At 39.8% G+C, this 70864-nt stretch overlaps 5 protein-coding genes and 1 long non-coding RNA gene across 7 annotated transcripts; 3 read left to right on the top strand and 3 right to left on the bottom strand.

Moving 5' to 3' along the window:
• Positions 1–14813: 14813 nt before the first annotated feature.
• Positions 14814–21105, top strand: LOC103723111 (homeobox-leucine zipper protein ROC1-like; the record flags this gene model as incomplete). Its single annotated transcript, XM_039125942.3, has 11 exons — positions 14814–14899; positions 17043–17272; positions 17415–17532; positions 17748–17939; positions 18061–18507; positions 18614–18709; positions 18940–19137; positions 19252–19426; positions 19516–19796; positions 20582–20677; positions 20848–21105. Coding segments are annotated over exons 1-11 (2112 nt in total), but the record flags the coding sequence as incomplete, so codon positions are not given.
• Positions 21106–21126: 21 nt separating this feature from the next.
• LOC148715219 (uncharacterized) lies at positions 21127–22008 on the top strand. The gene is made up of 2 exons (XR_015988251.1): positions 21127–21227; positions 21693–22008. It is a non-coding gene; the product is annotated as an uncharacterized LOC148715219 (long non-coding RNA).
• Positions 22009–26421: 4413 nt separating this feature from the next.
• LOC148715218 (uncharacterized) lies at positions 26422–28425 on the bottom strand. Of its 2 annotated transcripts, none has more exons than XM_089930744.1 (7): positions 28197–28425; positions 27873–28108; positions 27553–27756; positions 27358–27450; positions 27167–27268; positions 26678–27070; positions 26422–26592 (listed from the first exon to the last, which is right to left on the bottom strand). In XM_089930744.1, exons 1-7 carry the CDS (start codon positions 28363–28365, stop codon positions 26542–26544), a joined length of 1248 nt encoding a protein of 415 aa, XP_089786870.1. In that variant the 5' UTR covers positions 28366–28425; the 3' UTR covers positions 26422–26541. The 2 variants fall into 2 exon arrangements, with proteins under 2 accessions (XP_089786870.1, XP_088580010.2); XM_088723884.2 differs by having other exon boundaries at positions 27873–28117; positions 28197–28422.
• An 18039-nt stretch (positions 28426–46464) lies between these two features.
• On the top strand, positions 46465–50438 carry LOC103723108 (glucose-6-phosphate/phosphate translocator 2, chloroplastic-like). The gene is made up of 5 exons (XM_008813921.6): positions 46465–47340; positions 47438–47663; positions 48417–48639; positions 49394–49607; positions 50052–50438. Exons 1-5 carry the CDS (start codon positions 46762–46764, stop codon positions 50061–50063), a joined length of 1254 nt encoding a protein of 417 aa, XP_008812143.4. The 5' UTR covers positions 46465–46761; the 3' UTR covers positions 50064–50438.
• A 1143-nt stretch (positions 50439–51581) lies between these two features.
• LOC103723107 (large ribosomal subunit protein eL42) lies at positions 51582–54780 on the bottom strand. The gene is made up of 4 exons (XM_039125944.3): positions 54642–54780; positions 52413–52592; positions 52033–52107; positions 51582–51932 (listed from the first exon to the last, which is right to left on the bottom strand). Exons 1-4 carry the CDS (start codon positions 54642–54644, stop codon positions 51873–51875), a joined length of 318 nt encoding a protein of 105 aa, XP_038981872.1. The 5' UTR covers positions 54645–54780; the 3' UTR covers positions 51582–51872.
• Positions 54781–58250: 3470 nt separating this feature from the next.
• LOC103723106 (tryptophan synthase beta chain 1-like) lies at positions 58251–63440 on the bottom strand. Its single transcript, XM_008813919.6, has 5 exons — positions 62866–63440; positions 61258–61614; positions 60184–60626; positions 59972–60066; positions 58251–58651 (listed from the first exon to the last, which is right to left on the bottom strand). The coding sequence occupies exons 1-5, from the start codon at positions 63190–63192 to the stop codon at positions 58476–58478; spliced, it is 1398 nt and encodes a 465-aa protein (XP_008812141.4). The 5' UTR covers positions 63193–63440; the 3' UTR covers positions 58251–58475.
• Positions 63441–70864: the final 7424 nt, after the last annotated feature.

The raw sequence follows: 70864 nt of genomic DNA, 5'->3' as shown, positions 1-70864 counted from the left end.
TGGCAGCATACCATGCTATTGTTGATTGTTTTGAGAAAACGATCAAGTTTCAGATCCCTGGTCAGCCAGTGTTTGGTTTGGTGGGTAGCAAGTCACCTCATCAAATGAAGTTAATCTCAGCTCTACAGGCTAAGAAGCTTCTCGCAAAAGGTTGTGAAGGATTCTTAGCTGCTGTGTTAGACACCCGGAAAAAGGAGCCCAAGTTAGAGGATATCCCTGTGGTGATAGAATTTCCAGATGTGTTTTCAGATGAATTGCCAGAATTATCCCTTGATAGGAAGATTGAATTCTCCATCGACTTGATTCCTGGCACTGGTCCAATTTCAAAAGCTCCATATCGAATGGCTCCAGCTGAATTGAAAGAGCTGAAGGAACAACTACAGAAGTTACTGGATAAGGATTTTATCAGGCCTAGTGTTTCTCCTTGGGGCGCTCCTGTATTATTTGTGAAAAAGAAAGATGGTAGCCTCCGACTCTGTATAGACTACCAAGAATTAAACAGGATGACAGTACGGAATAAATACCCACTACCAAGACTTGATAACTTGTTTGATCAGCTGCAAGGGGCTCAGGTTTTCTCGAAGATTGATCTTCGTTCTAGCTATCATCAATTAAAAATAAAGGCAGAGGATGTGCCCAAGACAGCTTTCAGGACCAGATACGGGCATTATGAATTTTTGGTCATGCCTTTTGGTTTAACAAATGCATCGGCTGTCTTCATAGATCTTATGAATCGAATATTCAAATCTTATCTGGATCAGTTTGTGGTAGTGTTCATTGATGACATTTTGGTGTATTCAAGGAGCTCACAGAAACATGAAGAACATCTAAGAGTAGTATTGCAAACTCTTAGAGAAAATAAGCTTTATGCTAAGCTATCAAAGTGTGAGTTCTGGTTGGATAGTATTTCTTTTCTTGGGCATGTAATCTCCAAGGAAGGTGTCTCTGTTGATCCAATGAAAGTGGAGGCAGTAGTTAGGTGGTGTAGACCTACCAATGTAACACCGTGAGGTTTTCACAGACCACAAGAGTTTGAAATATATCTTCACACAGAAGGAGTTGAATTTGAGGCAAAGAAGGTGGCTATAGCTACTGAAGGATTATGACCTAACTATCAGTTACCATCCAGGGAAAGCAAATGTAGTGGCTGATGCTTTGAGCAAAAAATCCTCAAGTGGGCTGGCAGCATTGATCACTACGCAAAAGCAGATTTTATTAGATTTGGAGAGATCAGGGATTGAGATACGACTACATGATCCAAAGGTACAATTGGCTACCCTCACAGTGCAACCTACTCTGATTGAAAAGATCAAGATGTCTCAGAGAGAGGATTCAGAGTTACAGAAGATCAGAGAAACAGTAGAGTCAGGTATGCAGTCAGAATTCTGTGTGCATGAAGATGGCTCTCTAAGATTCGGGAACAGGGTATGTGTGCCGAAAGTATCAGAAATGAAGAAGAAAATTCTTGATGAGGTACATAACTCAGCTTATACAATGCACCCAGGAGGTACTAAAATGTACCGGGACTTGAAGAAAAATTTTTGGTGGAGCGGCATGAAGCGAGATATAGCTCAGTATGTTGCACAGTGCTTAGTGTGTCAGCAAGTGAAAGCTGAGCATCAGAGGCCTGCTGGACCATTACAGTCGCTTCTCATTCCTCAGTGGAAGGGGGAACACATCACCATGGACTTTGTGACTGTCTTGCCTAAGACCCCTCGGGGTAATGATGCAGTTTGGGTGATTGTTGATCGACTGACCAAGTCAGCATATTTTTTGCCTTTTAAAGTTGGATTTTCTCTAGAAAAATTGGCAAGTTTGTACATAGAGCAAATTGTGAGGCTGCACGGAATTCCAGTTTCACTTGTATCTGATAGAGATACTAGATTTGTGTCACAGTTTTGGAAGAGCCTTCATAAAGCCCTTGGTACAAGACTGGACTTCAATACAGCTTTTCATCCAAAAAATGATGGACAGTCGGAGTGCACTATCCAGATCTTGGAGGATATGTTAAGAGCTTGTGTCATAGATTTGGGTGGTGCATGGGATAGTCATTTGTCGCTGGTTGAGTTTGCTTACAATAATAGTTATCAGGCCAGCATTCAGATGGCTCCTTTTGAGGCATTGTATGGCAGGAAATGCCGATCTCCAATTTGTTGGGATGATGTGGGAGAAAGAAAAGTATTGGGTCCAGAGATAGTACAACAAACTGTGGATAAGATACAGATGATCAGAGAACGGCTCCTTATAGCTTAGAGTAGACAAAAGAGTTATGCTAACAATAGGAGAAGAGAACTGGAGTTTTCTTGAAAGTATCTCCTACTAAAGGTGTGATGAGTTTCGGGGTTCATGTCAAATTGAGCCCTAGATATGTTGGTCCGTTCGAGATCCTGGACAGAGTTGGAGAAGTGGCATATCGTTTGGCTCTACCACTAGTTTTATCAGGTGTACATAATGTATTCCATGTTTCAATGCTAAGAAAATATATTTCGGACCCGAACCATGTGGTAGATTTTGAGCCTATAAGTCTGCATGAGGACCTCACTTATGAAGAGTACCCGATACGGATTGTGGATAGAAAGGATCAAGTGATGCGACGTCGGACCATTCCTTATGTAAAGGTGCAATGGAGCAATCACTTAGAAAGAGAGGCCACTTGGGAGCTCGAGGAAAAAATAAAAGCCAAACACCCTCAACTCTTTAGTATTCCATGTACGTTAATTTCACGGACGAAATTTTTTTTAGGAGGAGAGAATGTGAGAACCAAAAAAAAAGAAAAGGGAATGGACGGGCAGGCCTGAAAAGATCGGGCCCATCCATCTATTATGATCGTGCCCTAGGTCCGATCGTGGAAGAGAGGGGTTAAGGGGGTGGGGGGCAGCGTGAGGTGGTTCGCCGGAGAAGAGGGCGAATGTGGGGGGAAGGCGGCAGATTTTGCGAGCCGGCCGGTCAAGGAGGATACCGTATAGCCTCCTTCCTTCAACGAAGACCCCTCACAAATCGAGTGAAGAGGCCTTGGATCTGTGCGTGAAAACTCAAGATTTCCTCCTCCGATTCCTTGCCGGAAAGGTCGCCGGAACACCCCGCCGGACCGAGGTAAGCATGGCTCGACCTTTGCATTTCATTTGCTTGGTTTTTGGGTCGTGTTGGTGGGATTTTGGCCGGAGAATTGTCGGGGAAGAGTCCGAAACAGGGGCACCTCTTCCGGATTTTGCCGCCGCCGGCCGCCGGTTGGCCGAGATCCATGGCATATGGGGCATTGATTTGGACTGAGAAGGGATTGTGAGGGATTTCTAGGGTTTTAGTTAGGGATGGGGAGAGGTGGACCGAGGTCTCATTCCTCGTGATCCCATCCCCTTCTTTTTCCTCTCGTTGGATTGGTCATCAGCCGGTGACAAAAGGGGAGGTCTGAGCCACTGTGTGGCTGCCGTCAGATGAAGGCCGAACCATCGTTATGATGGTCTTTGGTTGATGTTGGAGGAGGGGAAGGGTGATCATGTCGGTTCTTGGGGAAGAAGAAGAAGAAATCTCTTCTTCCCTTCCTCGGGGTTCTGTCGGTTCTTGGGAGAAGAAAAGGAAGAGACCACTTCTTCTCTCCCCCTTGGCCAGCCACCATCGCCGGCGGTGGCGGCCGACGATGGTTCGGCCAGTGGTGTTGTCGGGTTGGGGAAGGAGAGGGCACAGCCACCATGGCTGTTGCCCTTGGATCAAAAAGATTTGAGGAAGGAAGATGTATTCCCAACCATGAAGAGAGAGGAATCATCCCTTTATGTTGGTCTCTTCACCGGGATCGACCATCGTCGCCGGCATGGCAGCGGCCACGGCTGGTGACGACATAGGCCGGTGGTACAAGGTGGAAGTCGGGCCACCCCGACTGTCCCAAGATCTGGAGGAATTGAGATATTTGGAGACTTGGTGATGGACCCCATAGCAGAAGTGAATTATAGTTTAGAATATTTTAATATTAAATGATTTAGTTTGTGATTTGTAATTGATGTTGTAGGGGAGGAGTCAGTGGTGCGAGGAGGTTTTGATCAGGAGACTCAGCACCCCATCTCGTAAGTTGTGATTCGGATCCGTATTTGTATCACTCTACAATTTCTGTAAGAATCCTTACATCTGAGCACCTCTATTTATGCATGGATTGGATTTATCATTGGATATATTTTTATCAGTATGTTGTTATTAATTTTATGAGGTTGTATGACACACATGAGGTGTGCATTTGGTTTATTATGAAAGTATTGGAATAATTAAATTGAAAAGAATTATCATATTTTTGAGAATTTATGAAAATATGTGATGTGATTGAAATGTAATTAAACATGTAAAACTAGACATGTAAAATGGGTTGGACTAACCTTGTCATGAGATAGCCTCTACGAGCTTATGCGTAGGATAGCTGCCACGAGCTGATGCATGCGATAGCCTCTACGAGCTTATGCGTAGGTAGCCTCCACGGGCTTACGCGTGGAATAGCTGCCACGAGCTTATGCGTACGATTTGTGCAGTCTTGGACTGGGTTATGATCTTGGTTAGTCCAAAACCAGAAGTGAAAAATCTTAAAACTTGGAAATCAGAGTAATACGAAAGTGGATCACATAATGTGTAAAAAGGATTTATGTATATGTACTGGTTATATATACTTGTTGATTGTTGAGCTTTTTGAATGATGAAATAATATTTATTTATTGCTTTGATTATTTTATTATTATTACTGTGTGTGGCTGTTGAGATTCTTACTAGGCTGAAAAAGCTCATACTATACTTACTTTTTTTTTCAAAGGCACTGGATTCGTAGAATCTGTCGGATGGGACAAGAAATGAGATCGATCTGGAGTCAGACTGCTAGATAGTTAGAAGTAGCTTGTCTTTTATTTATAAACATTTGAAATTATGTAATAAATCAGTACATTTTAGTTGGATTTGATTGAATTACCTTAATCTTCGATTTTGGCATTCTTGGAAATATTGTACCTTTTTAGGCTTTACATGATCTCTAGGTTTTACTTTAGGAATTATGTGGCCGTGTCATGTGATCGACCCGAGTGATAGGTTTCGGGCGTGACAGATTTACTGTGAGGACCCATGCGGGCATGTGTTTAGTCCCACATCGATTATTCGCTGGGTAGACCTTGGGTACTTATACAGGATCAAGGAATCCAAATAATACCTTCCGGCTAGCCATTTTGGGTGAGGTCCTGGGTTGTTACAAATGGTATCAGAGCGGATCTGGCCCATAACTTATGTGGACTAGGGGACACTGCAGCACAAATTCATTGAAGTTGACCACGAACCGATCGTGGTGTTTGTGATTAGATTTGAATGGATTTGAACCCTTAGCCTGACGAGGATGTCAGGGCTTGAACGGGGGGAGTATGTGAGGATCCATGCGGGCGTGTGTTTAGTCCCACATCGGTTATTCGCTGGATAGATATTGGGTACTTATATAGGATCTAGGAACCCAAATAATACCTTCCGGCTAGCCATTTTGGGTGAGGTCCTGGGTTGTTACAGGATCTTGGAGTCGATTCGAGCAGACCTCGAGTCGACTCCTGTAGGGCTGGAGTCGACTCCTGAAAGCAACTTAAAAATAGCTCTCTGTTTCTTCACTGTGGCACATAGCGAGTCGACCCTCTCATCCCTGGGGTCAACTCAAGCTTCACATGAGTCGACTCCTAGATGCTAGGGGTCGACTTCATTCAGTTGGCACAAACTTTTTCAAGCAAACTTGAGCCAAATTCAATTGTAGTCGTTTCGAATTTCGAGGCACATTTTCTCAACAAATCTGATGGAGCAATGGACTTGCAAGCTGATGGGGATTGGCAAGCTTGCAAAAGAGATGGTAGGGATGCTTTTTGTAGGTTGAAATAAGTGGTTGCAGTTGGCAAAGTAGCTGATTATCGATAGTCTGATTTAGCTGCTAAATGAGACTTCAGTTTGCTTGGATGACAAGGGCTCCAATTGTTCGGACAGATAATTGTAGAGGACTGAAAGAATGACATGGAAGTTTGCGAAGCATATGATAGTGTTTTTCTTCTTAAGAAATAGTTTTTTAGTTGTTCTTTTTCTTCCAATAAATTTAAAGTTTTGGTGACTAATTGATACTTTTTAAAACTCTTAAGTCTAGGTGTAAATTGTTCAAACTTAGAAATATGTTTCTATGATTTTCTCTTACATTTTTTATAAATGCAGTCTACGGGTGCCGTGATGGCTCAGTAGGCTTAGAAACCAAGTACGCCCAAACTTGAGCGATGTTTCGAACCATCAAACTCTTAGCCCAGGCCCAAACCACAGGCTGCTATACGGAGTCATGTCTCAAAAGCGAGCCCGGTCTATCGGACCACTATTCTCTTTCAGCCCACTGACAGTCGCTAGTGCCAGATGTACTTAGGTAGCTTTTCCTCTCCTCTCTGAGCAAAATATTACTTCTCTGAAAGTTTGGATAATAACTTACTATGTATCTAAACACATCAAGTCCTTCAGGAATAATAAACATGTAATCAGGTATACAGCACTTGGCAATTATTTATCTTTAAAATTTCAAATGCAAGCAACTATGGAACTCCGATAAAAGAAATATATTCTACTACTAAAAGGAATCTTTTCCAATGCCTCTATTTATGAGGCTTCATTTCATGCATCCCTAATTTTCAATTTTGAGAAACATCAAACTTTTCAATTTTCAAAATACCTTTTATTCAGTAATTTTTGAACTCGTAATTTCATTGTGCAGGCTTTAGCATGTTTTGAATAGTCTGTCCCCAGAGCACATGCAATGGAAAGAAAAGAGGTAAGAGAGAGAAAGACCGAAATTCTCCAAGCTCTACAATCTTCATAACAATCTTAGCACTATGCATACGTGCATGACGACACGTGTTGAGCTTTAGCAATACATCAAAGTATTCACTCGTTTTGAATTTCAAATCTACGTAGCTCTTTTAGCAAATATGATGACAATATAGTGCCTCAATTCTTTAGCGAGATGGAGGCTTTTTCTGTGATTATTTACACGGTTTGATTGAAAAAGAAATCTTGCAAAACTAATTTTTTTAATAATAATCACTAATTATTATTATAAAAACATACTATTATATTTCTTTATTATACTTTTGTGCTGATGCAATGTTGATGAAGAAAGGGCATGGTGCTGACCTTTTTTTGTTTTTGCTAAAGGCCATAGTGCTGACCTTCACTGCAAAGGAACAGCTAAAAAACGTTTTGCGGACCACTTCTGCGATAAGTTCCACACCAAATGCTTGCGTTTAATTATAGCGGTATGTCATCAGCTTGGCAGAGGAAAGAGAATTCTACGAGCTTAGCTGACATCATGGTGATAAAAAAAGATACCACACGTTAATTATTCCACTTAGCATTATTCGGGACAAAATAATATATTATCTGGAATGAGCAGGATAACAGAGATATCGAGGTGTGATAGGGAAAAAACAAAGGTCCAAAGAGCTTTTCCACCTGACCAGGGCTCTCCGAGGCCAATTGGAGCTCGAACTTGGAGGGTAACCCAACAACTTTTGTACGAGGGCGAGAACCCCGAGGAATCGCGGGGTTGATATTTTAGGATGCAGTCCTCACGACCTCGATTTTTGTTACAGATAGGTCCCTGGATCTCGAAAACAAGGGGTTTGATATCTTCTGTTCAGGAGATATCCCAACGGTTACATGAACGATGGGCCCCACAAAAAGCCCCCACGCCGTTTTTTGTCCCCCTCAGCCCGCTCCATCCACGGTTATCTGACAGCGAGAAATTTAAAGTATCGCGTTGTGAGATGATGATGTAAATTCTCGCGCTCCATTACTTCTCTCCAGATAAATTGATAAAAAGATTATACTCCTCTAACATCCCACACCCCATATTTTGATAAATTTCAAATCCTGGACTTTTATGTTACTTTTCTTTTTCTGAGCAACATGGTGCCAAACAAAAAAATAAACTACTAAGTTTGTTTTCTTGATTTGAGTTATGCATTAACAATTAGATTTTGAATCAGAGTTACTGACTTTTATGGATATTGATGTAAATTGAGATTGATGCCCATAATATGGAGATCGAGACAGCATATATATGATATGCACTAAGTTAAACATTAATTAGATGCTGACCTTGATGCACACTTAACCTAATGAAAATGAGTTACTTCCAAAGGTTAAATAAGGAGCATCTTGTCCAACTATGTTTATTATAATAAATAGTAGGAGTTGGATGGATATATAAGATGTCAATTGTGATGCTCTAAGACTCTGTCCTCTGTGTATCTTCTAATAGAGAAGTTTAGAAAATATTAGTCAGTATCGATGTAGGTCTATGATATGAATGATTTTTTTGCAAGCAACTTGTCTTTAGTCAAAAATTTGATCTAATAAAGATTCGCCCAATTAGTAAATAGTTTCAATTTGGCATATGTTCTAAGCTCGAAACAAATTTTAGACTGAAATGGAGACTCAACTGGCTTGTTCATACTAGCTCTAGTTACTTATATATTTTTGATATTTTATTTTTTATTATTTAACTATCAAAATCTACTCTAATATATAACACCAAATCTTTCAATACCTTTGAGAATTCTTCCTTAGCCGCAACTTTCCTTTTTTTTCTATCTCTTCTCTTTTTATTCTTTTTAGCGTTCAACGCGAGTCAACACACTACATTTTCTCCTGTCCTTCTCTATTCTCTGCACGACTCCACATTTTCTCGTATCTCATCGGTCACGTACTTTGCACATGCATATAACATTCTAGTATAAATCTAATGGCTAAACAACTCATTAAAACATTTAAAGCACAAGGCTGGGGTCTAATGGCTAAGATGAACTCAATGTATAGAGAAAGTCTTAATTAAACACTTCAAACTCTCTTAAATCCCTTGAAGAAGTAATTTATGAATAATTAAGCTTAGTTCAAAATAAATTGATCGAAGGCTTAAGCCAGGACATAGTTTTTTGAAGTATAATAATGTTGAGTCAGGTGTCCTCAAAATTGAGTTGATTACATATTCAAAAACCTTAGCTGTTACTGCTTGTCTATTGCTCATTTAGGTGACTTTGACCAAGAGTTCATACTTAGATACATGATTGCACGAATATTCGAAATAATTTGTTTTGCGAGAGCAATGCCCATGAGCCTATAAGATATTTTAGGAACATATCAGATTCTCCCTATTTCTTAGGTTCCGTTTGGGGGAGCTTTTGGAGGGCCAAAAAGTACTTTCTGGCCCTCCAAAAGTACTTTTGGATGAAAAAGGGTGTTTGATAAAAATTTTGAAAGCTATTTTAGCTTTTCAAGAAAGCTAAAAACAGCTTTCTGAGAGAAGCTCCATTTCGAAGCTTTTTGAAAAAGCTATTTTGAGCTTTGTCGGAAAGGTATTTTTTTAACCAAAATATCCATAATAAAATATAACAATTACATACTTTGCTCCTTTATAAATTTAAAAATTCGGTAGCCCTAACAAAGAACCCTAGCCATAGATCAGATTCCCTTCCATGCAAGAAAAGGTATTCTTGTTTCCTATTATTGTATTATACTATAAATATAATATTATATTATATTATATCATAATATATTAATATGTTATGTTAAATAATTTAATATTATGTTATATTATAAAAAATTAATGGATGCTAATAATTATAATATTTTGTACCTTTATTATTATATTATACTATAAATATAATATTATAGTATATTATATCATAATACATTGATATGTTATATTAAATAATTTAATATTATATTAAATTATTATGCTATAGTATGCTGTGTTATATTACTATATTATAATAATATCATATTATATTACAGATAATATTATACTATATCATATATTTATGTATGAATATATGTTATATTTTATTATGCTCTGTTATATAATACTATGCAATGTCCTTTATAATAATTTTGTCATACGAAAGTACTTTCTCCGTTTGTTTACCAAACACATGTTAAAGTGCCACAGTACTTTAGAAATGTAGTTATCAAACAACAAACAACTTTTTATAAAAGTTCTACTTCAGAAAGCTCTACTGCCAACAGCTCCCTCAAATAGGGCCTTAGCTTGACGTGCTGAATGTGGCACTTGGAAGAGTTCATGATGAATGAACCCAGTAAACGACTAATCACCATGCCACCTACTTGTGTGCGTCCCATCCCAGCTTCATCACCCCAGATGTTTGGGCCTTCAAGAGGGCATTTTGTAAGTGGTTGTCTACAGAAGATGGTTTCTCATGAGGCATATAAGCAAGCCATGAAGCCACTACATCCAATTCTTTGATGTCTAGCCTAAGATTACAAACTTCCAATTCCATTAAACCAGAACAAATGCTTAGTATAGGGTCAATTCACTCTCTCTTATTCATTTGGTTTTATTAACTTCTATTTGCGGGGAAATGGGATTCTTTGGCTATATTACTCTCATACTAATTTAGTACTATGTAGTTCAATGTATTAACTGAACCAAAAAACAGATTGTTTATTTGGCAAGTGAAAATTACTAGATATGCCTTTCATTTCTTAGGAACTTTGGACTCAAGGGTTAATTTAGACATTGTTTAAGTTCAAGTTCTCTTAATTTCAGTCATACAATATATTGTTCCAGTATGTCGCGCAGTATGAGACGTCTCATTAAGAATAGACCTAACCTGTACTATGAAAGATTAGCCGTAAAGGGCTCTACCAAACCAAAATAGAGTTAGTGCTACGTCGACCGGCAACAATTAGACATTAGCTTATATATTAAGTATTTAGTAAGTCCTCAGTTTCAAATATTATTCGACAAGACATTTCTCCCATCAGAACTGAAGGTTACCCTAATTGTAATGATTGAGTCTCTTTTTTCCTTTAACCCTTCTTTAAATTAATGTTTCCAAATTTGACTCCCTCGGTCCAGAGCAAATTCTTGACTATTGAATGTTCCTCTTATGTTCCTTTTAGGATTGAATCCAACTGTAGTAGTAGTATTGATGTCATCGTCTCATGTTCTATACATACTTGCAGGCAGGTTCTTATATGACTCAATTACATTGGAGTTAATATTCAAAGTTAGTTCAGTTTGGTCTAATCATTTAGAACTAATGTTGTATCGGTGAACCATTATTATCAGAGCTAGTTCTCCATTTTTCATGCTCTTCCTAGCTCTTTTGGAAAGAAATACTGTTAATTATTAGTGCTAATAGTAGATATTTAAAAGTTTGTGCATATCAAATTTGTGAACTGCATTGAGGTTTATCTTGATTGTTGTGCAGCTCATGCACATTGATCTTCAAGTCATGACTAATACAAACATCTACTAAGTTGCTAAATAAACAAACGAAATAAATAAATAAAAAATAATTAATGATCAATCACGTTCAACTACAAAATGTGTTATATAAAGGAGCCAAGCAACTCCATACACCAACTTACATAGTTTTTCTTAATAAAATAAGTAAATAATTAGAACATGTAGTCAAGTGTCAATTGAAGCTTTCCTTTTCTTTTTGAATAATGGTGGTACAACCACATATCTAAACCCATAATGTTTCAAACTCAGAATCTTTTTGCGTGCTATATTTGAGGAGGGGTGCCAACTAGCAGAACCTATCACTACAGGAAAAGTGAGATTTTACGATGCTTTTTTCCGACGCTAGGAAGAAGCATCGAAAAATTTTGGTTCAGCGCCAAACTATACCGACGTTTCTAAAAAGCGTCGGTAAATCTTCAGAATTGACGACGCTTAAAAGCGTCGCAGAAAGTTTGGACCTAAGATGACGCTTATAAGCGTCGTCGGAGGCTAAATCCCTTCACAACCGCTCACCCCTCTCTCGATCGATGCCCTAGCTGCCCCTGCGCCGACATTAATCTCTTAAAATCTCTCCTCTCCTCTCCTCCTCTCATCGTCATATCTCTTCCCTCTATGAAGCCCCAGATTGACTCCTTCTCAGTCCCAGCCGCCATGCCTGACTCCTCCCTCCTCAAGCTCTCCCTCTTTATCAGTGGCGACCCTGCCGACGCTCCGACCGACCGCTCCCCCTGGAGCTTTACCGACAGCGCTGTTGGCCTCGGCAACTTGGCGGAGGAGGGCCTTCAAGCCTGAGAAGGAGACGCGAGCAGCGGTGGTGGCTGTAGTGGAAGAGAGGCGGCAAGAAGGCTTTTGCTGCAATCTGAAGTGGTCTTTAAGGTTCAGAGAGAATTGAGCTGTGAAATGCTAATACTGTCCCCTCCCTGTTTTATTGTCTGATGGACTCTGGTGTTGCAGCCTCCCGAGTAATCCATAGTGAGTTGAGGTTCTTGTGGTTTCTTGATAACAATCGCATGTTTTCTTAGACGAGTCTTGGATCTCCACTTTCTTGACTTCGAAGCCGAGGTTAGGATAGCCGCTGAGGATCGAGCTCCGGCTCATCTTCATCCTTGCCGGCGGCTCGTCTTCGTCCTCGCCGGCGGCTCGTCTACTGAAGAAAATAATTTTTAAAAAAAATTAAGGCTTTTAACGATGCTTTTAAGCGTCGCTAAAAACCGACCTATTACAATGCTTTTCCAAAGCATCGGAAAAAACTTTTTCCATCAGGTATCATCGACGCTTCGGCGACGCTTTTGATAGCATCGGGCGGATCTTTACCGGACGCTTATAAGCATCGGTAGAGACCTTAAAAAGCGTCGCTATTGCCCTTTTTTCTTGTAGTGTATTAGCCAAAGTTGCCAATGTAAAATGACAGAAACCATAATCAATATCACTTGAAGTTTTGATTTTCTTTTCTTTTTAACCCTTCGACATTTTCTTAAGCCCTTCAAGATTAATTAATAGTGGCACCGCCACCTATCTAAACCTACTCTGATTTGAACTTAAAATCTTTTCTAGAGAAATATTTGTGGAGCAGTGCCAATTATTAGACTGAAAACCTATTAACAAAAACAGAAGTTATAAATCTGAAACAATCTTGATTTCAAAAATGACAGAAATCATAAGTAGTGTCATGGACATTGGAAGCTTTTCCTTTTTATTCTTTTCAAGCCTCTGAGAATAATGGTGGTATTGCCATCTATTTAAACCCGTTCTTATTTCAACTCAAAATCTTTTCTGAGCGCAATACTTGAGGGGATCTAACTGTTGGGCGGAGAACCTATTAGCCAAAATTGACAATGTAAAACAATTTTTTTTTGAAAAATGACAAAAATTATAATCCATGTCATTTGGAGCCTATTTTGATTCAATCGTGGATTTTTTTTTTCGAACACAACATTTGAGGAGGGTGCCAACCATAAGAGTCAAAATTTATTAATCAAAGTCACCAATCTGAAACCATCTCGATTTTTTAAAAAATGATAGAAATCATAAGCAATGTGACTTTAAGATTGTCTTTTTATTCTTTTTTTTTCTAACCGCTCGGAAATAATACTAGTACTACCACATGTCTGAACCTATTCTGCTTCGAATGCGGATCTATTCCAAGCACAATATTTGAGGAGGGGCACCAACCACCAAACCTAAAACACATCAGCCAAACTCACCAATTCGAAACGATCTCTTTTCAGAAAAACGACAAAAGTCATAATCTTGCATTGAAACTTTCCCTCCTTTTCCCTACTGATGATCGAATCATTTATATCCAAAGATACGCTGCATTTCAACCTTAGATTATACGTTATAAACTCTTTTAATCCTTGCAACAACCTGATGTCAATCCTAAACCCTAAACCCTAAAGTCTATCATGTTGGCTCGTAAATGCGACAGATGCATCACACGCTATTCAGTCTTGTCGTAATATATGTTTACGACTTAACATAATTGGTCCCACATGCATTGTCCCTCATTAACTAATTTTTGTTGTGCTATGTTAAAAACTAACCAAAAATATTTTTTCTAAAAATCAGTTTATGAAATGATTTATTTTATTTTTAATGAAATTTTTGTCAATTAATTTTGTTAATATATTTATTTAGTTTGATATATTAAATAATTTTATCTTGCAAGAACTCATTAGAACTAATAGCAATAGTAGCAACAACAACACTGAACTCACTATAGTGCTAAAAGAACAAAAAATTACCATAAAAACTTAATAATAAATAAAATGAGAGCTTTTTCCATACAATTTTGTAATCATTGGAGTTCGGTATCCGTTGTTCATTTCACAATAGATCCTTTTGGTTAACAAAAATAGAATCTCTCTTTCTTTCCAAAGCCATTTTATTCTTTTTCTTTCATGCAATAACCTTCATTTTTGTTTATTTGATTTTAATTTATTATATGTTTTGGTACAAGCAGTAGATTTTAAATTAAGTCCCTTAGTTGGTCTATGCAAAACTTTGAGGCCCTTGAATTTATTTTTCTTTTCCAAAAATAGAGGGAGAGATGGCAGATAGAAAGAGATATTGCCCGAGATTTCCACGAGATATGCTCCATAAAATATTAGTTCTCTCTGTTTTTGTTTTATTACTCAGTGTCATAGTCCCCTTTCTCTCTCTAAGCCTAGAGATAAAGATTTGGAACGTAAAGCTAACCCACCATTGCACCCAGTAGCCTTTCTCAGAATACAATAAAATATTTAAACCAAAATTAAGAGAAATTAAAATTTGTCGTTTTGTTTTTTTCTCTCATTTTTATCTTTCCAAAATTAGTTGTTTTGATTTTTATGTAATAATGCATGAGATTGTATATCTAAAGAAGAGGTGGCAGTGTGTGAAGTGTGCAAGGTGATAATGCATGAACTTGGCCTCGTGCGGCGGTCCTCGGGCCTCCGCTTGGCAAGGCATTTTCTATTTTAGGTGGGGATTAGAGTCTATATAAGCCAACGGGGTGAGGGGCGTTTGGGGTGTGCCAAGTGATCTGAGGTTGAGTTCTTGGTAGGGTTCTGAGGAAGGTTTGAGAGGTTCGCAATTAACTTTGTTGCCATGGAGTTTCAGGGAAGGAGGGTTAGTTCTTCCATCGTTTTCTTCTCTTTCATGTTGCATGCAGAGGCACACAGAGAGACATGCACGAGCACACCCACACAGAGAGAGAGAGAGAGAGAGAGAGCAAGTTCTTCTGCTGCTTTCTTCTTGTTGCATAGGCACATAGAGAGAGAGAGAGAGAGAGAGAGAGAGTTCTGCTCTCTCTCTCTCTCTCTCTCTCTCTCTCTCTCTCTCGCTTTTTTTTTTTTTGCTTTTTCTTAAAAAGAGTCTTTCTTCTTCGGTTCACACAGTGTGTTAATTTTTGTTTGTCTGCATCTGTTCCCTTGGTCACTTCTGATGACAGAGAGGGAGTGATGCTATAGTCTTTCTTCTTAACAGCTTTCTCATTGTAAACTTTTACTTTTAGTATGAGGATGATTTTCTTCTTAGCCATTTCTAATGATCGAGAGCGAGAGATGCCACAGTCTTTCTTCTTACAACTCTCTCATTGTAGTTTTTTACTTTTAGCGTAAGGATGATTTTCATCTTCAGTCCACATAGAGTGGGTCTTTGTTGTGTGTGAATTTTGGTCTGTCTTCATTTGTTCTCCCTTGGCCACTTCTGATGAGAGAGAGAGAGAGAGATGCTATAGTCTTTCTTCTTACAGCTCTCTCATAGCAGTTTTATACTTTTAGCGTAGGGATGATTTTCTTCTTCGGTTCACATAGAGTGGGTCTTTGTTGTGTGTGAATTTTGGTCTATCTTCATCTGTTCTTCTTTGGTCAGATGTCATAGTCTTTCTTCTTCCAGCAATCTCAGAATATATTTGTACTTTTAGCATACGGACGATTTTCTTCCTCAATCCACAAAGAGTGGATCTTTGTTGTTTGTGAATTTTGGTCTGTCTTCATCTGTTCTCCCCTGGTCACTTCTGATGACGAAGAGGGAGAGAGGCCATAGTCTTTCTTCTTCCAGCTCTCTCATGGTAGATTTTTAACTTTTAGTGTACAGATGATTTTCTTCTTCAGCCCACATAGAGTGGATCTTTATTGTGTGTGAATTTTCATCTATCTTCATGTGTTCACCCTTGGACACTTCTGATGACAGAGGGAGAGATGCCATAGTCTTTCTTCTGACAACTCTCTCATGGTAGATTTTTTACTTTCAGTATAATGATGATTTTTTTCTTCAGTCTATGTAGAGTGTATTTTTATTGTGTTTGAATTTTGATCTATCTTCATCTGTTCTTCCTTGGTCACTTCTGATGATAGAGGGAGAGATGTCATATTCTTTCTTCTTATAGTTCTCTTATGGTGGATTTTTACTTTATATAATGATGATTTTCTTCTTCAGTCTATATAGAGTGGATATTTGTTGTGTTTGAATTTTGATCTATCTTCATTTGTTCTCCCTTGGTCACTTCTGATGATAGAGAGAGAGATGCCATATTCTTTCTTCTTCCAGCTCTCTCATGGCTGATTTTTTTTTTTTAGTATAATGATGATTTTCTTCCTCGATCTATATAGAGTGGATTTTGTTGTGTTTGAATTTGATCTATCTTCATCTGTTCTCCCTTGGTCACTTCTGATGATAGAGGGAGATATGCCATATTCTTTCTTCTTACAGCACTCTTAATGTAGATTTTTACTTTTAGTATGATGATGATTTTCTTCTTCACTCTATATAGAGTGGATTTTGATCTATCTTCATATATTCTCCCTTGGCCACTTCTGATGATAGAGGGAGAGATGCTATATTCTTTCTTCTTACAGCTCTCTTATGGTAGATTTTTTACTTTAGTATAAGGATGGTTTCTTCTTCAATCCATATAGGGCGGATCTTTGTTCTGTCCATTTTCATCTGTTCTCCCTCGGTCACTTCTGATGATAGGGAGGGAGAGATCATGACATAGTCTTTATTCTTATAACTCTCTAATGATTGTTTTTTTTTTTGTGCAGGGATGATTCCTTGTTTCGGCTTTTTTTGTTTTTTGTTTTTTTTTAAGTTTTCTCCTTCACTTTAACTGATATTTTTTATATTACAAATTTGCATATTCTGTGACTTTTTTAGTAGATCTTTATTATCAGAGATGAAACTTGTATTTGTTTATTTTTTCTCTCATAGATCTTCAAAGTTACTATTATTTCCTCAGTCTCCTAATCATGCTTTTCCTTTTGTGTTACAGATGAACATGTTTGAGGGTCAAGCTCCGGCGCCTCAGCAAAATACCGATCCAGAGTCATTCCAGGCCGCTATGGAGATCGAGGTTCCGAGGCTGGTTGACGAGGAAGATCTTTCCGCCAACCCGCGAAGTGAAGTTCCTGTAGACGCCTCATCCGGCGAAGATCAACGACCGAGGGCTCCCAAAAGGAAGTACCAAAGGCACACACCTGACCAAATCAAAGAGTTGGAAGCGTGAGATCCCCGAAAGACCTTCTGGATCAAATCTATTTCCTTTTTTTTTCCATTATATTTTTGTTTCTCTCGGATCTCAGTCTCTCACCTTTTATCATTTTCAGAAAGGCATTATTTTTTCTTCTTTTTTTTTTTTGTACAGTGTTTTCAGGGTATGCCCCCACCCTGACGACAAGCAACGGAAAGAGCTTAGCCAGAAACTGGGTCTCCGACCACAACAAGTGAAGTTCTGGTTTCAGAACAGACGCACCCAGTCCAAGGTCAACAGCTTTTCCTAAAACTATCCCCTTCTGTCTCTTCTCTGCGTGTCAGCGGCTGACCACGATTCCTGGCTGACATCACATTTCGCATGCGTCCACCCCACTTTGTTTACTATTTTTTCTCGACCACGCTGCCGTTACTGCTTACGACCAGTGCTTATGAGTCCCTTCTCTTAAAAACATCTAACGCTTTCACCTCTTAATCCAACTTGCAGAACCACCGAGAGCGCGATGAGAATAACAAGCTTCGGAAGGAGAATGATGAGCTGCGCCGCGAGAACTTTAGGATGAAAGAGGCGCTGAATAAACCATGCTGCAAGAACTGTGGCGGTCCATGTGCTATTGGCGAGATGTCCACCATCGACGAACACCGCCTGACGTTGGAGAATGCTTGCCTTCAGGCAGAGGTACTCTCGAGAGTTTCGGTGTTTGTTTTTGTAGTTTATGTTAACAGGTAAAAAAGGCTTGTTATATATATATATATATGTATATATATGATGTTCTGCTATGCTTCTTGGATTTTTATAGATTGATACGGTGGTGGAGTTGATTTACAATAATGGGGATGAAACTGAGACGTTGTCGCCGGAACCCTCGGATCAACTGGTGGTCTCTGGGGTCGTTACTGGCATTGCCCAGGTTCCTGTGGATACGATGGGAGCAGAGAGTTCGAGAGGCGCGGAATTGCGCAGTTCGTCTCCTACCGTGCAACCTCGGGCTCAGGTGCAGAGGCCCTTCTTTGAAAGCCTTGCAGGGCTGGCCATGGAGGAGCTCTTTATGATGGCCCGCACTTGTGAGCCTCTGTGGATCCGTGGCCTCGATGGCTACTCTGAGATTCTTAACGAGGATGAGTACGCCGGGGCTTTCCCGAGGGGGCTCGGGCCGAAGCTGCCCGCGCTTAAGACGGAGGTGACCAGAGGAACTGCACTGATACCTACGACGCCGCTGTACCTTGTGGACATTATCGTGAATGTGGTGGATGATATATAACTTTATTACGGTTTCGAAGCCAGTAATTTTTTTTTATTACATGCTACTGCATGAAACGGTTATGATTTTTATTCTTCTCTATTCTTGGCAGAGCAAGTGGTCAACTTTCTTCTCTGGCATTGTTTCGAGTGCTGATTGTTTGGAGATACCTGAAACTAGCATCTGCACCAAGGGAATGCTGCAATTAGTATGGCCTGTTCCATTCTCTCTCTGTCTCTCTTCATTTTCTTCTTCTTCTTCTTTTGGCTTTTAGCATTCTACGTACCCATAATTTATTAAAATGTCGCCAGATTAATTATTATGGTTTTGATTAGTGCTATATAATCAATGAAATTTTCTTTTTCCAAAATGGAAATATTATTCTAGTCTATACTTGATTCTTTCATGAGACCGAAACCTAATTTTATGCATTCTCAGATCACTGCGGAGCTTCAAGTTCCATCACCTCTCGTACCACCCAGAGAGTGTGTGTTTCTGAGGTACTGCAAAAAGCATGCAGAGGGAGTTTGGGTGATCGTCGATGTCTCAATGAACAACCGTGATAACTCTGAAATCAGATACCGGAGAAGGCCATCCGGCTGCTTAATCCAAGAAATGCCAAATGGCTCCTCAAAGGTAACTCTGCAAAGAAAAGCAAAAACATTGATTACTCTATATTTTATATTTATATATATATAGCTACGTTCCCTTAGTTATTTTCTTATGCTGCACGAATTGTTACTGCCTCAGATTACCTGGGTCGAACATGTCGAAGTGGATGATTCGGGCGTTCACGACATGTACAAGGCAGTAGTCAATTCAGGTCTAGCCTTTGGAGCAAAACGGTGGCTGTCAACTCTGGAACGACAGTGGGAGCGCCTAGAAAGTATCTCGGCCATCAACAATCCGCGTTTTGGAATTAATGGTAACAATCCTCCTCCCTTTGTCGGTAAAATCCAATGGCGCCATGAATCCATCTCTCTCCTAACCTATTCATTTCGTATTCTGTGATAGCTAACCCTGAGGGAAGGCATAGTATTCTGAGGCTGGTAGAGAGGATGGTGGTAGGCTTCTGCGGTGGGGTAAGTGGATCAAGGGCTCAGGACTGGAGCCACATATCTGGAGTCGGTGCGGAGGATGTGAAGATTACAGCTAAAAGGAACCCCCTTGCTACTTGCGAGCCCCCAGGGATCCTTGTAAATGCCTGCATGTCCCTATGGCTCCCCTTGCCGCCGGGGAGAGTCTTCCATTTCTTGCGCACCTCACGCAATGAGGTCTTCAGGGCTCCTTCAATAGTGCGTCCTCTATTCCCCTACTCTCTCCCTTAAACGCTTTCAGCTATGAACTCCTTTTGCTTTTATGGAAAGAACCTTTAATGGTTCATCATATTCATTGAATCATTTTAGTCATAGCCGCTTAAAATATTATTCTTTTGCCAGACCCTTAACCTGTATTTCCTATGTTTATCTCATTCATTGATTACTAATTACTCCATTGATTGTATTGCAACGACATTGCAACGGTCCCATCAAGAGTTATAAACGTACGTGTAAAAATAATAACTCCCCAGTTATGTGTGAGAATGCCAGATGAATTATTCAAGCAATAATGTTTCATCTCATCAGCAATTATACGGGATTAACTTATTGTCCAATGATAATTCTAAGATTCTTTTTTTTGAGCAAACACTTCTTAGATTCTCGCAGTGATTGTTAGAATTTGGCATTTTCATTAGTTTATTGCATTTTACTGCTTTAAATTAGTTTCTAAATTCAAGCTTTAATGCAATAGCCAGTGTCTATTTTCATTTTTTCCATAAGAAGCATGTAATAAAATTCAGCGACATATTTAGGCACTCATAATAAGTCTCTATATATGGACTGGTGCTTTGTTCTCCAAATTCTACCTCTATTTATAGTCCATTTATTAGTTATATAAATGACATTTAATGCTAATAAATCCATTATAAGGCAATTTTCTAGACCATCTCCTCTTTAAGAATTTCCTTCGATACTCAAAAGTGAAATTGAAGCGCTAACTTAGAATATGATACTTCCCTTGCTTGCTCTTGGGATGACAGTGGGATGTACTCACCAATGGTGGGGCAATTGAAGAAGGATGCCACATAGCTAATGGCCGGGAAGAAGGAAATTGTATCTCCATACTCAATGTTCGCGTAAGCTTAACTACACCATCTCCATATGTCTCTTTCTATCATTACTGTTTTCTCCTCTTATTCAATATACATCTCTCTCTCTCTCTCTCTCTCTCTCTCTCTCTCTCTCTCTCTCTCTCTCAAATGTAAAAGACTCAACTTACTCATTTCTTGGATCATGGGGACTGTAGGGACCGGAGAACCCAAGCCATGTGATGATACTCCAAGAGAACTGCTCCCATGCAACTGGCTCGTATGTGATCTATGCTCCAATCGATATCGTCGCTCTGAATGCTATCCTAACTGGTCAGGAGGCGGACTATGTCGCGCTTCTTCCTTGTGGCTTCACCATATTCCCCGACTTGCCTCATGGCATGCAAGATGGCATAGATGGTGAGGGTGGCTCTGGAGGATCCCTCTTGACTGTTTCTTTTCAGATCCTGGCCGACTCCAACCCACATTCAAATATCTCTGCCGACACCATAGCGACGCTGACTGCACTTGTGACCAATACCTGTGATCAAGTTATAAGTTCTCTGTTCGGTAATAATGTCCCGTGAAGCTGAAGGAGGTACTCTCACATAAGTTAGTTGATCTTTTCAGAAACTCAAAAGTCTTCTTTGGGTGTTACAAAAATCATTTATGGTCTCCCTTTTCTGTAAAAACAATTGGTTTTTTATGCTTAAGGAATTTTAACGTACCTTTTGTCATGAATCATTTCAACAAGAAGGTCTACTTGCTCGGGTTTTGGGATTTTGAGATCGCAGTGAAATTTCTGATATAAAGTTTTTCCTCTTATTTTTCTTCTAGCTTTTCTTTATTTCTCATTTTACCTATACATCTATTTCTCCTTTCTGTTCCTAAACATATTCGTTAGTGATTTCGTACATCATACCGCTATATGTCCACTCTCCTGTCTAAATTGTTTAAGCTGTTTCGCCACTATTCTTTTACATCTTTTTTAACATGCATCACAAGATAACTAGTTTAACAAATGTCTGACTTCTACCTTTCCTGATATATTTCTGGTGGACAGGAGGGCAGGAGAGTTGAAATGGAAGTCAAGAACGCACCTTGGACTCTCCAAGCCATGCTGCTAGTGTGCTGGTTCGGGCATTGACTTCTTAAATAAAGTACCTAATAGAGTTTCTGGTATCCCATGGAAGTCTACCTTCATATGGGATATTTTTCTGTTTTCCTTCTTTCTGCACCTTATCTGCATCCTTTTGTGGTTCTTGTAATAACTGTGGTGGATAGAGATATCTAATCCACCGCGTGACTTTTCTCCCTTTTACTAAAAACATCGAGGGTGCTCCCTTTTAATAAAGTCAAACAGATTATATTCTGGTTAATTAGCCTGCATGGTTTTGTTCAAGTTGTTATGTTGTGGATGGAATGTCTACTTATCTTAATTGTAGCTATGGAATTGTGATGAAAAATGCCAGTGTGTGAGGGAGGATTTTTTATGAGTAATTCTAAGATTCTTTATGTTTGAACTAGTCCCATTAGAGAATGCTATGAATACCACTTTATTACAGTGATATGCCTAGAAACAAATAGGCACAAATCATGCTAAGTTCACCTTTTAATGTGTACAACTATCACATAAATATAACAAAAAAAACGTGGGAGAGAGGTCCACATTAGTTGATGAAGGAGAGGATTCATAGTGGAGGAGAAACATCATAGAATATCATTGACACCCTTCGAATCTTAGTGGGTTGCATATGCGACTATATATGGCTTGACTTATACAGGGTCGGAATAAAGAAAACCAGGGTTACATGACCCTCTGGATGTTGGGGTAAGTTTTTATATGTGAGGATGTGTGCGACCTTGTATTCAGTCCCACACCAGCTACATCTTAGATAAATCTTAAATATTCATGCAGGGCTAAGGAATCAAATTAACATCTTCTAGCTAATCTTTTTTATAAAATTTTAGAATATTGTTGCAAATGGTATCGGAGTGGACCTGTCCCATAGCCTATATGGATTAGAGGATGCTGCGGCATGGGCTCATTTGGATTGACTATGAATTGATCATAGTATTTGTAATTGAATCTTTAGTACTTTTTATTGGATTTGAATTTTTTGTTTAGCAAAGATACGAGAGCTTAAACGGGCTTGTGTTTTAGCCTTACAACAACTATGCACTAAATAGATCTTGGATACGTATATGATCACAAAGTTCTTGTCGACTTATAACTTTACTATTAACTCCCATGGAATTATAAAGTCCTTAACTTCAAAAATTTTCAAAACTTTGTCAACTCCATGAAACATTGAATCAGTTGCCACCATCTCTATCATGGTATACGAACCATTGGATATTTTGTCGAATCAATAATCATACCTTGTATATAGCCAATCCCAACCATTAGAAAATCCAAAGCTTTAAATTCTTCTTGCTTACCTGTGAACAACTAGTACAATAGAAATCATGAAAATCAAATAATGTAAGATAGTCATCTATATCTTTCACCATCCAACCATGATCAAAAGGTTCACATCTTTCTATATCTTTGTTAGTGAGGCCATTAATCGATGCAATTAATCTGGACCATACATACTCCCAAAATAGTAAATCTTCTTGATCATCAGCAAACCTTTATTGCAATACATAACATTAACTGGAATATCATGATTTACCTGTGAAGCTAAACCATGCATCTCTTGCACATGAACTTGCTCTTTTACATTGCTCGTCAACTGACTGATCACAAATCCAATATCTTTTTGCATCAATAATACTAAAATAACCATTTTTTTATGAGTTTTTGTATTTTCTTATTATTTGATGCCCATTCATCATCAATATCATATAATTCAATAATTTTCTCTAAATCTTCAGGTACTAGTAACGGAACCTCCAGATTACTAACTGTGACATTTTTTCTTTCAATTAAATCTTCATTCATTTTTCTTTGTGCAGACTATTGGTGTAGGCACTTTGATCTTCAATATTATAGATTCTGCATGATCTATATGAATAAAATTTTCTGTTCTAACCTCATTGTTAGATTTTCCATGTAAACAACATGCTCAATATGTGCATCATATATGGAATCAAATTTCATCATTGAAATCAATAAAGATAGAAGACATATTAGATATTTTCATCATCATGTGTTTTTATCATCACTTTTTGGGGTCCTTTGGTTGCAACTATGACCATGACTTGATTTGGTTTCTTTTGGTCCTTCTTTGGCATCATATATTTCCTCCAAAAGATCCCGAGCTTCTTTAACTGATCTTCACAAAATCATTTCATCTACTGCTTGATAGATAGATATAGGCCAAAGCTGTGTATTATTCTTGTGGTCTCCTTTTAGTGCATTCTTTGGTGCATGAGGGAGCTTCTCAAACTCTTATCAGTGACTTAATTTCTTGTGGCCATCCTCATCAGTGGCTTCCTCCAAACTTTTAAAAGTAAAGACGTTTCGCTTCTTGATTCTCTGAAAAATGCAAATTTTTCCAGCAAATCTTGGCAAGGCTAGGACGAGCAAATCCATACTCATGTCCATCTTCAAAAATTGGCACACACCTCACTGATCTCAGACTCTCTCCAAATTAGTTTGCTACAGATATCATTTTGTTACGACAAGCCTAGGATCAAATCAGCATAAAAACATATCAAGTATACCTATTAGTGTGTACAAGACCATCAAATAAATATATAATAATAAAAAATAGACATGAGAGAGATCCATGTTAATGGACGAAGGAGAGGATTCACGAAGTGGAAGAAGAAGCATTATAAATATTATTGACACACTCTAAATCTTGTTGGTTTGCATATATAACTATTTATTGCTTCTACTATGACTTATCTAAGGTAGAAACAAAGAAAATAGACAATCTCAAATAACAGAACTTTGATTTCTACCGTGACTCTTTAACCACACTATGATAAGACAAAAACTTTGGCATGTTACAAGAACCATGCAGTACAAAAGCTTTTAAATTCATCTAGCACTATCCTTCTTTAAGACATGAACTTGAACACGAGCATTGCCTTCGACTTGTTTTAGAGCTAGTTGGACTCGGCAAGAATGCCGACTTCTCGCCGACTTCTAACTTTATGACTATTCTCAACTGCGCACATGTTGGGACTAGTTCAAATACCATGAGTTCCATATTTCTAAATTTGGAGGTGATATTAACACCTTACAGAGGTTATAGCTAGCCTTTGCCATATTTGAGCTAGTCCTGGCTCGATACGCCGAGCTAGGACCACCTGAAGAAGGGAAAATAAGCTTAATATAATTGACAAATTATAATTTGCCCCCCTTAACCTTTGGCTCCACCCTTGGAGTTCAAAATTTTTTAATTGGATCATACAAGTCATAAAATTGACCCAAGATGATACTTCCATCCATCCCTCTTAACTCGAGTTCAATAAAAAACTAACACGATGGTTATGTGAGTCTTACAATTTGCTTAAATATCTAATATACCTTTCTCCATGTCTAAATTTTTTTAAAAAAATTCTGTCCATCCCCTTCACCCCCATTGATAACACTCACCGCATCTACGGATCTATTTATCGCCTCATCATCATTGCTCACCATTGGTATCCAGCATGGCCATCATTTTGGTCTTTGCCACTACTGGAACCTCCATAGTTGTCGTCTCTGCCCCCAGGAAACCTTGCTTTGCTGAGATGGTCTTGGTTTCCTCTATTGCCACTAGTGAGAAGATCTACCTCTAAGATCATGTTAAGTCTCACATTGTCATTGCCGCTTCTCTTTGCACTGTTCCTTCTTCTCTCTTTTCTTCTCCTCCTCCTCTTCCTCCTCCTTAGCTCATCATCACTAACCTATGATCCTCCCCTAGCTAATGGTTGCCATGACCAAACATGCTTTTAAATTTTTCTTAGCCCATATCCATTGTTGGGGGCCTAAGTTAGGCGAAGGTGCCTAGCTCCTTTGGGCATCGATCTTCCTCTCCTGTAATTTTCACATTTTTTTATCTTATTTTTATGTCAGAAATTCTATTCCTAATCAATTGTGGAAGTCTCATCCATATATATAACATAGCCTAGGGTTTTGTATGGGCAAACTTGAATTTGATTAATAAAATCATTGTGCAGTAGTTTCTTCTACCTTTATCCCTCTTGTTCTTGCACTTCACTTTCTCATCAACTTGCGGTCTCGTTTTGATCAGTATCCTTTACGTCAAGTTCTAAGCATATTCCTTCAATCTCGTCATTTTTCACAATAAAAACAAATCCACTATCTATTTTAGGTCAAGCAATACATGGTGTAACTCCCGCATTTTTTCACATTATTTTTTGCATTATTTGTTAATCATTTAACTCTAAAATGGAAACTTCACTACAAAATAATTGATATCTCCCGGCGCTATATTTCGTCTATACCGACGCTTTTAAGCGTCGGCGAATTTCTCACCCACGCTCCCCAAAGCGTGGCTCCGACGTCGGGCAGGTGGGCGTGGGGCCGGTTTAGGCCGACGCGTGAAGAAGCGTCGGCGGTCTATTCCGACGCTTTTAAGCGTCGGCGAAGGCGGCCTATGCCGACGTTTTTAAGCGTCGTTAACTATGGCATTAGCCGACGCCTCTAAGCGTCGGCAAACTTCAAAGGCGTGCCAGTTTTCCTAGTGTTGTGCCGGTCGCTTTTGCCGACGCTTAAAAGCGTCGGCAAATGAATTTTTTTAAAAAAAAAATTATAAAAGTAATTTTTAATACCCTGTACACATTAAATTCTAACAAAACAAATACACTAAATCACATATATAACAAAATACACGTCACAAACAAGAACTTTGATTACATTCATATTATAATATTTGATTACATTGTACTTCAAAAACATTCTAAAAATATACATCTCAAATTCCTAAGTACACAATCTACGATATGTATCAAGGATCGACGGCATCATCATCTCTACGAGTAGATGAAGTATCATCAACCTACAAGAAAAATACGAAAGTCATCACGCTCATACAAGAATACATTATAATTATATAAAATATTCAAATATATTTAGTTATGTACCGGAGGAGCAAATCTCTGCAAAAAAGATGAAATATGGTCAAGCTGATCCTGCAAAGATTGTATCTTCAACTCTTGGCTCTGCTTCAACTCCGCCATATCAGTCATATGACTCTGCCTCATCTCCTCTATCCTTGTCTCATATGACTGCTTTATCTGTGCCATCTCTGTCTTCAAACTACAAACCTCTGCAGTGCTAGTACCTTGTCTGGCATCTTGGGTATATCGGCTCACTGCAGACAGCTGAGTGGGGGTAACTCCGATACCGTAACCCCTCACGCGTCCATAACGTTCTGGGCCCATCAATTCTGCATAGACCTGAGCCTCGACGCGACTGGCCGCGTCGGATGATGATGACTCCCCGACGCGCTCTGAAATAAGATTTGTAGCTCTTTCCTATATCTCTCTCAAAAAAATAAACAGTCACATTAATAATTTAAAAGAAGTAAAATTAATAAAAAAATTATGGTCAAATAAAAAATGAATACATACAACTATATCTCTCGACTCGTCCCGGACAAAGCTGCTATCTCGGTGAGTGTGGGTCATCTTATAAAACTCTACCTCACCAGGCTCTCTTCCATGCTCTACTATCTACACATACGGAAAGTATATTGGTAAACTATATATCATGATACATGCTATATGTTAGTAGAGTTTCAAATAGTTTCAAAAGAACTTACGAATTCATTTCTACGTCTCGCATAACTCTTCGAGCCTGAAGTATGAGGAACTGCTTGAGATGCTCGTGCAGCTCTACCAATATTAGAATATGTCTGCCAAAATAAAAGCACACAGTATAATATGATTCAATGTATATATTTGCAATCTATATTAGTAATAAAGATAATAGAAGATATTGAAACAATATACATGACCTGTCCTCTTTCAGAAAACCAGTAGTGAACAAGCTCCCTCCACTGCTGAGGGTATACATCAGGAGGAGTCACACGAGCAACCTCTTCCTCTGTCATACCCTCACGCTTGAAGTCCGTCTTCAATTTTGCTTTATATTCTTTCCATTTGCGGTTGAGGGACTTTAGCACCCAATCATGGCTCTCTGGAGGGAGTACAAACTTACCCTACAACAAGGTACAGAATGTTATAATAATATTAAACCTCTAAAATAAAATTATGGTACAAAGCAAATTAACATACAGAAGGTGTCGAATTATAAAGAATAAATTCAATTCATTACCTCTATAAGTTTAAGAAGCTCAACCTTATACGAAGGAAGCATGTCATTCCACTTCGTATAGTTGAGCGGACACAGCTGACCCTTGCGTGCAACCGATCCTAAGAAGCTTGATAGAAGACTTCCAGCTCTATTGATGGGCTGCCCCAATTCGTTGCATCGGATGATGATCTTCTCACCCGGAGGAAGCTTCCACACATCCTTTGCTTGAGTGGGTCCCCGTCTCGTCCTCACCGTCCCTTGTCCATCTATTAAAATTAAATAAAATATGTCTTAAAAAGTTGAAGACAAATATGAACATAAAATATGAACTTTAAATCGAATTACCCTGGATCCGGAGCTCATCCTCCGGGCAATCAGCAGGAGGCTCGTGCTGAGATCCTGACTCGTGCTGCTGGTGCTCACATGGCTGCTGGGACTGTAGGGACTGATCAGAAGTAGATCCCACCTGAGAATGCTGGAACTCCACATCTCTAAATCGTCTCCCCCGGGGCATATTGTTACCTGGTATGCATAAAAAAGAATCAATATTTGGTTAAATAATAAATTTATACTAAATAAAGTTCCCCACCATCTTTTGCTCTTATTTTAGTTTAGTGAGTTCCCCACCATCTTTTGCTCTTATTTTAGTTTAGTGAGTTCCCCACCATACTGCATGCTGCAATGCAATCGATAATTATGTATCTCACTTGCAAAAGCAAAGTTTCATAACCAAAGAGCTATAACAGAGAGTACTTAGAAATGATTTGGAAGAACATGCAAAAGCAGTGGACGTAGCCATAAAAGGAAGTAATCAGTGGAGAATGATTCATAAAGCACAATACCAGAAGAATTCATAAAGTGGAGAAGCAATTAATGTCTTCAAGCTTATAGCCTCATTCTAAATTCCAAGTAAGACCGTTTTCATTACAAATGGGGATTAAAGATCTGATATGGAAATATGACATTATCTGTTAAGACCATTACAGATAATGTTGGTGGAGACACGGAGAAGGTATTACTTTGGATTCTCCTAATGAGATTTAGGTAAAAAGCAGACAAGCCCACCTTTTTTAAAGTGCAGCAAGTTTATAATCAACCGAATGTCACATCTAGAGCTACAAACCTTTCTCCTCCAAAAGCACTTAGAATTATATTAATGAAAAGATATCGAAGAGTAGCATGTGGGAGCATGGAGAATGGATATGGCACAAGCTTCACATTTTGAGGCATTTGGTTCTGCACTTACAGTTTCTTGTTGGATGCAGCTGGAACAGTTGATGCTCCATGATCCACTATCACAAGACCAGATGACAACAGTTCTTGCCAAGCAGCAGGCTATAGTCAAAGGAGGAAAAAAGTCCCACATGATTCAGGCCGGAGATGAGCTGATTAAGGCAAAAGCCCGTATATGGTCCTAATTTTTGTAGATGAGCTGATTTAATACCTTTAAGAAATGCCATGATGTATGTTATTAGCATATAATACAATGTTAATTGATGAAACTAGATTAGAATTAGAAATAAGAATTGCAGAGGACAGTTGATGATTACTCAAATTTGAGTTACTGCTTTTGGGATTTGGGAGAGGGTAGTGATGTGAAAAATGCTGGAGTGCTGAAGGATGGACTTTGAAGCCTACAGGAGGAGGGAACCAGTACAGGAACATGAAGACATTGGGGGAGGGGGATTTGCTGTACTTCTGTTTTTAAATGAGTCAGGAATCAGAGTGCTTAGGTTGTAGGGGTTATACGCAAATTTGGAGTATCAATTAGGTGGTTAAGAATAATTTATCTTATAGACAATGGGAACTTCATCTTGCCTGATGCACCTAATTGCTGTGATCGATCATATTCTACATCTGGGAGCAGTCCTTAAACAGAGTTCGGGGCCTTTGACTAACACATCTCTGACTGTGACAAGGTTGTATTTTTAGTCATCTTTGACCATCATAATAGTAAAATCTAAAGCGGCTTAGTCATCTCTGACCACCTGTATAGTGAAACTTAAAGCAGCAGCTATTACTGTGTCAGAGTAGCATTATGAAGAACTGCAGCTCTGACATAGGCAAGAATAGCATCAGATTGCAGCAACTACACTAGCATTGATAATGGTGGCACAATGCTAAACTATTCATAGATGGCCCATGGTTCAGAAACTTTTGTGATTGAGTTAAAATAGAGACCAAGACCTTGAAGCAACTTGAGGGAGAATACTCTTTCAAAACTTGATTTTACAGAAAGCATCTTACATCAAATGGTGATTATATCAGCCAACAACAGCAGAATGCAAGTGATGGCCGTACCCTAGGTTCCTAACACAAGTTTTCATCTTCTCCTGTTTAGGTCCAAACACCACTAGTTGCAATTGACATTCACATTCACATTCTGAAAATCAGAGTGTATTAAGTCATATATCTTTTAATGGTCCATGCTTAAGCATAAAGGAAATTAAATATTGACATGACACTTGAGTAACAGAATAAGCATCATATAAAGTAACATGCAGTTTTTCTTTTTAACAATAATGAATGGAAGGCAAGAATATCTAGTCCATGCCCCAAATCAGCAAGCATGCAATTGATGGTTTGATGTTACAAAACACAAAGCTCTTCAGCATTATAAGAAGTCAAAACTTAGATTATTGGAACTTGGTGGTTTTCCTTCCCATGTTTCTGATGGCCCGAGAAGACCTTTCCACTAAGTTGAATGTTGTCAACAGGCCTTAAAATACCTCAGGGAGGAGGTCAAATTCGATTCTAATCAGTTTTGTGCAACAACATAAATTTTTACCTGGAGAAATCTTGGAACGTATCCCTGTAGACTAAAGATCAAATTCTACAGATAATTCAAAAACTTTAAGATGAACTCATTTAAGAACAGCGGTATCACCCATGTCAGCAAAATTAAATTATCAAGGATTACAACTACAAAGAATCTTAAGAAAAACTTTGACAGAAAATGAAAACCCATTCAACTTTCCTTAACTGATGAAGCAAAGAATTTCTAAACGCCAGAACAAGACCTATCTTACCAAAATGCCAAGTTATAAATAGATAAAAACCGAGAAACTTAAAAACAAAAAGATGAAGTAGAAGGTTTATCCCAATAGAATTGTTCACAAAGCAGGATGACTCGATGGAAATTGTGAGGAAAACCCATACGAGTAGAACAACAAAACATCCAAATTGTAGCAAAATATAACAAACAAAGGGTGATCCATATAGTTCGAAGCAAAGAATACTAAGTCCAAGTAGCAAACATCACCAACAATCAATACAATTAGAAACCCCCCCAAAAAAGAAGAAGAGCACATAGGACAGATAGAGAGATGAGAGCAGTACTGAGAATAGGAGGAGAACAAGCAAGACGAGAAGGAGGGAGAAAAGGGAGGAGGAGAAAAATACCTCAGGTGGAGGTCGGGGTTGGTCGGTCGGCGCCGGAGAGGAGGAAGGAGGAGAGGAGGTTGGAGTCGAACGCTCGGCACCGGAGAGGAGGAAGACGGGTGGCAAAGGCAGTGCCGGAGAGGAGGAAGACGGAAGCCGAAGAGGAGAAATAGGGCAGAATGAGGGAGGGATCGATCGGGGTCGGGCACTGGGTTTTAAGGGTTTCTAGCCTTAGACGACGCTTAGAAGCGTCGTCTTTGATCGACGCTTATACGCGTCGTGTTTACTCGACGCTTATTAGCGTCGTCTTAGGCCGGGGACAATAATGACGCTTAAAAGCGTCGTCCTAGGTCCAGTTCCCATGCTTCGCAGCAACGCTTTCGCTAGACGACTATGACGACGCTTTTAAGCGTCGTTTATTCTTCCAAATGCCGACGCTCTTAAAAAGCGTCGGCAAAAGTTGGCACGGCAGAAAATTTTGCCGACGCTTTTTCCTAGCGTCGGCAAAAAAGGGTCGGCCTTTTCTAATTTTACTGTAGTGCTTGCTCAAAACTATCTTTACAGGATCCATCAGCCCTCAAAATTCTAAAAGAGAAAATGTGTCAAATCTACTTTAGTAGACCAACATAACCATGGCATGGGGCATTTAGCTCATAATATGGCAGTATATGTGGCCCGACCAGGGCTTGAACCGATAGCGTGCCTGAGCGGACCTAATCCTATCCAACTAATCGATCATCCCCAGGAAGCCGAAACGTAATTGAACCATTTGACTTTTCGCCGAATGCAAACGTCGAGCTAGGTGTGATATGAACTCGAGCCAGACATGCTTTGGTCCTTATGTTAGGACTTGGGCTGGGTTCCTTCAGACCATAGCTTGAACTAATGGAACATGGGCTTTGTCTATTTGGCCTTCTCGAGCAAACATGAGTTGAACTATTCGAAGGTAATACAGATTGTTTTTTTAATATCTCAAGAGCTTTTTTTGGATGTTGAGGATTATGTAGTACTTGTTTTTTATTCTTTTAATGATATGGATTAATTCATATATTCAGCATAGTCTCTTTTGGATGTAAGAAAGGAGAAAAAGATTTCTGAAATATGGTTCTGCAAAATTGCTAGCTATTTTTCTTTTCCGTTCAATAATAAGTAGAAAAAAAGTTAACTTGTTATCCTAATCTTTGGTAAGAAATTAGATAATGTTATTTGTTGAAATTGAAGAATTAGATAAGAGAATTGTATTTCTGCCTGTCTGTTACAATGTACAGGAGTAGTCTTTATATAGACTAGAAGGCTAAGAAAGTTTAGTAAGACCGACTAAGTTTGGCACAATTAATCACAAATCAATCAAGGTAAAGGCCAACTAAGTTTGGCACAATTAATCACAAATCAACCATAATCCTAACCAATCAAATGATTTTAACATCCTCCCTCAAACTCAAGATGATAAAGTAGACACCAACTTGAGTTTGAAAACAAGAGATCGCAAGATTGCTGGGATTTGAAGCGAGATTGCGCCTGCCAAATTTATCCATTAAATTTCTAATGGTACAGTTTGACGCGCCATTGCTGGGATTTGAAGCGAGATCGCACCTGCCAATTTATCCGTCAAATTTTTGAAGGTATGGTTTGATACGCCGTTGCTGGAGTTTGGAACGAGATCGCACCTACCAAATTTACCCGCCAAGTTTCTGACGGTATGGTTTGACGTGCTACTGCTGGGGTTTGGAACGAGATCGCGCCTGCCAAGTTTATCCGCCAAGCTTCTGACGGTATGGTTTGACGTCACTACAGGAAAAAGGAGAAACGCCAACGCATATACGCCGACGCTTCCTAAAAGCGTCGGTAATTTTCGTCGAGCGCCAAAATTTGCCGACGCTTTTAAGAAACGTCGGCGGTCACAACACTAGAGCTGAGAAGCGGGGATTAGACAACGCTTAAAAGCGTCGTCGGAGTCCCACGACGCTTCTCATTTCACCCACCCCCACCCACATATATACAAACCCCTCCCGATCCCTAACCCTTCTAGCCGCCCGCCGCCCTCCTTATCCCTAACCCCTGATCCGGAGCCATGGCCATGGTCCAGCTTCAAATAGGTGGAGGAGATGCTCCAACCCCAAAGAAAAGTGGCGGTCCTTTTCTTCTCTCCTCCTCCTCCTCTCTCTCTCTCTCACTCCCTCCCTCTATTTATATTTCTACTTCGTTTTAGGGTTTCGATCCGGCGGAAAGGAGATGGCGACGGAAGAGAACAGTGGATGGAGACAGAGAGGGGGTGTATGAGCACCGGCGGAGAGCTGCACGTCCTCGCCGTCGACGATAGCTCCATCGACCGAAGGAGTTTTCAGATTTTCCCTTGTTATTTATCTTCATTTCTTTTCTTCTTTTATTCTTTTTGTTCCTTTTTTTTCTTTTTCATCTTTTTTTCTCTTTCCGTTCTTCATTCTTTCTTTTTTTCAGGATAAAAGATATAGTTTCAAAGAACAAACTTTGATTGAATTTTTTTCTCTCTCTCTCTTTTGCAGTGATGGCTGTGGATAGCGGGAAGAGAGATCTGGAGCTCCTGGGCTAGGTATGGCTATTTATTTACATATTTTTAAGCTAGGTTGGCATGCGTTTAATTTTTCCTGAGATCTGGAGCTCTTCTCTCTTCTGAGATGCCGGCAATGATCAGGGCTAGGTTGCCTCTTCCCTCTTCTTCTTCATGTAGCGTCGGCAATGATCAGGGCTTATAAGCCATCCTCAAGGCCCCAGAGATTTGTAAATAATTTTTGTAAAAAAAAATATTTACAATGATGCTTATAAGCGTCGGAATAGACTATATTTTTTTTGTAGGAATAGAGATTTTCCGACGCTTTATAAGCGTCGGCAAATCCCTATTTTTGCCGACGCTTTCGTGTAGCGTCGGCAAAAACTTTTGCCACTCCGGTATCGCCGACGCTTTTGCGACGCTTTAATTAGCGTTGCTGGGACTTTAGCCGACGCGTATAAGCATCGGTAAAGATTAGAAAAAGCGTTGGAAAAGATGAGTTTTACTGTAGTGCGCACTGCTACTGGGGTTTGGAGCGAGAGGGTCATCGACACAGAGGAACAGGAGCACCAGAAGTGAGTGCTTAGTGAGCTTAACTCCCTCAACAGGAGCACTGGAAGCGGGTGCTCAGAGAACTTAACTTCCTCAATAGGTGCACTGGAAGCGGGTGCTCAGGGAGCTTAATTCTCCTATCTCCGTAAAATCGGTGACACGCTGCATGGCAAAAGTTGTAGGCCCACAGCCCCAGAAAGTTTTGACTGGAAGGTGCCTGGACAAGATCTCGTAGCTCAGCTTGTCAATCTCAAGGCTCGGCTCCATCCAAGCCGTCGGTGACTCCATTCCCCAAATAGTAACTCTAAATCTTAACTCCATAGGTGGGAGAGAGAGGCGGCGATGAATAGCTCCTTCTGATGCTTGTAGCGGAAGGGGAGGCGGAAGGTGACATGAGCCCGCGGGGCGCCGCGCTCGGGGTCGTGGATGATGTCCGTCACAACGCCCTTAAGATAGCCATTGCGCTCCCCATAGTCGAGGCTCCGGAAGCGAGCCGGGCCTTTTCGGTGGTGGGTGTGGAAGCGGAAGACCGAACCCGCAACCTTCCACTGAGCCCTGATCACTCTACCCATGGCGGCTGCGACGAGCGGCAGCTACGTGGTTATGCAGGAGAGCATGGAGTGGGACCACAAAAGCAAAGTCCCTAGCAAGATGAATGCATGTGGCCATGATGCCCATGTCGCAATTGTTGGTGCCAAAACAGGAATGTTGTGGAATAAACTAAGCTAAAACCAAAATCAACTAGAAGCAATATTCACATAGGTAATATATCAAACACTTGAAGAACAAAAAAAGAGCATACCAAATTTACGTGAAAAACCCTCCAGTGTAGAAAAAAACCACGGAGTAAATCTGATCAATCTACTATAATAAATATAGAGTTTACAATACTCAAGTTTATGCCCAAAACTTGAGTTCACAACAAATTGAAAAAATTTCAATATCACCTCCCTAAGAGTAACAATGATCTCATCCAAACCACTACAATATGATAAACCCAAGAATGTAATGAGATTCCTAATAATGAATACTATAACTACCTATAGCATCTAATACAACTCTTAGATAGAAACCTAAATTGTTAAATCACTTTGTGAAAAAAAAAACCCAATAAAAAGGACAAGAAAAAGAACTAGTTTCTTTTTTCGTACGGCGTGCAAAACTGATTCACGGCTTCCCCTTGCTATTCTACCGCTCTCTCCTTTTCTTTTTTTTTTTCTTCTTTTTCACTGTCGCACGCCGCTCCTCTTATTTTTGTTTCTCCGCCACAGCGCCACTGTTGGTGCGCCTCCTTTTTTTCACGCGCACTCCCATGCGGTTGTGCCAAAAAACAAGATGTAAGGCCCTAGTGGGTTATTAGGCCTCCTCAAGTGGATTGGACCCACTTACAATCTTTCCCTCTATGCCACAGAGGAAGGAGACTGTACTCTAACTTGCTAGTTAGGATCCATGCCGGCCAATCCGGCACAAAGTTTCAGCTTCTCTTTAGTCACAGCTTTCGTCATCATATCAGTTGGATTCTTATCAGTGTAAATCTTATGTAGTAGTATTAACTGTTCTGCAACTACCTGGCATAGCCAATGGTTTCTCACATCTATGTGCTTCGTGCGAGAATGATATGTAGCATTCTTGCTCAAGTCTAATGCACTTTGACTATCACAATGAACTACATACTCATCTTGCTTCAAACCCAAATCGTGGAGAAACCGTCTCATCCAAAGCATCTCTTTTTCTGCTTTAATAGCTACAATATACTCAATCTCAGTGATAGATAAGGCAACACACTTCTGCAGTTTTGTCTGCCAAGATACAACTCCTCCTGCAAAAGTAAACAAATACCCCGAAGTTGATTTTCTTCCATCGAGGTCACTTGCCATATCTGCATCTGTATAACCCTCCAAAATTGGTTTTGGAGCCTCCAAAAGTCAAGCACATCTTGGAACTACCTCTCAAGTATCTAAAGATCTACTTCACTACTTGCCAGTGATCTTTGTCAGGATTAACAAGGAACTTACTAACAACTCCAACAGCATGAGCAATGTCTAGGCATATGCAAATCATAGCATACATCAAACTCCCAACTGCAGAGGAGTAAGAAACTACTGTCATGCTATCTTTATCTTCCTTAGTAGAATGACAAGTCTTCTTACTCAATCTGAAGTGGCCACCAAGAGATGTACTGACCGATTTAGCCTGCTTCATGTTAAACCTTTGAAGTATCCGGTCAATATATTTCTCCTGTGATAATCATAGCTTTTTAGCTTTTATGCCACGAAAAGTCTACATATCCAAAATTTGTTGTGCTACACAAAGGTCTTTCATGTCAAAGGTTTTGGACAACTCTGCCTTCAAACTGCGAATCAACTGAACATCTTGTCCTACTATCAACATATCATCCACATATAACAGAAGAATAATGAATTTACCATCAAAAAATTTTCTGACATACACACAATGATCTGCCTCTGTCTTGGTATAGCCATGACCCACCATAAATGAATCAAACTTTTTGTACCATTGCCTTGGAGCTTGCTTTAACCCATACAGACTCTTCTTTAACCTGCAAACCATGTGCTCTTTTTCTTTTACTTCAGAATCTTCTGGCTGAACTATGTAGATCTCTTCCTCCAAATCACCATAGAGAAAAGCAGCCTTCACATCTAACTGCTTAAGCTCAAGATCCAAGCTAGTTGCCAAACCCAGAACAACTCGAATGGAACTCATCTTGACAACTGGAGAGAATATCTCATCAAAGTCAATATCTTTTTTCTGCTTGTAGCCTTTTACTACCAATCGAGCTTTGTACTTCACTAGCTTTTCACTATCCATCTTTTGCTTGAACACCCATTTGTTTTCTAGAGCCATTTTTCCTTTAGAAAGCTCTACCAACTCATAAGTGTCATTCTTCTGTAGGGAACTCATCTCTTCCTTCATAGCTTTTATTTAGCTCTGCTAGTCCTTGTGAGTTTGCACTTTCTGAAAACTCGCTGGCTCCCCCTCTTCAGTAATCAAAACAAACTCTGATTCAAGATATCTAATTGATGGACGACGCTCTCTGGTAGACCTCCTAACCTGAGACTCTACCGCAGTAGGCTGCTCCCTCTGCTCAACACTCTTTGACAGAGTAGACTGCTCTCCCTGCTCAAACAAATCATCCTCATCAACAACTGGCTCATCACCTTCGTTTTAACTTGCATCTCTTCTCCATCAGTGGCACTTTCTGGAGGCAAAGAGATAGAGGTAAGGTCAGGAAAACCTTGAACTGCTTGACTGGGCTTCTCTACTTTTTCAAAGTCTACCAAGGTCTGGTCTTCATAAAAAACCATATCTCTACTTCTGATGATCTTCTTCTCTGGATCTCATAGCCTATAGCCAAATTCTGCATCTACATAACCAACAAATATGCAAGGAATAGCCTTATCATCAAGCTTTGCTCGATGTTCCTTCGGCACATGTGCAAATGCCTTGCACCCAAATACCTTCAAATGAAAGTAGAAAACATCCTTCTCTGTCCATACTTTTTCAAGAATATCAAAATCCAAATGAACTGATGGAGACCGGTTGATTAAGTAGCATGCAGTAAGTACAATTTCATCCCAAAATGACATAGGCAGTTTAGCCATCCTCAACATACATCTGACTTTTTCTATAATAGTGTGATTCATCCTCTCTGCAACACCATTATGTTGTGGGGTACCAGGATCTGACCTCTCATGTCTAATATCATGCTCTGAGCAGTAATTCTTAAACTTATTAGATATGTACTCACCTCTATTATCTATATGAAGATACTTTAATTGCTTTCCTATTTCTCTCTCCACCAAAGCATGAAACTGCTTGAACCACTAAAATACCTGGTCTTTTGTTCTTAAAACATAAACTCATACTTTTCGTGAAGCATCATCAATAAAAGTAACAAAATATTTGCGGCCACCTAAAAACTCCACTTTAATAGGACCACACACATCAGAATATACCAAATCCAATATATAGGGTTTTCTATTAGAGGCTTTCTGAAAAAAAAATTCTATGATGCTTGCCAAGTAAACAGTAATCACAAAGATTCAATGATGTACCTGTATGAAAAGAAATGAGGAACTTTCTTTCCAAAATTTATAATTCCTTCTCACTCATGTGAGCCAGCCATCTATGCCATAGATCTGGTAAAGCATCATCTTCAGTCATATTCACTGTACCACCGTACAACTTTACTTGTGTTTTATAAAGTGTGCAACAAAGCTTTCTTCTAGTAAATACCATTGACCCACTACAGGAAAAAATAGCTATCCCGGCGCTTTGTTGGACCTTTAGCGACGCTTTTTAGCGTCGGCTAAAGTACCACCGACGCAACGCCAAACGTCGCCATAGCGTCGGAGATACCAGAGTGGAAATAGTTTTTGCCGACGCAGGAAGAAAGCGTCGGCAAAAACTAGGATTTACCGACGCTTATATAGCGTCGGAAAAAACAGACAATTGCGTCGGCAATAACAGCAAAAACAGCTGCTGTTATTTATTCTGTTTACTTGAGTGTGCACATTTGAAAGAACTTTTTTTTTATTGAAAATAAGAAAACATGGTGGGGGAAGAACGAATATTTACATCATAACAATTAAAAAGCCCACACAATCATGCCATGTCCATGTAACTCCATTTCAATGGGATATTCAAAAATACATTGATATACTAAGTAGAGTGAAGAAAAAGGATTTGGTTTCAGAAAACAAAGTAATTTAAACACATTTTAAGAATAATTACCTGAAGCAGATGTAGAAGGGTTATTCTATCTCTGAGATATAATGTCTAAAGTTTCTTATTTCTCCTACAGGCTGCAATTTGCAGTAATCTTGGTATGAAGAACACTTAACTAAAATTTATAATCACAATATATTAAGTTGAGATCATGGAAAAGAATCTCATAATTTTGTGCTAGACCTACCTCCAACTACAACTAATAGAGTGACAAATTTGCTGTACTCATTAAGGTGAATAGCTATCGCTTCTTCATTCTATATTTACCTATCAACTGATACAAAATACACATACAACATTTGCAATACTGAAGTAACATATCATGATTGCCTACACTATGCAAGTTCCTACTTTTTGGAAGAATGAAAACCAAAATGAACAGATTGAAAACTTAAAAAAGTTGTCTTAATTTATCTTTCTCCACTTGATTTTTTTTTTTTTAACATTGTTGGATCCGCATTTATCTTGTCTCAATGTCTCATGTTTGCTCCATCTCTTTATTAGCAAGTGCTAAAGATCCTTATTTCCACAAATGGTTCAGAAACTGTCTCCTAATCCCGCAAGTTGTTATAATAGCCTCATGCATAAACATTCTGAAAATGTGATGAATAAATAAGCAAGTTGTTATAATAGCCTCATACAAACAACTCCAGCACAATGGAGGATCTTATGCCACCTCTTCTTTTACTATTAAAAATGTAAAAGAAGAGGGGATTTGTATCTGCATCTCCCTCAACTGGTGAAGAATTTTCCTACAGGAATTAGGAAAAATTCCTGATACTGCCTGAAAAACAAAATGCATTCGGTGTACCAGGCTCGGACTAAACAATCAATATGCAATTAATAAATGTTAAAAGAGAGTATGAGGGGATCACTTACCTCAGACGACGGCCGAGTAGCTAGGGCTTAGGATGGAGGTTTGATGTCGGCGCGCAGCTAGGGCATCGACGAGAGAGGATGAGGAGAGGGTACCGGGCGAGCGTTAAAGACAAGAAGAAAACAAACAAGAGGAGGAGGAGGAGGAGGAGGCTTACCTCAGACGACGGCGAGGTCGACGATGGCGGAGAAGCGGAATCTTCGATCACCGATCGAGGCTAGGGATGGAGGTGAGATCAGTTTGATGTCGGCGCGCAGCTAGGGCATCGACCGAGAGAGTATGAGGAGAGGGGGCCGGGCGAGCGTTAAAAACAAGAACAAAACAAAGAATAGAAGGAGGACGAGAAGTAGGAGGAGGAGGAGGAGGAGAAGGAGGAGGAAGACGGCAGCGGGGAAGCCACGGATCGCGATGGAGCTGAGAAGTCGGCGCTTGCACAGTAGGGCATCGACTGATAGAAAGGGCCTCGACCGATAGAAAATGGAGGAGATGGGTTTTCTAACGACGCTTTTAAGCGTCGAAGTTTCTAAAACTTTGACCGACGCTTTAACGCGTCGTCGTTTGTTTGGATTTACCAACGCTAGGGAAAAGCGTCGGCAAAGGTTGGCGCTGAGCCAAACTTTCCCGACGCTTTCCCCTAGCGTCGGAAAAACTCTCATTTGTTGTAGTGACCCTCTCAATAGTTTCTATCTTCTGTTGCCAAAATAATTTTCGTACCCAATTATATCAAAAGCATTAGTATAGGTCAGATTCAGATGCATATCTGAAACATGTCGTACATCTTTGAGTGTAAAGGAGCATCTAACATTGGTAACAAAATAGATATCATCAATTCCCACAATATCAGCATAACTATTATTTTCCATTTTCACCCTGCCAAAATTATCTGCTCTATAAGTAGTGAAGAGCTCTCTCTTTGGAGTGATATAACGGAAACATTCTGAGTCAATTACCCACTCTACATCGGGATCTGCAACATAACAACACTAGTCCTCTCCCACACAGAGAACTGCCACTGCTTCATCTGAAACACAAGCAGTGGTGTCTTCATTGTTGGCCTTCTTCTGATTCTTTTTCTCTTTTAATTTTCTCTTCCAAGCCTTGCAGTGTTTCTTCATATGACCCTCTTTATTACAGTAGAAACACTTGATTTTTCCTCTTGCACTAGACTGTTTTCTGGAAGTTCTGCGCTCCTTAAAATTTCTGCTCTTACCTCTTCCTCTGTTTTCTGTAACAAAAGTCTATGCACGGTCCTTACCCATGTCTCTTCTCCTTATTTCTTCATTGAACAAGCTATCTTTCACCAGAGTAAGTTGTAGCACCCCATCAAGAGCAAAGTTACTGAGTGACACCACCAAAGTCTCCCAACTGTCAGGCAATGAACTCAATAATAATAATGCATGCAACTCATCATCTAGCACTATCTTCATTTGTGGTCAACTAATTCACCAAGTCTTGGAACTCACTCAAATGCTTAGCAACAAATCTTTCCTTTTTCAGCTTTAAATTCACAAGTCTCCTAATTGCAAAGGCTTTGTTCTGGGCCGTCTTCCTCTCATAGAGACTCTTTATCTTCATCCAAAGACTATAGGCATCTGTCTCTTGAGATACATGATGGAACACACTGAAATCAATCCATTATCTGATATACCCAATAGCTTTCCGTGCATCTTCTTTCAGTCACTATCACTAATGTTCTTTGGCTTAGCATTAGCACCTTCAATGGGCTTATGTAAATCTTTAAAGTAAAGGATATCCTCCATCATAGGCTTCCAAATAGAATAATTAGAAGCACTAAGTTTCATCATGGTACCCGAAGAATTCTCCATCTACTCCCATAATATCTTCACACCCACACAACCTCGGCTCTGATACCACTTGTTGGTGCCAAAATTGGGATATTGCGGAATAAACTAAGCCAAAACCAAAACCAACTAAAAGCAATATTCACACAGGCAATATATCAACACCTGAAGAACAAAAAAAGAGCATACCAAATTTATGTGAAAAACCCTCCAGTGTAGAAGAAAAAAACCACGAGGCAAATCCGATCAATCCACTATAATAAATATAGAGTTTACAATACTCAAGTTTATGCCCAAAACTTGAGTTCACAACAAATTGGAAAAACTTCAATATCACCTCCCTAAGACTAACAATGATCTCATCCAAACCACCACAATGTGATGAACTCAAGAATGTAATGAGATTCCTAATAATGAATACTATAACTCCCTATAGCATCTAATACAACTCTTAGATAGAAATCTAATTTATTAAAATCTTTTTTTTTTTTTTTTGTACGGCGTGCAAAACTGATTTGCGGCTTCTTCTTGCTGTTCTGCTGCTCTCTCTTTTTTCTTTTTTTTCATCACTGCCGCACACGGCTCCTCTTATTTTTGTTTCTCAGCCACAGCGCCACTGTTCGCGCGCCTCCTTTTTTTTTTTTTTTTTTTTTCATGCGCACTCCCTTGCGTTGTGCCAAAAAAACAAGACGTAAAGCTCTAGTGGGCTATTGGGCCTCCTCAAGTGGGCTAGACCCACTTACAGCAATGCTGCAAGGTGCTGCCAAGATCCTCGAGGAGTGTCGTGATGAGCTGCAGGGAACAGTTGTCCTTCTTTTCCAACCAGCTGAGGAAGGAACGCAGCGGGACTTCACGTGAAAGGGACTTTGGGACTTTGGGAAGGAGAATAGGAGAGAGGACGACGCCTGAGCACTCCACGTGAAGAACAGTACCCCACAACAGATTTTTTTTTTTTCTTTCTCAACAGATAATAGAAAAATAATAAAAAAATAATTAAAAAGAGAAAGGAGAGAGAAAGAAAGCTACGCTTCTAGAATTTTGATGAGAAAAAGGAAGCTTTGAAATCTGTCAAAGCCGGAGCCTCGGCTATCCCCCAAACGAGGTCGAAAAAATAGAGGATCTACGAGCGGCGACGACCACGGAAAAAACGGAAGAGAGAACGATAGGAAGTTGCATAATCGGTGGCTCTGATACCATGTTAAAATTGAAGAATTAGAGAAGAAAATTGTATTTCTGCATGTCTATTACAATATACAGGAGCAGTCTTTATATAGATTAGGAAACTAACAAAGTTTGGTAAGACCGACTAAGTTTGGCACAATTAATCATAAATCAATAAAGGTAAAATTTGATAAGGCCAATTAGGTTTGGCACAATCAATCGCAAATCAATCATGATCCTAATCAATCATATGATTTTAACATTATTCATTATTGCCAAAGTAAGGTGGTTTTGATAATACAATATATGCAAAAAAATAGTTTGCTTATTACATGCCATTTTCACCTTTTATATAATCTTTTATGAGATATGACTTTCCTGCCGTTTTGTTGGTTGTTTCTGCTATTGGTTTAAGGTTTACTTGATCACTTCCATTTCCATGCAAGGGTAATCTCCATACATCTTTTTGTTCATTTTAATAATTGAATTTTGTTAATTAACTTTACTAACTTCTTTCTGTCAATTTGGTCATAAAATATAAAAACCAAGTGAAACAATTATGAAAACCAAGCAATTGGACTTAAGGAGTGCAGTTTCGATCAAGCTTACAGTTTTCATACATACTTTTAATGACTAAATTGCAACTAGTATTTAAATTCACTTTCGAACACTATATATTCATAACCATGTTGACGTCCTTGGAAGAAGTCCCTGAAGAAAAATAAGTGAACACTATCCAACTTCCCATAAACTCTTCATGGTTGGGGTTTTCTTTGCATGAGCTTTCCATATAACCTGCTCGACTCTTGGTTCCATTGGATATTTGAGGCCAAATGCTGTGTGATATGGATTCCCTGTTAGGTTTGACCATTCCAATGCACTCGGTCCAATTTGACACCGAATGGGCTTGAGCAGCCAACCTGGACCCAACTGTCTGAAGTCGTGGCCGAATGCCATGCCCCAAAACCCCAGCAGCGAATAAGTCCAAACTGGCCAGGCCACTCTATTGGAAGTCAGTCCTTGATTAGAGCCTACAAGGAATCTTATCACGATAACACAGCAGACAGCCATTTATAGAACCGTTGCACACTGATAAAATATCAAGTGTAAAATTGGAGCGGCAATTTATAACCAACACATCAGTTCAATCCACGAACGATCCACTTTAGACAAGTTTGGATTTGATGTAAGTCGATTTGGATCATAAATAAATCAATTCATCTAGACCTATTTATTAAATAAATTAAGTTCAAATTTAAATTTTTAATTTATTTAATTTGTCTTCACCCATTTAATAATTAGACCGGATCAGCTTGACCCATTTAATCTATTCAAAAAATCTGCTTAATCTGTTTTTATTTTTTTCAACTCAATCCGTTTAATCTGTTTAAATCCATTTAATCCATTAAAAATTTATTTAGTCCGTTTAGTCTTAATAAATGAATTATATGGATTGAGTCGAATTATCTGTTTAATAAATAGATTGAATTCAGATCTAAAATTTTGATCTATTTCTTTCAAATTTGGCTGATAAATTTTTGATGCAACTCGCATCCAACTTAATTTGTATTTGATCTGATCGGATTGCAACCAAGCTGTTCGTTGTCTCTTTTTTTTTGATGAACCGACGTCTCACTTACATAGATATGTGAGCGCACCACGAAAAATCAAAAAACAAAACACCATCGAGACCCTATGGGATGGGCCAGCTGTTCGCTGTCTCTCGCTTTATATCTAGTGAACCCATCATAAGGAACTCGTGCAATAATTGAGAACGCCTCTACCTCGTGGACCATGCGGCGGTCCCGCGACGACACGTGACGTTTGTTCGCCGTGTCTCCGGGGAAAGCAGAGCCGTTCGTGGTGTCTGCTGGTGAACTGACCCGAGTAGCATGCCAACAAAACCAGCGACCGGTGGGATCTCGTCACCTACCCCGGCAGTGAAAGGTGGTCACGTGCTCTGCTCGTCGTCTCCTGCCCTCGCCTTCGACGTTGGAGACTGCATGCCTCCAAACTTGGCTTACGGGCTACCGTTGATGTTGCCGTCGGCCACGCCCAGGACTGTTCTCGGAATCTCCTGACGTTTTTTTCCCCATCATTCAGCCTTGGAAGAAGGCCTCCCCTGTTTTGATTCTTTCACCATGGTTAGCTGTTCTTTGGTTGTCAGTGCTTCCCTCCTAGACTAAGTCGCTGGGAGCTATAGGACAAATTAATGTGCAGGACCATCTCTGTGTCAAATTTTTTTTCCATGATGAAATCTCCATGAGCCACTGAAAGAGCAGGAGAATGAGGATTTTGCATGCAAAGTCTGGTGCAAGCTTCCGCATCAAAAGATTTCTTCCATCTTTGATTACACTACTGTAACTAGAGAGAGAAGGTGCTAAATGTTAGATTTAAGGCTAATATATTGTTGGTAGAATTATCATCAAAAAAGAATTATGTTGGTAGAATGTGTTGCTCCTTTATGAAGAGGCAGGGAGATGAGCTTGACCATAGTCTAAGGTAAGGTGTCATTTACTTGAATTTATATTAATTAATTATATGAATTAATTTAATGAGTAAAGATTGATTATATGGAATTAGTAATCGTAGAATTAGTAACAGAAAATAATTAATATGAATTAATTTCTATAGATTGTATATTTGTGTAAAATATATATGGCCTAGTAGATAAGAAGGCCCGCACGTGTTATATTTGCTATCGATAGCAAAACCCAAGCGAAGCATACATAACTCTAATGTGTCACAATTGAAGTTGATTATTAGATTCTTGAAGCTATCATAATGGCTAAATGTCATCCACAATATCGAAATGTGAGGCGGTTAGAAGCAAAATAATTATTTGAAAGGTCTTTCATGTACGTGAACTTACGAATTGAGCTAGATCCAATAGAAACAACTATCTACTTAGCAATCAAAGATTTTGCATCTAGTTCTTGGATCATACATCTCTAAAAATGTAAAGCATATTCAAAACACATGGTCATATAACTTAATATTTTTACTCGCAATAGTCTCACTAGGGAGAAAGCTAGTATTCTTATCTATTGCATTGGACATGTAGAAATGATATCATACATAGCCTCTTGTGTAAACATGCTGAAATTTCATTTTGGTGTTATTTAAACTTTTGTTATGGATTTCACTCATCATCGCCATTATAACTACTTGTACATACCAACTTATCAAAGAAACTTAGCGTTCAATATAGCGACGCCATACATACATAGATGGAATATGCTTAGGCAGCAACATAGAGATTCATGTGTACATATTTTATAGGTCGCATCTTTTGATAAAACATATGTCACACTCTAAATATATCATATATTATATACTAAATGAAGCAATCTTCCCATATTATTAACTAAACATGCACTGCTAGAAAAAAAATTATTCTATTTATCCTTGTCATTTTTAAGAACAGATTTAATATATTAAAAAACTAAAATATTAATTTTTAATGCAAAATTTGCATCATATCAACCCCAACAAACTTCCTGAGAATATTACCCGTGGTTAAAATTCTGTGTAAACTAAACCTGTTGCTTTTCGAGTTCGAATGACAAGATCAACTCAACATAGATTTTTCCTCCTCCGAGCGTAGGGATCGCCGATTCCTACTTTCGAAGAGTTCTATATATACCCATTCCCCTCGTTTCAGATAGGTGGAAAAACAAAAACTTCTTTTGCTTTCCCTCGCAGGGGAAATTCTTGTAACCTCCCCTGTTTCTGTTTTTCCCCTGTTTCTATTTCCCTCGCAGTTCGAACCTCGCCGAGGCTCTTTTGTAAGTCCTTCGGCCACTCGAATCTTAAAATCCTGCTTCTAGATCACTTGTGATATCTGTCTCGATCGGAAAAATGATTTGCTCAGCGAAGCATTCTCCGGCGGCCTTCGCCTTCATGCTCTACAAATCCCCATCTCTCCGGCCGCGATCCTGCTCTGCTCTTCCTCCAATCTCCTCCTCCTCCGAAAACCTCGATTCCGCCCGTTCTTCCCGAAAACGTCTTTGCCTCACCCCTCTCGGAAGCTTCGGCTTCGGATCCCGCGATGGACACGTCCACGCCGCCGAGCCTCGGGGCCTCTCCTTCAAGCGCACGGTCTACGAGGCCAACAGTGCGGAGGGAATTGCTCTCCCGAGCGAGGACGCGCGCACGGCCTACGAGGCCAACAGTGTGGAGGGCATTGCTCTCCCGAGCGAGGACGCGCGCCCGGCGGCGGCCCAGAAGCTCAAGATCGGGATCTACTTCGCCACCTGGTGGGCTCTCAACGTGGTGTTCAACATCTACAACAAGAAGGTCCTCAACGTCTTCCCTTACCCCTGGCTCACCTCCACCCTCTCCCTCGCCGCCGGGTCCCTCATTATGCTCATCTCCTGGGCCTCACGGGTCGCCGAAGCCCCCAAGATCGATCCCGAATTCGTGAAAGCCCTCGCTCCGGTGAGAAACTTAGCATCTTTGTTGCACTTTCTGGGTTTTGGGGCTCTTTTGTTTGGTTCTGTGATAAAAAGTTCTCTTTTTCTCGTGGCTCGATTAGGTGGCGGTGGCGCATACCATTGGACATGTGGCGGCGACGGTGAGCATGTCGAAGGTGGCGGTGTCGTTCACTCACATAATCAAGAGCGGGGAGCCGGCATTCAGTGTGTTGGTGTCGAGGTTTTTGTTAGGGGAGAGGTTCCCGGTTCCAGTGTATATGTCGCTGGTGCCGATCATCGGCGGTTGTGCTCTGGCCGCCGTGACGGAGCTCAACTTTAATATGACCGGTAAGTGTTTTAAGATATGTTTCTGTCTGATATGAAGTTTAAGTGTCAAGATTGGTTTTTGTTGATCAGTTGCTCTGTTCTTATGTTATGGACTGTACGAGCTTTGTTGCTGATTAATGGTTTATAATAATGTTCTTGTGATATCATCTTTGTGTGTGTGTGCGAGTGCGTGTTTTTTTTTTTTTTTGATAATACATAAAATTTAAAGTAGTATTTTGCTGAAGTTGGTGTCTCTCGGTCATTATGTTTCGCTTGTGCATTATTACTGATATTTAGTTTTTAAAGCACCTCCAAATGAAGGTGCTGTTTCAAGGATTTAATAGAAAAATTTATCGGATTAATGTCATGGTGTCCAAGATGGGTTTTGTGGAATTGTTGTCTTAGAAAATATGATTTGTTTTGTTGTTCTTGATCGTTTTCCTGGTAATATTTTATAAACATCTGTTTGAACTGAAATTCTGAATTGGATTTGAAACTTGGGATTGTTAGAGTAATTATGATTTGGTGCATCAGGTTTGCATATGGAACATTGAATTTTCACCTATTATTTCATACCTGCGATTTTTCAGAGTCCTTCTTGTTATCTTGCCTTTCTAGTAGTTTACTTCATTGTGCTAAATTATGTCAGCTTAATAACATCCTCAGCATCTCAAACTCTTCAAGCACTACTATGAGCATTTTCACATTGCTTATATCACTTTCATCTATTGTATACCTTGAATTTGGTGGTTGAGATGTTTGCCGTGGTTGCAGGTTTTATGGGTGCAATGATATCAAACCTTGCATTTGTTTTCCGAAACATATTCTCAAAAAGAGGGATGAAGGGGAAGTCAGTTAGTGGAATGAACTATTATGCCTGTCTCTCCATTCTGTCTCTGTTGATACTCACACCATTTGCAATTGCCGTGGAGGGTCCGCAGATGTGGGCTGCTGGTTGGCAGATGGCTATCTCACAGATTGGTCCCCATTTTGTCTGGTAAAAATAGTGCTTTTAAATCCCTTCTACGTAAATATATTCTACTGCTATTATGTTAGTAATTTAAGCACTCATAGTTATCATCTAGATGCAGTATGCCTCTATGAAGCTACTTCTCAATGGACTTTTAAGATGCTTGGGACTAATTAACCCCATATTCTCAAGATATATTTGTTTTTCAGAAAAAAGGAGGCCCATTGCTTGTTTTATAGATGCAGTATCCATTTACCTAGCCACTTCACCGCGACTTTTTAAGATGCCTGGCATTTGTTTTTCTGAAAGAGAAAAGATGATTTTCTAGATAGTTTTATGAATCCTTTTTATAGGACTCATAGTTCATTCTGGAAATTGGAAGACTCAAACGAATGCTGTTGTCTTTTCTTGGGTGATTTGCTACTTTCTTTTTTGTTTTGAAATTCATATGCTAAGGGAGCAAAGGTGCTGGCGATTTCTGGATCAAAAGCATTGTAACATTTATAGTAAAATAGGGTCGTATAAGGACATCATAAGGCAAGTCAAATTTGCAAGTTACTCTGAATTATGATTTCTCATCAGCCGAACCTTTGTTATTTCTTATCTTAAAATGTAGACATTTGATATTGTTTGTATTCGCTGATTATGTGTAGATTAGAGTATACTATTTCGACACTTGACTTCAGAATTCTAGAAGTGATATGATTGTTGAATATTTTATTTGACTATTGTTTTAGCTGATCGAGTTTGTCTATTTGGCTGTTGTACCATATTTGTGTAGGTGGGTAGCAGCTCAGAGCATCTTCTACCACCTGTATAACCAGGTCTCCTACATGTCACTAGATGAAATTTCTCCCTTGACATTTAGCGTTGGTAACACAATGAAGCGGATATCTGTGATTGTCTCTTCCATCATAATTTTCCATACTCCTATCCAACCCATCAATGCCCTTGGAGCTGCGATCGCGATTTTTGGAACTTTCTTTTATTCTCAGGTAATTTTTTTTTGATATGTACAGGAAGTCATATATGTTTGCTGCGTTTATATTGCACAGGACATAAGGCTGTGATTGGATGACAAGAGACTTTGTGCTTTCGCTTCTTCATATTTTCTGAAGAGTTTGAGATGCCCGCATTTACAAAAGTAGCATCGTAACTCCAAATATTTTGTTATACGCTCAATTCTAATCTGAATATACCACACAAACCTTTATTTTGTTTTCGAATATGTTGCCACACAAACTTTATTGAGCAGCAAAAAACATAAGAAATGACCGGTTGATATGAACAGTAGTAACAATCAGAGACAGATTGAATTGGAAATTTGTCACAAACCAGTACTTCTTGGTTATGTGCTGTATAATTTTATCTGCAACCATCTTAGATGTGTGCTGTGCAATTTTGATGGCTCACTAATTTTTCTTAAAACGGTTGTGCAGGCTAAGCAGTGAAAGCTTCAACTATTTAGAGGATCCTGTCACTAGATTGGTTTTCCATTTATTGTTCCTGAGTACCTTGTGCGGAGATCAATTTTGAACAGGCAGCAGCATTAGCAGCAGCAGCAGCCCATTGTAGATATACGATCTATGGAGAGTAACTATAATTAGTAGAATAAGTTTGATGTTCCGGTACCATGAGAGTAGCCGATCGTCATGCAAAGATGTTTGCATTAGGAGTTATGTAGCATGGTAGCTTGAGATATATTGGTACTGTACTGTTCTTTTTGCACCATCTCTTTCCAATCCACTGGGTATGATTCCTTTTCTCTGTAATGAAAGGGCAAGTTGGAATGTTGGCCGTTGGCATGTACATGCCTGATTGCAGTATACTGTTCCTGGATTGGGACAAAGTGCTTTATCTCTGGGTTGGGCTCTGTACATTTTAGAGGGTATGATGTGATGGGTGCTAGATCTCAATTTGGATTCTTGTTGCTGTTGTTGCATCTGAGCTGCTCATGGCTTACAACTGGAACTGGAAATGTGGCCAGCATCAATTTTTTTGCTGTTACCAGCATGTCTGCTTTCGCCCATGAACCATGAATACCAGAATTTTCTTTAATGTTGGCATCTTGCCATCCGTTGGCAAGAGGAAGTATCTTCCCAATTAAAGTTTGGTGATAGGTTCAATCAAATAGATGTCATCTGAGCTAAAATTCGATGATAATTTATGTTGGCATTCAACAGGCTCTTGGTCGCTGGAAGACATGCGAACTGGATCGTGTATGCTATAATTATATGAAAGGGACAATGACTTTAGAAGAGCTCCTTGCTGTCAGAGACCCAACCTAAGGGGTTCTTGATCTTGGGTCTTAGCTCACGCCTTTCATGATCAAAACAAACAACAACCGCTTATTGATTTTGATGAACTTTTAGGGACAAAACGGGTTTGGTGCTGCTGTTAGTAAAGCAAGTTATTTTTGCTGGGCACCTGGTTGATCAAAATAAATTCCCTAAACCTTAATTTCATAGTAAAGGAAGATTAGCCAACTTTTAAAAATCACTATCAGAAACAAACAACTATCTTACTTATTGAACTCGGGGAACACACGGCATTGCATGGAAACAATACAGTTTATCTCATAGAGAGAACTCGGGGAACACACTGCAACTAAATATTCCATCTCCACTCTTTTGTCCCTTCACATGATAATTTTGACAAGAAACCTGCCATGGTAGAATAGAAGCACTGTGACCTGAATGACCAGCCAACGCTAAATTCATGATGAGTCCCGTAATCAACTTTAAAACATACTAGCAAGTTAGAAACAAAATCCCATAATCAGTCAAATTACAGAACCCTAGGTATCATCCAGTACCAGCATCTTCGCTGTCAACTAGGAAAAGAATTCTAATAAAACCACTGAAGAGATGCAGCTATTGCAGTCTTGTTCTGATAATTAAGCAAAGGAACAATTAACCATCAATAGATACAGATCATGAACTCATCTAAAACACAATATTGCCCATAACTAGTATCTAACATGAGATGATGAATTTCCAAAAACTTCTAGCTACAAATTGCAGCAAAACAGCATCCGACAGCCAGTACAAGTAAATTCCATTTTCCAACAGAACTACAGGAATATAGATACGACAACTAAAAAACAAGACTCCAAGACATTAAGAGAATAACAATGAAAATTCATCATTGATATGATTTTCATGTTAAAATCAAAATTCCATGAAGTAAAAAGGTTGCTACAGTTCATTTTCAACCAAACCAAAAAAAGAACAAGGCATTCAAATGGCAAACAAAGCAAATCAGAAGAGCGATGTCCCCTTCCCCTTCTTGTCTCCACCTATCTCAAAATGTTTGCATCTCTGGCAAAGAGGTGGGAAACATATTAACATAAGGAAAAAACATTTTAACAAGAAGGAAAAAAACACATATTAGAAGGCCAAATAACATCGTGTCAAGAACCTTGATTGGGTGCTGCGAATAATGCTTGCAACTCTGACACTGAAGCTTCAACACAATTTTCTTTGTTGTTTTTGCCTGGCATGAAAAATGAGTAATAATAAATATACCACGCTCATATGTTCAAGAAGCTACAATGTCACTACATTCATTCCAACTATGATCCGCCCATGGAAATCAAAATGCTTCAGTAATGTTAAGAATCGCTACTCACTGCTGTAGCTGGGATACCAGAAGATCAGAGCCGTTCATTATATAGGATAACAACATGCGCAGAAATACTGGCAGGTGCACTAAATGCCATGGTAGTGAGGAGCAGATATATTCTACCAATCAACATATCCTAGGCAAGTTTTTAAGCTCTCAAGATCAGGGAAGAGTACCTTCTTGTGGAACACAGGCTTTGTTTGTCCACCATAACCTGACTGCTTTCTGTCATAACGACGCTTCCCTTGGGCAGAAAGACTATCTTTACCCTTCTTATACTGTGTTACTTTGTGAAGGGTGTGCTTCCTGCACTCTTTGCTCTTGCAGTAAGTCTTCTTTGTTTTTGGAACATTCACCTGTAAGACAGTTTTTGATAGGGGTCTGCCTTCAAATAAGGTAAAAAAAGAGATAGAGGAAAATATTCCAAACAGCAGCTAGAAGCTACATTGTTGGTGGCATCTTGAAGAACAAAGTATTGCTAGCTAGTTGGCAACATCACCCCCTAATAATATGCAATGCATCATCTTCTTGATAACGGAAGAATGTCTAAAAATACATCCACCCTAAATTGTTTTACCAAGCTCCTTCATACCACTTTCTCAGTTAAAGCAAGACAAGTGGTTACCCAAGACCTCCTAATAAAGCCAGTCACAACTAATGACAAAATCAGGAAAAAAAGGCCAGCAAATTAATAATGAAAATGAACCTAAATCCTTGTCCCATTTATGTAGGGTCACATCACCATCTTTAAGCTAGATTTTGAAATTGCATGAAGAATTCAAATTGAAAGACTATCCCCTAACATTTTTATCATAACAACAAAAAAGCCGTTAAGTACTGATCTCAGATAATGTTTTAACCTCATGAACTACTTAGGACAACAGTGCACCTTCTAGAATTATGCTTGTGCCAGATTTCCACCTCTGCAGATATTTATGGCAATATTTCTGGTAAGAATGTTTTAATCTATAATATCTACAATAACCAGCAGTTTTCGTGGAGTCAATTTCTCTTATGGGTAATGATTTGATTACCTGAAGCTCAAAATTACAAGCTATAAATAGAGAAAACTATTTATGGTAACCATAGATAGGATCATTTTACTAAGATATGATGATTCATATGAATATAGATGTAAGTGCTGGAATATACTAACAAAAATATTACATAAAGAAATCCTAGTGGTTTCTTATATTCTGGCCTATACTAACAAAAATATATATTTTAGGAGGTAAAGCTTGCAACTTGAATGAAATGCCATTTATGATTTCATTCTGCATAGTACCAATCTCCATTCCATCAAGAAGAGCATCTAACAAAACCATATGCCATTAAATATACAATTTTAATCATTTAAAACCACAACCTTATAATAACTATCAAATTACCTTCGAGCTTATTAGCTTATAGCTAATCCAGGTTTTAAAACTGCAAAACCACTAGAGCACTCTAGCACTCGTATACCAAGACAAGCATAGTGTTACACTGAAAACAGGAAATTCCAACTTATGAGTCTATCCTTACAATTTCAAGTGTTTTGACATAAATTAAGCTTAACATTAAGCTCTAAGTTCGTTTAATAAAAACATGTGCTGTGAATGTCACAGGGTCCAAGCAATTTCTACAAAAGTGGTTGCCTCGAGCATCATCATAACATGTCAAATTCAATTATCAAATTATTCTCCACTACCTAGCACATCCAATGGATAGAAAGTAATCATAAAATGATGGCAACTTAAAAATCATAGGAAACACAGTGACTCCCCTTAAAATTACATCTCAACAATTTGTCAGAGACTTCTCCGAGCTACTCCTAGTCCATGCAAATAACCTAAGGTTCTATCTTAATGGATTAAACGGACGCCTCACCATCAAGCAATATACTCGAACTTCGGTCTTGTGACCAAAGGAAAGATAAAAAACAAACAAATCTACATAACAAGTCCTAGCCAAGAACCTGCGTCATAAAAGCGATCATTGGGTAAGCAGTTCCCACAAGATTTTCAAAAAAGCCTCCATGAATCATCAAGATCTCTCGCCTCACCATCAAAATCAACCACTGATTTCTCAAATCTAAAACCTAAGGCACTCAATCTCGTAAAGATCAACACTTTACATGCCTCTAAGCCTGAAATCTTGTAACCGGGGCAGCGTCAATTTGGAAACCATAGAAGAACACTGGAACGATAAACCGCTAATGCCCAATATACTTAACCAACGACTCTGCCAATGGCAAATAAAAAAAAAGAACTTCCTAACCCTCGAATCGCAGAAAATGCAAGCATCCATCCCTTTCTAAATCATACTTCTACATAGCTTTTCCAAAACTATATAAATCGATTTCCAATTTGATCAATGGAAGAAATCATACTGGAAAATAAGAGGAGATCCAGCTTGGTATTTACCATGGTTACAGCTAGGGTTAAGGTTCCAAATACTCCGAATAATCCTCCCCCTGTGCGAGCCGGCGGAACGAAGAAGCCAATCTAAGGGAGAGTTCGAGCCTTTTATGTTTACTCCTGCGGGTGGAGGGCTAGGGTTAGGGTTTTGAAATGTATATATTTAAATTCCAATTTTGCCCTTATGACATGGTAAGACTTGACGTGCTAGGGTTTAAGGATTAGTAAGTGGGCCAGATCTTGTTGTCGAACGAAATTGGGCCTCAACAACGGTTCTGATTAACATGAAATTTGTTTTGCTATTTGTAATTATACATGTAAAAAAATTATACTAATGATGGTTGATTTGGGTTTCATCATGGACTCACAAGAGCATTGACTAAGATTGGCATCATTTCAATCTTTAGAAAATAATAGTTCATCATGGATGGTGTTATTGTGGCCAGAGGTGTGCATGAGCTAGGCTGACCTAACGGACTCGAGCATGATCCCATTCGTCTCTAGCTTAAACAGTTTTATTTAGACTGCCCATTTTTAATTTTTGATAATTAGTACAACATACAGCTTACTCGGGCAAACTACTCTTCTGTAAATACTTGATACATGGACAAATAACATAGGCCTAATAATGCATCGAGGATTGACCTCCTTACAAAATCCCTCCCCCTTGAGTTCTTCCAATAATTGCTACTCAATCAGCTATCATATTTCCTTCTCCGAGCGTATGAACTATCTTAAAATCTTGAAAGCACCCCCAAGAAATGAAAATAATCTTCTAGCAAAGCTGATACACACCCTGGTCCCATGGATTTCGGTTAAAGAGGCAAACCAAGGCCAAACAGAAATTTTCAATGATTTTGAACAACTACGTTTGCACCTTAGCTATGCATGTTGCTTCTCTAGTCACCAATGCCTAACAGCCAACTAATTTGGTTTCTCAAGACCAGCCCAACCCCAGCCCTTGTATCAAAAGAAATAAAAGAACGATCAGTATTCATTTTGATATGGGGATAAGTAGGTGGATACTAAGGAACCCATGTTTGGGTAGTATCATGTTGGTAAAGCTGCCCCTAATTACTGAGTAATTCTTGGCCATGGCTCAAGTTCTTCGCTCTCTCCGAGCCTAATATGATCCACTGACTACTCCGAGCTCAGACAGCCCACGTACACGCAAAAACATAAAGGGTCTTAGTTTATATGCAATTTTGTTAACGTCCCACTTATTAGTGATCATAAGGTCATGAACGACACAAGTATCATCAGTAGTGATGAAAATAACAAGGAAATTGAGACAAAGGAGATTCAACAACCAAGGGATAATGCATGAAAGTAGAATCATTGTCATTACCAATGTTAACCTTCGATGCTTCTTTGACACCAAGGAATCCATTTAGGACCAACTTGGGAATATTCGGCTAGATCTAGTGGTATCCGGTCGGAGAGAACGAAGAAAAAGAGTGCTGATGGAGTGATGTTGAGTTTTAGGCTAGGCACGTTTACAGAGAAGCTAATGGGGTTGCGAACTGAATGGTCTCATACGTGGCTAATCACTCTGGGGGTATTCTATGGGTTGGAAAAAGAGAGTTGCCTAGCGTACTTCATGATGTATTATCTTTTGACTTTTTTGAATGTATCCATATTAGAGGTGTATGAGCCATTTACTGTAGCAAAAAAAGTAAAAGAGTGCAAAAGCGGGAGGGAGATCATGGGAGGGTCACAGGCATGGGATGAGAACAAAGATCTCTCAAGTTCCTTTTTTCCATACCTCCCACTCTTCCTCTCTTACATCCCATCCTCCTCGCCTCACATGCTTTTCTCCGCCTAATCTGCAGGGCCTAGCAGGATATTGCTAAACACAGCCTTATAAGGGAGGTTTTTCATGGATCAAGTATTTCATATGTTTTTCTTTTTCACTAACCTGACCCATAAACAATCTTGTCCTGAGAGGTATGCAGTCCATCATGGCTCACTTAGTCCATTCTCCAGGTGGCCCTCAAACTAACAGGCGCGGTTTAGCCATTTAGGTCCATTGCACTATACATAATAATAGTAATAATAATAATAAAGACTCATGATGAACCTTGAGATCGTAAGTAGATGATCTTTCCACTATCTAGCATAGTGTGTATTTCATTAATATGCTATGTTCCACATCAAATATGTCAAACCAGGGTCGCTATTGATAATTTGCCAATCTCTTATCAGGTAGAGAAATCATGGCAAGTTGTATGGCTCTATATAATAATAAATTGACAATTGAGCTAGTAGGCGGGGATGGCGGTTCTTTTTCCTTTTTTTTTACGAATATTTTTATATATTATGAGTACGAATATACCTAATAAAATTAGAAAAAGTCACAGAGTATTTTAGGCAACTCCCTCTCTCCGACCCATAGAGTACCTCCGGAATGGCAAGCCACATAAGCAAGCACCTAGTTTGCGTTGTCGTTGGCCTCTCTGAACACATGCTTAGCCTAAAAGATCACTCTATTTTCTCACCATCGCCCAAATGTTTCAAAGTAAGGGTGTCCTCCTTCACCATCATATGGCTCCTTTGGATCCAGCTGATCGGAGATTAGGATTCTGCGGCCAAGAACCAGATTTCTTAAGGTTGCCATGGAAACAAAGCAAGCCCAAAACCCAGTGGCCGAGATCAGGCCCAAGACTCACCCGACTGACACTATTTTTCTGGATCGGTTCCAATCCTGCGCCATGAAGGCGTCACCAGGCGCAGCAGAAATTTTTGAATATCTGACGTGAATTCTAAGCCCGGGCCCGTCCTGCAACCTGATCCTTCGCTTGTTCTTCAGGCCACACGGGCCCCGCTCTATTGACATCTCTGGTTGATATCTCGGAATTGAAGGGCCCACTAAGGGTGGCTTGGGATGCTTGGTTGCGGACGATACGAGGAGACGCCATCCCTCTTCATACAGTTCAACAAACTTATGTGCCAAATTACCAGAACTTAGAAAAAGGAGCCATCTGGTACTGCTCTTGTTTTTTCTTATTGTCATAAAAAATCTAAGAAGAAATATGAATTAGACGCTGTTTCTTTCAATAATTATTCATTTTGTGATCTCAAGAAAGAGTGAAAATAAAAGCAACTGATGGCAGAAAGCTTTTGGAAATCAATATCTATGTGATATCTCACTAACTTGTAGAGAAGTAGAGAATCAAAAACAGAAAGAAAGATAACAACGATGCCTAGCAGGCGCCGGAGTAGTAAAATTGTTTCATGTAATAACTCGCTTAAAGTCAGACTAGTGTGAAGCATAGTCCTCAACGTTTTATTTTGAGGTCCAAGGTGGAACATTGGCCAAATTGAATCCAGAATCCACAGGGAAAAAGGCTGGATTTTAATTGTAGTTTTGTAGATCTTTGCAATTGACCTGAAGGAGGTAGGTCCCATGTCTACCTAGAACCTCCTCCCCCAACTTAGTTCGGAGGAACTCGGCTTCGAAGAATTTAGTAAATAAAACCTAGCGAACCTCTGTATTTCCTACTTCCTGAAGGTCCGCAAGAAACAAAACAAATTTCATCGCCAAATGGATCATATTCTTATACACCAATGCCAACTAATCGGCCCTGCCCTTACTCCATAGTCCAGAAAACATTATGATAACAATATAACTTGAATATAATTAGGTAACATTAAAGAATAATACAACATGCTTAGATGCCTTTTTTCCTTAAGGTCACACTTTATTCGATCATTGATAACTGCTCAAATAAAGCGAAACATCATAAAATATTTGGTGAATAACAAGGCATATTGTAGACCTGAACAAAACTTCCAACAAGGTTTTTATTTCTGTTCAATGCAAGCTCTGAGATTGGATGATTAGAGCTGAAGGTGTTTTGCAGCAGTATGGACGTCCTTGTCCCCTCTTCCACTGAAACTGAGAACCACCTTAGCTCCATCAGGAAGGGTCGGGCAGAGCATTTCCAGGAAGGCCAAAGCATGCGAAGTCTCTAGAGCTGGAATGATACCCTCCAATTGTGACACGCGCTTGAAAGCTGAGTGCACATAAAACTCATTTAATAGAATCCTGAGAATGTTGATAACTGAAATCAAGTATAAAATATCCCATGCGTGTGAACAACAATAGAGCTGGTAGCACAACATGGTAGCAAGACTACAAACATATAGTTAACAACCTAGATACAATAGAATAAAGGTATGAAGGAATCTCGAATGACTAATGAATAATAATACACTTCAACCTTGAGCTATCAAGTTAGGACAAAAAGAATTGCTGTGAAAGTAAAACTGAAGCTCCATTAGGCAGAACATGGTCTATATGCTTTAAGAATTCCACCATTTTGACCACACTTTTATCTTTCGGTCAGATAAATTGACCACTGTAAAGGTTGCATCTGGAAGCATATTGCATGAGAGAGAGAGAGTTCAATTAAGTGCACAATTAATGAACAAGTGAAACCTCAATCCTGGGGATACAGCCTAAACAGAAAATTCACCAAGAAGCAGGGTAGAAGACAACTGAAGTTTTATCTTTCTTCCCCGAAAATATATTGGATGGATGTATCCCTACACATAGAGGCCATGGGAAGCTGAATTCTTGTCCTCAATCATCTTGATTGGCTTCAACATTGTTATCCATCTTTCAATAAAGATTAAAGAGGGGGCATATGGATAAAGACAAGATAAGAGGATGTGGTCTCTTCCTGCTTCCTCCTCTAGGAAGTGGAAAGACATATTTTATAGGTTTCAGCCACCCTTGTTTTGGACTTTTCTCTCTTAAACAATTCAGAAAAGTAATATATAAGAGGAAATTAAGAATTAGAAAATATATCTGCTGATGTTGTTTCCACCTTTAAAAAGAACATATATAACTTATACTTCGCTCAATGCTTAAGGCATCACAGCCAATCTAAATGAACATTGCTCCATACAGATCATGAAGTAGATATATAGAAGAATTTCTGCAGATCTGCATTGTGTTTCAGATCTAAAGTTTCTTTTCTTCTCTCTAATTTTTTCCTGTTGGTGCAGACTCAAACACCTAGATTCACAAACTACCATATTTAATCTTCTAGTTCATACCTACGCTATTCTCCCTGCACCGTGTCTTTTGCGGTATCCTACAAAATATTTGATGAAACAGTTCAACAATCAAGATTACCTTCCATACTTCGAGAGACAAATGATTTTTCTATGTGCATTTTACAGCATTACACTAAAATACAGATAGAGATTAACAAATCAAGGGGCTCAAAATTTACTTCACTCCTTATAAAATATAACTTCATATGGTTTTGCTTAATAAAAATTAGTATCAACAATCATATGAACTATGAGAACTATTGCTTCTATACCTTCCAAGGCCTCTTGATCGGTGATGCTATAGTATTCAGCACGTCCAGTATCTTTCAGAAAGCTGTGCTCTGGTCCAACACCAGGGTAGTCCAACCTAACACATTTAATATAGAACTATCAGAATTGACCTCATAAGTATAGATCAGAACAAAATAAATAGAAACGTCATGATTTGGATAAAAAGTTCCAGGAATATGTTATAGCATACTACCCAGCACTAATAGAATGTGGCTCAATTATTTGTCCATCATCATCTTGCAACAAATAGCTCATTGCTCCATGCAGTACGCCGACTTCTCCTTTTGTTAAGGTTGCAGCATGCTTACCACTGTTCAATCCATGTCCTGCAGCCTCCACACCAATCAATCTTACATCTGAGTCGTCAACAAACTCATGGAAGAGTCCCATTGCATTTGAACCCCCGCCAACACAGGCAACTAGAACATCTGGCTTTCCACCCCATTTTTCCATTGCCTGTCTTCTCGTTTCCTTACCAATCACTGCATGGAAATCCCTCACCATCATTGGATATGGATGAGGACCAGCAACTGACCCCAAAATATAATGGGTTGACTCAACATTAGTCACCCAATCTCGTATGGCCTCAGAAGTAGCATCCTTCAGAGTTGCAGTCCCAGAATGAACTCCTCTGACCTACATAAAGTGTCCACTACAACAGTTCAAAAATCAACCAATGATACTGTCTATATTAGTTTGGAGAAAGCAGTGCACCAAAGTGTCGGCCTCATAAAGAGTCATGCAAGACCTCGAGATATAGTACATTACCACATAATTGACAAGAGATGTAGCAAATGAAACAATATTAAAATTTAAAGCTCTATCAACTGAAGATCAGCAAAATAGAAAACAATGTTCTTCACTAGCTAATGAATCAGATTCTAAAACGTACTACAGAAAATTCCTCAATGTTTTTTTCCAATTTGTCATCTTATCTTAGCTATTTAAAAAATCCAAAGTACAACAACTTCATTATACTTCGTCACAAAATGAACCAATGTTAGAATAACATAATAATAAAATGAATGGTTTGAAGAGAAATGATGATCTTACTAGAAAAAGGTGGAGCAAATGAATACAATCAAGCTGCTTCAAACAGGAAGCAACTAATCTAGTGATTTTCTAGCATATCTACGATGCAAGAAGATGAGATTCCTTAAGAATTATTGAAATATACAAGACAATATAATACCTCAACCATGCTTGTTCTATATCACATGAATGTTAATTAACACCTGCAAGATCAGATATGCTACTAATTACAAACCTCTGCTCCAAGAAGCCTCATTCTGAAAACATTTAGGGCCTGCCTCTCCATATCCTGAGCACCCATGTAAACGATACACTGCATTCCAAATCTTGCACATACTGTAGCAGTCGCAACTCCATGCTGACCAGCTCCTGTTTCAGCTATAATGCGTTTCTTTCCTAAACGCTTTGCAAGTAAAGCTTGTGCAACTGCATTGTTTATCTTGTGGGCCCCAGTGTGGTTGAGATCTTCCCGTTTTAGGTATATGTGTGGACCCTCACCGTTAGACCGTTTGTAATGTTCTGTTAGTCGTTCTGCAAAGTAGAGTGGGCTCTCCCGACCAACATAGTCTTTAAGGATCCCGGCCAATTCTTTCTACAATAGAAGAAAATAGATGCAAAGACTTAACAAGCTGATGAAAAGATAAGAAGAAGTTGCAGTGTAACAGATAGTCGCTTTAAGTTGCAGGAATACAAAATATACAAGGAATCAAAACACATTTGAATGTCATCACACAAATTTTTGAAAAATAAACAGGGCGATAAACATGGGCTAAATTTCTTCTTTCAGATGCAACATCCCATTTCATAGGCCAGACTTATTATTTCCAGTAAATTTGCCATTATACATCAAAACTTCAGGTTACACTGAGTTCAATACTAGAACTAGGAACCTAGACATATTCATCAAAATCAATCATTCATCCATTTAGCATAGGAGCTTGGCAACTCATTGCCCAAAAAATAGGGTTGGAGAACAATTAGAAGTTAGGAAAACTCAGAGAATGGACAAAGTAATTTTATCAAGTGATCGAATTAAAATCACTCCCACCATCTACTCCCAGCATTTCTAGCTTACACCAGTTCTTGGGTAAGGGAGCATGCAGAGTAACCTCGATGCAGAAAGATAACACTTTTATATGATATCCTCCATAGAAAGCTTCGCAGTTAATTTACAAATCGTCCTTGTATTATGCTCGTCCTGATTGAAATCTTCGAACAAAAAGTTTTTCCAATGCAGTTTTCAAAATGTAAGCAACAATAGTCGTTTTTGATGATTTATTCAATTTATACATGATCTATGCCCTTCTATCTAGAAAAGGCTTGGGTTAGGGTTTTCATTCCCCAAAACATGCAAAAGTACAAACAAATATCCATAGATACAAGCATACTTGCACGCGTAATACATCATACGTTAGAACACATAGATGTTCACATAATCAGCCATGCATATATTTTAATTAGACCTCACTCGCAGGCGAGCATATCAATTGAACAAGTAGATCGACGTCTTCACAAAAATCACCAAAAACCGGGCCAACTAAAAGGGCGAGAACTTTTCCATGAAAAATAGTAGATACATCGAATCTATATTTCTTTTAGTTTATATTCATAAATATAATTCTTATAAAATACACACAAATTCAAGGCCAAAAAAAATCTTAAAATTTGCTCCGAGCAAAAGGGAACAAAATAGATCTTAGCAGAAATTGAAATAAAAATAAAAATTGACATAAAAATAATAGATTCTAGCTGACAAGTATAATTAAAGAGATTAAAACACATCAAATCCATCATTATCAATTTTAAAAGACAAAAACCGAATAGAAGGGGAAAGGAATCGAACCTGGAAATCCTCGTCCTGGGAGAGAGACCGGAAGGCGACCTCGAGCTCGGCCAGGGCGTGCATTAGGGTTTCCGGCACGTACTTCCCCCCGAACTGCCCGAATCTGCCGAACGAATCCGGCCGCGGGGCCGCGCCGGCCCGGCTCTCCTCCGTCTTGACGGCGGCCGGCTCGCGGGCGAGAGTACAAGAGACGGCACGGCAGGGCGGTGACCGCATCGCGGAGGGGCTCAGCCGGGATTTCTCCAATCTCAGCGGCATCCGGAGTCCATGGAAGGACGAGCGGGGAACGGTAGAATTTCCGTGGACGGAGCTCGCGGTGACGGCCATTGCGCGGTGACGGAGTTCGGGCTTGGCTGCTTTGGTGCTTCACTGCTTCGATGACGGGGGCACGGGGGCGACCCTTTAAACCTCCAGTGGGCGGTGAGCGTTCCAGACATGGAAATGGCCGACGGTCAAGATCCAGTGGATGTCGTTGCCAATAAAAGCAGGTGGATGACGTGGCAGTCGTCTGAATGTTTTTCAGGGCCCACGAGGATCGGACGAGAGGTTGGCGAAATGGTTCATTGTACAATCTCCTGCGGATTTAGCACTAGGATTACATGGTTTGGCTGGGATATATTTATATTTATATTCATATTTAAAATATAAATATAGATATAGATATTAAACAAATATTAAAATTAGTTTCTATTTATTTTAATGGGTACGGATATAAATTAGATATTAAGCATATATATATTTGTTATAAACGAATAAGAATGCAGTATATTAAACATATCCTTTCTTATCCGAATATGAATATAAATCGAATACTTTTTTAGATATTAATAAAATTTGAACAAAATTTAGATTTGATTATAAAAGAAAGATTTAATTAAAAAATATAATTTTAACAAGCATTTATCAATAATAAAAATTAACAATTTTATAAAAAAATACTGCTCAAGATTATTCATCACCGAAGTAGACGGGATGTATAGCACTTCCAAAGTATCTATGACTATAGCTGGTTGCCATTCTCCGATGAAAACTAGAAAATGGATGGAACCTTAGAAATCCTAGTTGCTTAAAGACGATAAAGAGGAAAGAGAAACGAAACGAAAGAACGAGAGGTTTGAGTCTTTTAGGCATGCGGGGTGATTCTGTATTTTTATGTCTGGAGCTTATTTGCTGCTCCCTAGATCTAGAGTGGGACATGGCCATGCTATCGAGGGGTACGACTCATGAAAACATGAAGCCAAATGTTTCATTTGTCTTTCAGATCCATCTCAAATATAATACAATATATCAAAATCTAATTTTATTATTCATTAAATAAAAACTAATATTGGTTCAAAACGTCTGAATCCAAATATAAATACCAAACCGATAATCTTTAATATTCAAAAAATCATTGATAACAAATTCATAGCTAATTTAAAATACCAAAATTCTTCTATAAAATCGCCAAGCTTGCTAGTGCGAACTCCAAGCCTGAACTAACCTTCGTCCTTACTGATTAGGGGTGGCAAAATATGACCCGACTCGCCAACCGATCTGTGTTCGACCCGCCATAAACAGATTCGGGTTTGGCCTAAATAGGTTCGGATCATAAAAAGATTGACCCGTTTAACCTGTTTATTAATTGAGTTGGATACATATTTTAGATGTCTGACCTATTTAACCCGTTTAATATATGGGTCGGGTTGGATCAGACAGGACCGACCCAAGCCTCGGCCCAAAGAAAAGCGATAGCTGCTTAGCTGCTCCAGTGTAGGCTACTTAGTACTAAGCTGATTTAATGAGATGGGACAGGAACCCTCCTCATCTCTCTCTCCGTCGAACCCTCCAGGCCTCCATGGCTCTCTCTCTCTCTCTCTCTCTCTCTGTCAAACCCTCCTGGCATCCCACGTCTCCCTCTTTTGTCGAAAGAAATCTCGAGTCTCAACCCCCACCTCTCTCTTGCTAGAACCCCAACCCCCCACCTCTCTCTTATTGTGGACGGCAATGTGGGTGGCGGCCGAACGGGCGAGCGGAGGAGTGAGGGCGGCGAGCGGCTTAGATAAGGCGATGGAGCATCCAATCGGAAAGGTAAGGGGGCATTGAATCCGAGCGGTGGAGCGGCAGAAGTGGCGGTGCTCGATGGAGGCAGCGGTGCTTAGCAGTGGCGGCTCGGTGCGGCGCTGCAACGGCGGCACAGTGGCGGTCGAGGCAGATCTCGAGGTGGTGGTCGACCGATGAAGCTTCGGCGGCGACGGGGTAAGGCGGAGGCCGCGGGTGGTGCGGGGCGGCAGCTCGGGCGTAGCCGCGGACGGTGCGGGGCGGCGGCTCAGGCGTAGCCGCGGCGGTGCGGGGTGGCCAATCGGGAAAGATGAGCAGGTAATCTCTTTTTTTTCTTTACCCTCCCACCTCTCTCTCTCTTATCTAAAGAAATCCCGACCCCCACCTCTCTCTCTCTTTCTCTCTCGCCAGTTGCCAGAAGGAACCCCACCCTCCCATCTCTCTCTCTCTCTCTTGCCGAAAGGAACCTCTCTCTCCATTTGGTCCGTCTTCCCGGCGTTCTCCAGTACTTGACTTCTCACAGGCGAGGCGGCGGCTACGGCGTTGCACTTCTCCTTGATTACCTACGACTTCGCCCTCGGCTCCCTCCACTGCTGGACGGCCAGCCACGAGAAGCTTAACAAGTAGTCAAGTAGGTATTTAGTTCTCCACCTCCTCTTCCTCTCTCTCTCTCTCTCTTCCTCCTCTCTCTCTCTCTCTCTCTCTCTCTCTCGTCTCTTTTCCTCCCATTCCTCCCCCACCCCACCCTTCCTTTTTCTTAAACGGGTCGGGTCGGATAACATGTTTATTAAATAAGTCAGGTTCAGGTTGTAATTCCTGACCTCTTTAATAAATAGGTCGGGTTCAGGTTTATAATTTTCTGACCTGACCTATATCTGACCCGACCCGATTGCCACCCCTACTATTGATCCTATTTGCTTGGAGAGAGAGAAAAAAATAGAGATATATAAGTGACACAGCTCAGTAAGTAAACCTTTCACTAATTTATCGGATCAAGCATAAGTTTTTTTCATGCCAATGCATCATTTAAATAAAATAACAGATATTCCAAAATAAGCATTTAATAATATGATATATTAAAAATATATCATAGAGCCAATCATGAATGCATAAATCATTCATATTTTATAACCATAACTTCAAGTTCATTTTGTAAATAAATACATAAAATGTTCTTCTACCATTTAGCCACACCATAGTTCAAAATATTACTAATAGATATTCGTGCTATAATCACTTTATACCTGTGACAGGGCTAGTGTTCGTAATCAACACATATTCATATTTGTATACCAACTTTATATCCATTGGTGAGGCTAGTGTTCGTATGGATGCTAGCTGTGGATGTCGATTGTCCTAATGCAAGGGATCATACAAAGCTATCTAAGAGTCTTTCGAAAACTTATATGTTTTTCTTAAAACATACACATAAATAGGTGAAAAAATACTAAATGGCATGACTTGATTCATAACAGAACCATTTTTCTCAAAACGTTCATGAAACTATTTTTCACAATAAAGCATGATTTTTATAACACATATGATGATCCATAATTTTAAGAAAAGCATGATATTTCAACAAGCAGATTTTATGCATAGAAGACATGATCATAAAAAATGCAAGTTCGAAATCTAGTAAAGAGTGTAAGATTTACTTACCTCTTTCGCCTTAAGCCATCAAACTTTACTAGGCGATTCAGTTAACCATATTAACAACATTAAAAGTGAGATTAACTTCCATTCAAATTAAAATAAATAAGAAAGGAGATGATTAGTTGGGTGACAATGTTCAGCAGATCCGGATGGGTCGAGCCTGAGCGATTTGATCAATAAATCATAGAGAATAAACTCGAGTAGGGCCAAGATTAATCAATCATGGTTCATCAATAGGAGTTTCAAGGATAATCAATGGGGCCAGGATGATCGGTCCAGTAGGTGGCCCGGGCACTAAGGCGGATTATGCCCTTTACAGGGGTTAACTCAGGTTCGTAGATCAGGTCAACAGGATCCGATACTGGTTCCTTAGACATTCTAGAGAGAGAAAGTAGAGAGAAAGTGGAGAGAGGAGAGAGAAGGTAGAGAGAGAAAGAAGAGAGAAGAAGAAAGAGAAATAAGAGAGGGATGGCTCTCTCTCTCTCTCTTTCTTCTTATTCTTCTTCTTCTTCTATTTTTCTTCTTTTTCTTTCTTCTTTCTTTCTTCTTCCTCAGCAATATGGAAGAGAGAGAGAGGACGGACGGTGGCTATGGTCGTGTGGTCTGACGAGGTGGTGGTCGGAGGTGGTGGATGGCAATGTTGGGCAGCCGATGGCGGTGGCCGGGCGGTCGAAACCAAGCCAAAATAGGGCCAAACAAGGGAGGTTTTGGGCTTGGTTGTTCTCAGATTTTTAGCCCACTCGCTGGCGGCTGGGGTCTAGCTCTGACTTGGACCTATGCAAGGAAGGGTTAAGGCCCTCAAAGATGAACGCCAATGACGGTGGCATTCAAAAGAAGGAAGAACTCAGCCAAAATAGGGGAAATAAAATAGGGTCTTCTTTTGGTCGATTTTCGGTCGATTACTTAACTAATGACCGTGATGTCGGGTCATGGGAAGAAGAGAAAACGGAGAGAAAGAAGGGTGGATTACCTCGGCTCCGGCGAGCTCTCCGGCCTCGATTTTTGGTGGGCATAGTGACAAGCAACCACGAACTTCAATGAGAAAAAGAGAGAGAAGGGAGCTCGATGATCGTCGATGGAGGAGAAAGAGATGGGAGGTTAAATAGGTGAGGTCTTTGAGTCCTAGATGAACTCAAATTGGCTTGGGAGTCCTCGATTCTTATCGGATTTGGAGGAGGAAGAAGACTCCTCAGAGTTTTCTTCTCAGCCTTCATCGTGCCACAAGCACGATGGCCATGGGCCTGGCCTATTCGGGTTGGCCCACAAGCCCAAAGCAAGTGTGGGCCGATCAATGGACCAGGCCCTCACAAAAGGACTATAGGAGTATCAGCTAAACCATAAGAAGAGGATAGAGGTCCTGAAGAAGCAGATGAAACATCTAATTCAAGACTCGATGAAGTAGACACTAGAGCAGCAACCTGAGAATCTGAAAAAAAAAATATATGACAAATTTTCTATAGCAAAGACGACTACGATTTTCAGTCGATTCCTTAACTAACAACCATGATGTTGGGTCATGGGAAGAAGAGAAAATAGAGAGAAAGAAGGGTGGGGATACCTCGGCTCCGGCGAGCTCTCCGGCCTCGATTTTTGGTGGGCATAGTGACAAGTAACCACGAACTTCAATGGGAAAAAGAGAGAGAAGGGAGCTCGATGATTGTCGATGGAGGAGAAAGAGGTGGGGAGGTTAAATAGGTGAGGTCTTCGAGTCCTAGACGAACTTGGATTGGCCTGGGAGTCCTCGATTCTTGCTGGATTCGGAGGAGGAAGAAGACTCCTCGGAGTCTTCTTCTCAGCCTTCATCGTGCCACAAGCACGATGGCCATGGGCCTGGCCTAGTCGGTCCGGCCCCCAAGCCCAAAGCAAGTGTGGGCCGGTCAATGGGCCAGGCCCTCACAAAAGGACTATAGGAGTATCAGTTAAACCATAAGAAGAGAATAGAGGTCCTGAAGAAGCAGACGAAACATCTAATTCAAGACCCGACAAAGTAGATGCTAGAGTAGCAACCTGAAAATCTTAAAAAAAGATATGACGATTTTTTTATAGCAAAGACGGCTACACCTCCCGACTTGTTAGGTATATTGTGAAGAATGGCATGGATTGGTAGGAAATACCATTCCGAGAAATACCATTCCGACACAATATATGAGGTGGGGTGGGCATCAGATTAGCAGGTATATAATTGTCGGGATTCCCCCAAAACATTTTCTGATAGGAATCCTTGCTGGCATTTTTAGCTCGACTTAATAATAGTTGTCTTACTCAACTTGCTTACTAGTTGCCTTGCTGACTAATATCATTATTTTACTTGTGAATTTAGAGTTCTAAACTGAGTACACTAAGAAAACAGTAGTTTCCTTTTTTCTTCCTTTCATGAATACGAAATGATCAGTATTGCTCCTTTGGTAACCTGACCATAAAAGAAAAGTGTTCAATTGGAACATAAAAATGTGGATGAATTGGTCCTAGTCACTCTTTAGGATGGAGTGGGCCATTAGGTGTAGGTGCCTTTTAGAGGTGGAAGATAATAATTCTTCTTATTTGACCTGAAACTGATCGATCCATGAGTAGGTTGAAGAGAGCTCTAACAGGCCTTGGAAGACCAAGCCTTTCTCGATCCATCTCGTTGGGTCTTTCTTTTTGGTTTTGGGAGGGCTCAAGATCTTCTTATCAACACTGTTGTGAACTGCATCTTAGGACTACCACGAGGCTTGTATTCTATAGAAAAAAGAAAGATGGAGAGTCTTAGACGGGGTTCCAGATAGAAATTACTTCTCAACAAGCTGAGAAAGTAGGATAATAGACCAGATTGAATTGATAAGTAGAATTGACATAAAATAAGAGAATGGTGAAATGGTTGTACAAAACTGGTTCGATTGCAGAAACATATATAGGGATAATGTTTCCTGTTGTGGTTCAAATTCGGCCCGAGGGTGACCACGCCGAAGGAGTCAGGGGAGCTACAGGTCGGAATGGAGTGGGACGCCGCTTCCAGCACGCCGGCGGACCTGCACAAAGTCTCATCAGTAGGATTCTGATGAGAGCCCTCTGATGATTAAGTTAAAGTAGATCTTAGTGGGTCCAGTCAAAAAACTCTTCTAGGCATTACCTGATGGGGCTATTTATAGTTCCTGTAGAGGTACCCAGGTGGCGTGCAGCCAGAGCTGGCTTGAGATGCACGATGTAGGCCGTCCTTGTGAATGGCATGGCGTCGATAGAGATGGCAGGGTATGGCCCCTGGTCGACATGTCGTGGAGTGGCCAGCAAGTAAAGCATGGTGCGGTGAGGTTGTAATACACAGCCACATATGCAGACGTAGGGCGCGCGTAGGTGTGCACGTGGATGCGGCCGTGGGCGAGGTCAAGCTCACTTAGAGGTTGCAACATTTACTTGAGGTCAGCTCGATGAGCACTGAGGTCGGGCCGACTTGGGAGCCGCGACATATGTTTGATGAGGTCGGTCGGCTTGGCGAATTCCGAGGTCGGCTTAGCCTTTCCAACTCTGAGGTTTGTTTGATAGCGCCCCGAGCTAGGGCTAGGGCGCATCATCGAAGATGCTTGGCGCATCGTCGAAGATGCTTGGCGCCCCGAGCTCAGGTCGAGATGCATCGTTGAGATGCCGGGTGCCTCGAGCTTAGGTCGGGGCGCGTCGTTGGAGCAGGTTGCTGCATGTCGTAATAGTGGAGAGATTTGGGCGAGGTCGGCCGATCTTTTGGTGAAATCCGAGCTCGGACTAGCTCTTAGTGGGGCTGAGGTCTGGCCTGGTCGGCGCTGAGGTCTGGCCTGGTTGGTGTGGGATGATCCCTATCCTGAGCAGGACAATCCATTTTATCCCTTATCATTTCCCAATAAGATTTACTTAAAAAAATAAAAATAAAAAAAAGGAGGTGTATTTACATCTTTTGTTGTCATTTATGCGTCCCTTAGTACGATTGGTTATTGTTTACTTTTATTATAAAAGTATTACTTACCTCCTTGCCTTCCAGGACTTCAAATTTTCTTTTATTTTTTCAGGTCACCCCCATGATTGCTTCTCCAGCTTTTCCCTCCACTTCCTCGACCTCAGACTCTTCTCTTCCACCATGGCATTTACCCTTGTCCACACGCTTTTTTATCTCTAGTTCTATTTCTTGATCAATTTCTTGTCCCTTCTTTATACTCTATAGATGGTGATTGGTGAAGTTCTACGCATCATGCGGTCTAACCAAAATTTTTTGAAAACTACTAACTTCTATGTGATTTCTTTGTAAATGGGCAAACCCTATGTCAGTACCTTTTCTCTTGCATTGTCTTTATCTTTCCTGACT

The sequence above is a fragment of the Phoenix dactylifera genome, chromosome 1 (assembly GCF_051530095.1).
Source record: "Phoenix dactylifera cultivar Ajwa chromosome 1, Ajwa_hap1_PhDact_Kaust_v1.1, whole genome shotgun sequence".
NCBI lineage: Eukaryota > Viridiplantae > Streptophyta > Magnoliopsida > Arecales > Arecaceae > Phoenix > Phoenix dactylifera.
This window is presented reverse-complemented; position numbering and strand designations above follow the sequence as displayed.

What these genes read in the sequence shown, in the direction of transcription:
- LOC148715218 (XM_088723884.2), bottom strand. Translation starts at nt 28,365, where the DNA reads ATGCCCCGGGGGAGACGATTTAGAGATGTGGAGTTCCAGCATTCTCAG. An exon ending in GGATGAGCTCCGGATCCAGG is followed by an intron (nt 28,118 to 28,196) that starts GTAATTCGATTT and finishes TAATTTTAATAG; the next exon opens with ATGGACAAGGGACGGTGAGG. An exon ending in AGCTTCTTAAACTTATAGAG is followed by an intron (nt 27,757 to 27,872) that starts GTAATGAATTGA and finishes ACCTTGTTGTAG; the next exon opens with GGTAAGTTTGTACTCCCTCC.
- LOC103723106 (XM_008813919.6), bottom strand. Translation starts at nt 63,192, where the DNA reads ATGGCCGTCACCGCGAGCTCCGTCCACGGAAATTCTACCGTTCCCCGC. An exon ending in CCCAGGACGAGGATTTCCAG is followed by an intron (nt 61,615 to 62,865) that starts GTTCGATTCCTT and finishes CTTCTATTGTAG; the next exon opens with AAAGAATTGGCCGGGATCCT. An exon ending in TGAGGCTTCTTGGAGCAGAG is followed by an intron (nt 60,627 to 61,257) that starts GTTTGTAATTAG and finishes CACTTTATGTAG; the next exon opens with GTCAGAGGAGTTCATTCTGG.
- LOC103723108 (XM_008813921.6), top strand. Translation starts at nt 46,762, where the DNA reads ATGATTTGCTCAGCGAAGCATTCTCCGGCGGCCTTCGCCTTCATGCTC. An exon ending in TCGTGAAAGCCCTCGCTCCG is followed by an intron (nt 47,341 to 47,437) that starts GTGAGAAACTTA and finishes TGGCTCGATTAG; the next exon opens with GTGGCGGTGGCGCATACCAT. An exon ending in ATTGGTCCCCATTTTGTCTG is followed by an intron (nt 48,640 to 49,393) that starts GTAAAAATAGTG and finishes ATATTTGTGTAG; the next exon opens with GTGGGTAGCAGCTCAGAGCA.
- LOC103723107 (XM_039125944.3), bottom strand. An exon ending in AGCCTGTGTTCCACAAGAAG is followed by an intron (nt 52,108 to 52,412) that starts GTACTCTTCCCT and finishes TTTTCATGCCAG; the next exon opens with GCAAAAACAACAAAGAAAAT. An exon ending in ATTCGCAGCACCCAATCAAG is followed by an intron (nt 51,933 to 52,032) that starts GTTCTTGACACG and finishes CCTCTTTGCCAG; the next exon opens with AGATGCAAACATTTTGAGAT.